This window comes from Triticum aestivum, chromosome 4A (assembly GCF_018294505.1).
Source record: "Triticum aestivum cultivar Chinese Spring chromosome 4A, IWGSC CS RefSeq v2.1, whole genome shotgun sequence".
In the NCBI taxonomy this organism is placed as follows: domain Eukaryota; kingdom Viridiplantae; phylum Streptophyta; class Magnoliopsida; order Poales; family Poaceae; genus Triticum; species Triticum aestivum.
Window position 1 is genome coordinate 720487349 of NC_057803.1, and position 72089 is coordinate 720559437.

At 45.6% G+C, this 72089-nt stretch overlaps 2 long non-coding RNA genes and 2 pseudogenes across 2 annotated transcripts; all 4 read left to right on the forward strand.

The window, feature by feature from the left end:
- Positions 1 to 2562: 2562 nt before the first annotated feature.
- LOC123088346 (uncharacterized) lies at positions 2563 to 5767 on the forward strand. The gene is made up of 4 exons (XR_006441852.1): positions 2563 to 3033; positions 4473 to 4529; positions 5000 to 5287; positions 5380 to 5767. It is a non-coding gene; the product is annotated as an uncharacterized lncRNA (long non-coding RNA).
- Positions 5768 to 16333: 10566 nt separating this feature from the next.
- Positions 16334 to 22140, forward strand: LOC123088347 (disease resistance protein RPM1-like; annotated as a pseudogene).
- Positions 22141 to 28259: 6119 nt separating this feature from the next.
- On the forward strand, positions 28260 to 40708 carry LOC123084401 (disease resistance protein PIK6-NP-like; annotated as a pseudogene).
- LOC123088348 (uncharacterized) lies at positions 32727 to 34421 on the forward strand. Its single transcript, XR_006441853.1, has 3 exons — positions 32727 to 33442; positions 33666 to 33825; positions 33935 to 34421. It is a non-coding gene; the product is annotated as an uncharacterized lncRNA (long non-coding RNA).
- Positions 40709 to 72089: the final 31381 nt, after the last annotated feature.

Below are 72089 nucleotides of genomic sequence, written 5' to 3' on the forward strand. Positions count from 1 at the left end.
CAGATACTTGTCCAACATTTTTTCAAATGATTGATTAACATCTTTATATACTTGATAAAAAATCGTTATTTTTTAATACTTGATCAAACAAATTGTTTACACATTTAACATTTTCCAAATGCATGATTAACCTTTTTCAAAAACTTGTTCAACATTTTTTTCAAATGCTTGATTAACATTTTCCATATACATGGTCAAAAAAATTCATCATCTTTTAATACATGCTCAACATTTTCTATATACACATTTAATATGTTTCGAATGCTTTATCAACATTTTTCAGATACTTGTTCAACATCTTTTCGATTGCTTTATTAAGATTTTTCATATACATGGTCAAAAACTTTCATCATCTTTTAATACATGCTCAACATTTTCTGTATACACATTTAATATTTTTCATATGCTTGATCAACATTTTTCAGATACTTATTCAACATTTTTTCAAATAATTGATTAACATCTTTATATACATGATAAAAAATCATTATCTTCTAATACATGATCAAAAAAATTCTATACACATTTAACATTTTCAAAATGCATGATTAACCTTTTTCGAAAACTTGTTCAACACTTTTATTCAAATGCTTGATTAACATTTTTCATATACATGGTCAAAAAATTTCATCATCTTTTAATACATGCTCAATATTTTCTATATACACATTTAATATTTTTCAAATGCTTGATCAACATTTTTCAGATACTTGTTCAACATATTTTTGAATGCTTTATTGCCATTTTTGATATACATGGTCAAAAAATTTCATCATCTTAATACATGCTCAACATTTTCTCTATACACATTTAATATTTTTCATATGCTTGATCATCATTTTTCAGATACTTGTTCAATATTTTTTCAAATGATTGATTAATATCTTTATATACATGATAAAAATCATTATCTTTTAATACATGTTCAAAAAAATTTCTAACCACATTTAATATTGTCCAAATGCTTGCTTAACCTTTTTCGAAAACTTGTTCAACATTTTTTTTCAAATGCTTGATTAACATTTTTCATATTCGTGGTCAAAAATTTTCTTCATCTTTTAGTAAATGCTCAACATTTTCTCTAAACACATCTAAACACATTTAATACATGCTCGCCGATTGCCGGTCGTGGCACCACGGTGATGCTTTTTTTTTTTGCGAGGGAGCACCACGGTGATGCTAGCCGGCTAGATTCCTTGCTGTCGCGGTCGTGCATGAAGCTAACATGTAGTTCACCCTGAATCAGTTGATTTAAACATGCACGTGCAGTCACCCTGGTCAAACGTGCGTCTGATCTTTGTGCCTTTGTGGCTGGAGCATGCAATTCTCGTGGCGGTAGCAGTTGGAGCCGATAGAAATCGAGAGGACGGCGGCTGCTTGACCTGGAGAGAGAAAGAAAAGAGAGGTCGTCTAGAGATTTATTTGTTTTGACGTGTTGTGGAGGGATTCATACTTGATAACGTCCTGAACTCTGGGGAGGATCCGGGTGATACCGTGAAGGGAGCAAACTTATTATCTTTTTTGCTAGAAGGATAACGGTGAAAGCAGCCATTTTTTAAGCAATCTTTTTTTCTTCTTTTTGATCTCGAAAGTCATCTCTGTTTTTTTTAGGATCGAAAGTCATCTCCGTTATTAAATACTTAGAAGACAAAAAAGAGGTTTGGGCCCTAGATAGACTGGCTGATCTCCACCGTAAATAACTCTTGAGGGACTCTCTTTGTTTCCCTTTTGATCTCCAAAGTCATCTCGGTGGTTACATAGGATAAAAAAAGATTTGGACCTTAGATATACGGGTTAATCTCCACCGTAATAATTTGGTCCCACCAAAGATGTGTGGCTCTTAATTTCTAATTAACGTTCTAATTTCTAGAGAGTCCATAATTAGTATAGATAGGTACAGAGGTATAGATAGATAGATAGATAGATAGATAGATAGATAGATAGACTAGCTACGTCTGTGCATCTCTTTAATTCTAGTTTAAATATCATTATTATGCTTGATTAATAATTATCTGTCTTCATTCTATTCTTTCATAAAGTATCTGCTGCAGGCACCGGGGACTGATTTATGTGCATACTACGTTTGCGAGAACACTCGCATGATGGCGTTCGAAAGAAGCAAAACTGATAGATACCAATGGGTACGTTTGCTAGAACACTAGTCATAATTTTTACATCATTATCTAATATATATACACACGCACAACTAATACATGCATATTGATGAGAGGGGCGATTTGGAGCTCGGGCTCAGCTGCTCCCGGTATCTCGCTCGTCTATTCCAGTCTTGGGATGCGAAGAAAGCCAGCTGGCGTGGTGGTTGCGATCGCCGATAAAAGGAAGATACGGTGGAATACGGTAGCGAACAGTGGGCATGCGCGGGTAGAGGCCTGACGGCCGGTGCGCCGTCTCGGTCTGGGCCGTGGCCCGTAACGGTGACTTCTCGACTGGGCCGTGGACCAGAACATCACAATTCCTCCTACCCGAGCCACGGATCAGATGGTTACTCAAAAAAAAAAAAGCCACGGATCAGATAATGAGTACAGGACGTTACGGCAAAGCTGAGCCGTTTCTTGTCGTGGACACATTTATCCCCTTTTCCCCCAAGAACACCTCTATCCCCAAGCGAGCAGCTCGTGGTGGCGGCGCTAGTTTCGGCCACCTGCGGCCAAGGAAAAATGGAGGATGCTGATCTGGAGTTTCTGCTTGATGTCGTGGACAGGTTAATTTCTAAAGATCTGAGTATTTCGCGGTATTTATTTTACAGTCTACCATAACTGAATGAGGTTGCTAACAATGGGGCCTGGCCGTCGGCCATTACCTTCCTTCTCTCCCGCTGTGGGAGGAGTTTGGGGACAACATTAAACACCCAGATCCGGTTCCTCTGGCCGGGTTTAGTTGAGGTCAACGGGTTGGCGACGAAGGACCTGAAAAGGCACGAGGTGGAGGCCGCCGTCGTCCAAATTCTTCTCCGACTAGGTCGGCGCAGTCAACTGACAGAGTCAACCCACAGGCCCCAGATTGGACAAAAAGGTGTGAACCTAAAGCCCATCCCGCCGATTAACTGTATGTTGATCCTTTTGGCTATCCAAAATCAATTTAGGTAGCAAAAATCGTTTAGAAACTGAGAATATGATCTACATAGATTAGTCATTGGCAGCCGATCCTTATTGGCAGAATGCCAGAAAGTACAATGCTATTAGTGTTGAGGTTCTAGTGTACTGAATGTGTGTGTTTGCAAAAATTCAGGTTGCCATACCAACTGCGGCTTTCTTTACTCTGCATGTCAGGAGTGCGTCAATGATATTCCTTTCATCTGGTACACAGTCACCAAAAGAAAATTAAGTTAGCCATAATGAGTATAGTGAATTGATACGAGAACAGTTTCGCTATTATACTGATATACAGAATACAAAAAACTGTGGACAAAAAATTCAAAGTCCTCTGTTTAAAGCACAAACCTTGAAGCTAGAATAGGTTTTGGATTGCCGCACTCTTTCAAAGAAGAAAGGAGGTAGGACTGAGACATGTATAAAGCCGCATCGAGGCCAGGAACATAGAGAAGGATAACTTTTGGGATAAGAGGCTTGTTCTAAACACCAAAGAAAACATAGTTTTAGAGCTAAGCACAGGCAGGGTTTCTAAAAGCAGCAAATAATACTCACGGAAGTCCACACCTGCATGGTGTTTATGCTATGAAAGGACCTGCAAATTCAATCAGGTTTAGCCTGGTGTTTATGCTATGAAAGAATCTGAAATGGCTTCCCTAAAAATAACATCAGGTTTAGCCTGGATAGGATGTAAAAAAAAGAGAGAGAAAAAACTATTGCTTTCTGTATGTTTCAACTACGGTTGTACAGGTGGTGAAAATATGATGTTTATTTTTCTTTTGCTGATTTGGGAATTTTGATAATAAGGATCTGGTGTTGGGCTGGTGTTGCAGTTCATTCAGTTTCAAGGGAAAAGAGATATGTGTGGTTTCTTTTCTTTTCTACAATAGAATCTGTGCTTGTTGTGCAAAAATAGAAAAAAAACGTCCTGGATTCTATGAAAGATTGTTGATGTCCATATATGAAATTAGAAGAAGTATGGACACTTGGTGAGCAAGGCAATCTTAGGATTCTATGGTGTAATTTGTCATACGGCAATAACAAATTCGTGTGGAATTACAGAGACGGGTCGGTGCAGATGTGGCAAGCTGATGTTGGTTTTTCCTCTTAGGTTCTTGCAAGTATTACATTTTCTGCAAGCATTAATTGTGGACATGTTTCTTATAAAATCCAGCGCTTTAATAATTATTGTCGAAGTGTTGTTCCGTGTTGTGTTCCTCGACTTCGTGTGGTACGAGCCGCTGATTCCTTTGGATTTAGTTTTGCTCTACCTGCAGAAATTTGGGTATGTTTAGTACTTTAGTTATGCTTCTCGAGCGGCATTGGAATGGTTCTCAGATTACTTTTTTCTGTGATCTTCAGCGATGATGGAAACTGGAGTGCAGCTTAATTTGTCTATATATTTTTGCAGTGGAGAAGGTATGTCAAACATATATTTGATCATTCCAACATTTGGCACTTAAACCATGTGCTTTTACATGCAGATCTTGATGGTGTTGTATCATGCATTTATGTGCTTTACTTTTCTTTTCTGCAAAGAAGAAAACATATTTTAGTCCATCTGAGCTCCTGTGGTAGTTCCCAAGATCTCCAAGATTAAGAAACCAAAAGATGGATATGATACAAAGGTGTTCACAGTAGAACCCCCTGAATTTGTTGGATAAGTACTATCTATTAGAAATAAGTTAGATAATTCTCCACCTCATAACTTCATGAACTCAGAAGCTGGGAAACTGATCATAAAGCGAGGCTTTCACATTTTAATTCGTTCATTTTCCCATGGGTTATAAGTTAATGGTTCATTGAGTTCATGCATGAGCTGCTAAGTTGCATCAGCTATGAGTTTACAATATGCAAATGACACTAACAATGATATGACGCAAATTCAGGTGATGACCAAACAAGAGGCTGTTGATGAGATCACTACTTTTGGAGGTGGCAATCAGCAAAGTTTATCCGGGCGTGCACAGGTGGTGCAAATGAAATGTGCTGAAGAAAGCGAAGGAGACATTGGGCCCTCAGTACACGAAGAAGAGTGAGTTCCAAGCTGAGTTCCATGAGGTTTTGAACCACATGCTAACTGAAGATGAGTTTGAGACGGCGTGGGCTGCGCTGTTAGATAAGTACAATCTGAGAAAGCACCCCTACATGACCCAGATATACGAAATCAGAAAAAGGTGGGCAAAACCATATTTCAAGGGTTTTTTCTATGCCAAGATGACAGCACACAACGCAGTGATAACGTTTCCCCATTTTTGGCTTGTGACAGGGACAGACCGAGCATCTGCAGAAGAAGATTGCTTACTCCCTCCGTTCCAAAATAGATGAACAAAGTTTGTACTAACTTTGGCTTGTGACAGGGACAGACCGAGTCATCTATTTTGGAATGGAGGGAGTACGAGATAGTGACAATGAAAAGGAACAAAGGAGCTATCCCAGAGTTTCTGTACGATGTGATCGTTGACTGAAGTGGAAGATAGTGGTAGTTGTATCTTTTGGCTGTACGTATGCTAGGCAGTTAGATTAACCCGACTAAGTAGTTGGGCCATTTTGCGGCAAAATCCCCTGCCATCTTGTATTTTTGGGAAAACTATAGTCATGCAATATTTTCCCAGGCGGGAACCTATTAGACTAAGTGAAAACTGGTTATGTTGTGAGACGAAATGACCATGTGTCTGCATTTGCTGGGGTTGCATCTATTTCTGGCGACTTGCTTTACCTACACGACGTGGGCGACCGTGTTCATATAGCAAAACAAACCTTTTGGAGAGCCGCAAAAAATTCAAGTAGGATGGGTGATGTCGGCAAATTTTTGTGTGCCTAGCAAGCAGTTTAGCTCTTCCAACAGGTGGAACAAAAAAAATTGACGGTCATGTATGAACTGACAAAGGTTTATGTAATTGATTCCAAAGGTATTGTCTGTTTATTCAACTGACCAAGTTTGCACATGTGAGGGTTAGGAGGACGTTAGTTGATAACTGAATTTCAAGATGTACTACGAATACGGGAGGTTGGATGGCCTGGGAGAGGTGCTGTTCTACCATGAAGAAAGTCCATAACAATCAGTCCTGTATTACTCAGATGCGAGTGTTGACTGAAGGATGAAGCTACATGTTAGATTTGTAGCCTACGAGTACTGTCTATATGGTACTAACAAAATTCAGCGTGCACGGCTTAGGCCAGCTAAGAAAAAAACAGGGAGGGATGAAGAAGACGCGTCGGACATGGCGGCCAGACTCTCACTGGATTTTGTAGGCTAGTGCAATGGTCGCTGCTAGGTATGCAATGGGGATTTTTCTGTTGAATGCGTCTGGATGTGGAGGGCGAGACGATGGATGGGTGCATTTAAAGCCAGGCCGTCTACTCGCCGTTTGGAGACCAGTGGAGTTGATGGCTCAGCCTGGGTCAGATAACATGCCGATCCATCGGTATGCTGCCTGTTCCGCCTTGCTAGCGTAACGCGACGTTGCAATGATTACTCTACAACTGTTGAGTGGGAAAATAGGAATACAGCAGTGAAATACAATTGATGGCACAGATCCACATGTGAGCTGATGGTGTAGATTTCAGGCTCATCTGAGCCCGGGCTCAGAAACTGATTTCTCTATTTTCCATCCATAATTTGTCCTCGATACATATGCCAATTGTATGCATATATAATTACCATACAAAAATTGTAATTACTGTGTTCGACATCACGTATTTTCCCCTAAAAAAACTATGATTAGTGTGTCTGTCAATATGCTCTACAATTTTTCTGAACAAACATACAATTTGATTGTTTAGAAATCAGTGGAAGGGCAGCCGCAAAAAAAAAAACAGGGGCAGCTGCTGCATGCAGACCTCCTACCGGGACCCGCTGGTGTCTCCGGCGGCGAGGAGGGCCCGCGTCCTCCGGCTATCAATGCACGCCCAGTCCACCGGTAGGCACCCGTGGCTCCGACCAGAATCACCGCGTCTTGGCGTCTGTTCGTCGGCGAAAGCGGCGGCGCTCGTCGACCGGGCCTTGTACATGTTTCATATGGGCTAGCCAACCGAAGAGCGCACGAGGATAACTGGGTCAATACTGACTGTACACCCAAATTGCCGAGCCTTCCGGTGTAGAAAAAAACATTACTGTTTGGTTCTTGATTTGCACAAATTTAAAGTTGATGCAGCCTAATTAACATTCCCCTCTGCTGTAGCTTTGGTGATTCAAATTTGCAGATTAAATACGGTTGATTTATTAGAAAGATGTTCTTGGAAAAGAGAACACGGCTGAGTACCGCCGTGCAGCACACGCTTGGTAATTCAGACTTTCAAAGGTCTGAATTACAGCACCGTGTGCACACGCCGTGCAGCACACGCCGTGTAGTTCTGGCCTATTGTCCGAGTGGGAGGACACCAAAGGTCTCCTGCATCGCACTTACCGGTGCGGACACTAGCAAACCGATGCAGGAATCACCACCATGATGCCAGCCCACAAATGAACCATGGACTGCTCCACACGGCCGGTTGTCTGATCACCGGCCGTCATCACCGTTGCTGCCGGATCGTAAGGTCGTCGGTATTCTGGTAGGACATCGGCATAGATACCTATGCCGACGTTATTCTGGTAGGCCATCGCATAGATACCCCGCTGCAAAAAAAGAAGACGGCAGGCCAGCTGAGGACGTCACGGACATGTGTCACCAGCCTGATGCAGCCACGTGGAAGTTACATGACGACGGCTACCTCGGAAATTGCGGTCGGGATATTAGGTTATTCCAGTAATACCATGCGGACTACACAGGCGCAGTTTCGTCTTGTTTTTTTTTTCGGGGGGGGGGGGGGGGGGGGGGGGGGGACGTCATGATGATGTTAGCTATAGCTTGCTGGCAATGTCAACAACTGAGCTGCCAAATGGTAAAATTCATGTGTATTGCGAATTAGTTAACTCCCACGGGGCATCTATTGCTGGTTGAGAAGTCGTCTCGCGAACCACTTGATATTTGTTAAAGATAAGATGCTTATATAAGTTTCTTTGCAAAAAGAAAAATAGAGATACTTATAAGTTTTTCTAGATTTTTTTTGAAAAGGGGTTACCCCAGCCTCTACATCAGAAAGAGGCATACGGCTCATATTATTAAAACCGAAACCAGATCAAAGTCTCCACTGTCTCGAAGTACGAAATAAAACAGAATGCTCATACGAGCCTAATCAAAAAGCCACAACCGGCGGGCAAATAAAATAGGAGCACTACATGCCTATCCTATTACATGACTGCCATCCAAACCGGTTGAAAATAACCCGAGCTACCATCTCCCATCGGGTAGACGCAGTAGCCAAACGCCCCCTGGCCTCCGTCGGAGTGAGTAGCGACCACATACGGATCAATGTTGTGGCTCTGAAGATAACCTGCAAAAAGTGAAAGTTCGTTGCTCTGTTAAAAACCAAATCATTTCTGCAGTTCCAGACTGCCCATAATAAGGCACAAACTCCAACACGAATGTGCCTCGCTATATCTGAGTCAACCCCATCAAGCCACGTTACAAATAACATGTTGATGGAGGTAGGTGGAGTAATATTAAAAGCAATATGAATCGAACGCTAAAGAATCTTAGCCAGCGGACAATCTAGAAAGAGGTGCCTGATAGTTTTGTTATGATTACAGAAACTACACCTGGCAGAACCCATCCAATTGCGTTTTGCCAGATTATCCTTTGTCAAAATGACTTGTTTATGCACGAACCACATAAACTCTTTGATTCGCAAAGGTACCTTAACTTTCCAGACGTGCTTCGAGTAAGGAATGACACTAGAGTTTATGACATTCAGATTCATGGATTTGACCGAAAACACGCCGTCCTTAGTCAGTTTCCAATACAATCGATCTGGCTGCTGAGACAACTGGACATCCATCAGCCTTCGTACAAGATGAAGCCAGACCTCCCAACGATCGCCAACTAGCGTCCTCCGAAAACTAATATTGAGAGGCGTGGACTGTAAGACGTTTGCAACGTAAGCTTCTCGACGTTGAACAATGTTGTACAGAGTAGGATATTGAAGTGCAAGGGGCGTCTCCCCAAGCCACGTATCCTCCCAGAACCTCGTATTAGCTCCATCACCGACTAAGATCCTTGCCCTGTTAAAAAAGAGGGGCTTGACTCTCATCAACACTTTCCAAAAACGGTGAGTCGGTCGGTCTCACAGTCACCTGAGCCAATGTTTTAGACTGGAGATACTTATTTCGCAAAATCTGAGCCCAAGTAGCCTCTGTCTCGGACAAAAGTTTAAATAGCCATTTGCTGAGGAGACATCTATTCTTGACCTCTAGATTTTCAATGCCTAGACCCCCTTGGTCCTTCGGCCTACAGATGATGTCCCATTTTGCAAGCCTATACTTTCGTTTAAGCTCATCATTCTGCCAAAAGAATTGAGATCGATAAAAGTCTAACATCTTCCTGACCCCCACCGGGACCTCAAAAAAGGATAAAAGAAACATAGGCATACTGGTGAGGACCGAATTAATCAGAATTAATCACCCTCCATATGACATGAGCTTCCCTTTCCAACAGCTCAGTTTCTTTTCAAAATGATCCTCGATGCACTTCCACTCCTTGTTCGTCAGCTTACGATGATGAATGGGTATACCTAAGTACGTGAACGGTAACGAACCCAACTCACATCCGAACAATTGCTTATACGCCTCCTGGTCATCATTAGCTCTTCCAAAGCAAAACAATTCGCTCTTATGGAAGTTAATCTTGAGCCCAGACAATTGTTCAAATAAGCACAACACAAGCTTCATGTTTCTCGCTTTCGCCAAGTCATGCTCCATAAAGATGATAGTATCATCAGCATACTGTAATATGGATATACCACCATCTACTAGGTGCGGAACCAAGCCACTTACCTGCCCCGCATCCTTAGCCCGACCATATCAACCACTATGTGGAATAGAATTGGTGACATGGGATCTCCTTGCCTTAATCCTTTGTGTGTCTGGAAATAGTGACCTATATCATCATTCACTTTAATCCCTACACTCCCTTTTTGCGTAAAGGACTCAATCTGGTCTCATCAGGTCGTGTCAAATCCTTTCATACGCAAAGCTTGTTGAAGGAAAGGCCATTTAACTTTATCGTATGCTTTTTCGAAATCCACTTTACAAACCACACCATCTAGTTTCTTTGAGTGGATCTCATGGAGCGTTTCATGCAAGACGACCACCCCTTCAAGGATATTTCTATCTGGCATGAAAGCAGTATGGGGATGGTTGCACAACTGAATGCGCAATCAGTGTCGGTTCGTCCAACCTTGATGAAGATTTTGAAACTGACATTAAGCAGACAAATAGGCCTGAACTGCTCAATACGAATAGCCTCTGTCTTCTTAGGAAGAAGAGTTATCGTTCCAAAATTGAGCTTGAACAAATGAAGCTAACCAATGAAAAACTCTTGAAACATCGGCATCAGGTCACCCTTAATGAAATGCCAGCACTTTTTGTAAAACTCCGCTGGAAACCCATCCGGTCCTGGCGCTTTATTGTTTTTCATTTGTGCAATGGCCTCAAACACCTCCTTCTCCGTAAAGGGAGCAGTCAAAATCTCATTCTCGTCCGTCTCAAGTTGAGGAACATCCTCAACCCTTGACTCATCCAAGGACACAAAACTCTCTTCGGGAAGTCCAAACAACTGCTTATAATAGTTGGTAATGTAAACTTTCAGGTTTTCCTGACCAACTATCGTCCCTTCATCTTGTTCTAATTGGAAAATTCTCTTCTTCCGATGCTTTCCATTAGCAATCATATGAAAGAATTGTGTGTTGTCCTCGCCTTGGACGATTTTACGAACCTTAGCCCTCAATGCCCACTTCAATTCCTCCTCGCGGAGAAGCTCTTTCAGCCGCAACTCGGCCTCCACTTTAGTCTCTAGCTCACTGGTATCTAATATAGAGGTTTCAGCTTTTAACTCAAGGGAGTGAATAAGGATAAGGAGTCTTTCCTTCTACGCCTTATATATCCCATGCGTATGCTTGGCCCATCCACGAAGGAACCTTCGAAGATGACGAATCTTGCACTGCCACCGCTCAATGGGTGACCTTCCACGAGTCTTTAGCCCACTCTCTAGCTAACAACTCGAGGAACCCTTCTCTTTCAAACCAAGCAAGTTCGAAAGAGAAAATATTCTTATTACCCACATGAGTTTGATCCCCCGAGTCGACTAGTAGCGGTGTGTGATCCGAGATACCTCGTGTCAACGCCTGCACCGTTACCAGGGGAAACTTCTGTTCCCAATCGACACTAGCCAAAACACGATCAAGCTTCTCAAAAGTCGGAACTGGTAACGAGTTTGCCCAAGTGAATTTCCTACCCGAGAGCTCTATTTCTCTGAGATCCAAGATTTCAATGATAGTATTGAACATAAACAACCATCTGCCGTCAAAGTTGTCATTATTCTTTTCCTCCTTTCTTCGAATAATGTTAAAATCACCACCCACTAAGACGGGTAGCTGCTCGTTACCGCAAACACGGACCAAATCAGCCAAGAAATCTAGCTTGAGTTTTGGTTGTGCCGCTCCATAGACTGCCACCAAAGCCCAATCGAATCCATCGGCTTTAGTTCTGACCCGAAACTTTACCACAAACTCACCCAACACTACACTCCCAACCTCCAAAGATTCGCACTTAACCCCAAGTAGAACCCCACCGGATCTTCCTCGAGGTGGGAGGCAATGCCAGTCAAAATCTACCCCCCCCCCAGATAAGGTGCTAAGAGAATCGTGGAGTGAAATTGCCTCGTCCAGTCTCGGACAAAGCAATAAAGTCTAAATGATGTTCAAGAGAAGCATCCACTAGAAACCTTCTTTTAGCCAAGTCTTTAAGACCTCTGCTATTCCAAAAATGCCTCTCATATTTCGTCATGAAATTTTCTAGAGGTACGGATCCTATCACTTCTACGCATAGCTGACACTGGATAAACCTTCCGTTTCCAGGTCCGTTTGGGCTTAACGCAAACATCAAAAGGTTCACCACGCTCGGGCTCTGCCTCTATCACCAAAGACTCATCCTCATGGTTAGAGGTTTCAGGACAGGCATACCCCTCCTCCTCCTCCGTCTCCGATAAAGAAGGGCCTAGATCGGCACACAAACCATCAAGAGCCCTAACCCCAAGCGCATCAATCTCCGACTCATTCATAGGCTTAACGGCAGCTATGTTACGGATCATTTCTAACGCTCTTTCAGCTTCCAAATCGAGCATATCATTAACAGACTTAGAAATCTCTAAATCATTATTACTAAGTGATACTCCTAGTTGGTTGGCATTGTGCATAATCTCATCATTGGTAAAATGCATAATAGAATTTGATTTATTAACAGACATACCAGTGGAAGTCTCGACGTCGCGCAACTTGGCCGCCCTCAAAGCACACCTTAGCTGCATGTCATCAATGTCCGGCTGCTCCTTCAGTCTCCCGCTGACCCGTCTCCCCGCAGAGACAGGATCCGGGATTCCGCCGAATGCGATGACCTCCTCTCGTGAAGCTGTGCTAGGGGAAGAGCCTCCTGCCCGTCTCCCAACAGCGGTGGCCAGCGCCGGGGCCACCGGAACATCACCCAGAGACGACGAAAGCTCCCTCGGCCTATCCACGGAAATCCCGCCGAGACCCGAGACCGGCGAAGTAGGCATAGTGCGGTCCGTGGAGTGCGGCGACGAAGCGGCCAGACCACCCGGCCTGCCCTCCAAAGCATCAGTAGGGGAGATGACGGCCTCCTGCACGCCCGCTACCCCGCAAGTCGGCGATCTCAGGGGCAAGAGTGCCGAGCCGAACCTCGGCGCCGACGGCAACAAAGGCTCAGAGGGCCGAGCCGCCTGTCCGTCACCTCCGCCCGCGACCACCGGCGTAGCCACCTCGACCGGCGCCGAAGGAAAGAAGAGAGCCGAGGCCGGGGCCTCCTGCCCCGCGGCACCTCCCTCCTCAACAAGCTTCGACACACACAAACTCAGCATCGGGCTCGCTGAAACGACCCGGTCACATGACAGCCTCGGCGGAGCCGAGAACGCCCCCAAAGAACCAAGTTGAAGAGTGGTAGTCGAAACTGTGGCAGTAGACCCAACAGGGGCAGAGTCACCAGTGTCTGACGGCCCCGAAGGCCCCTTGGCCTTGTCATCATCACTCTTAGCATTATCATTCTGGTTCCCTGAAGCCCCTCCTCCCTCAGAAGTGTCCATGGGATTATCATCCTCAAACTCACTGAACAGATTAGGATCCTCATACTCAACATCCAACTGATATAAAACGCCTGCATAAGTCCAAGGCACCACGTCTGGCAAAAACTCAATGTTAGCGACACTGACCAGAAGCCGTGCCACCCCGTGAGCCCGAGTGAACTGCATATCCACCTGCTCAGTCCTGCCAATCAAAGAACCCAGGCTCCACGTCACCAAGAAGGTGTCCAGAGGAGCAGACGGGGCTCCAGAGAAGCGAACACAAATCTGAGTTAACGGCGTGCCCTGTGGCTCTTTCTTTTTCCACTCATCAAACTCCAGCACATAACTAGTACCTGTGTCCCTGCTCATATCGAACTTGAGGATCCTCAGCTGATCCTCCTTAGACGGGAAATCCACTTTATAAGAATTATCTGTGAGCTTAAGTAAGGACCACTGAAAATTGCCCGGAACGAGCTCTCTCAACTGCTGAATGATCTATGCTTCGGTCAACGTACCATGAACCACCTTCACCACACCGGGGAAGGAAGTTTCCACTATGGGAGCCAAGGGTTCCACAGATGGAGACTCAAAAAACATCAACTCCGAACAATACACCCCATATATCTAAACGGATGGTTTAGGCCCCAACATCAGAGGACACTCGGCAGCTGTGTGTCTAGGTTTCCGACACAAATCGCATAACTCCGCAGTACACTGAACCGAAAAGTGTCCCGGTTCCCCACAACGGAAACAGTTGAGCTTCTTCTTTTTAGCCGCCCACTTGGACATCTTGTCACTCTCGGCCTTGTCCGTACCTTGCTCAGAACTAGAATCACCACTCTGCATGGGCTCCGGCAAAGAAACTGCAGCCAAAGCCTGCACCGTCTCCACCGCCACCTGCGGTAGATCCGATGCACCATCAGCCACCTCCGTCACGGTAGCGGTCTTTGTATGCCGAGGCGGGTGGTGCCACCGGTTCCCGCCCGACCTCCGCGAAAACGTCCTCGGAAAGCTCGGTTGTTAGGGCCAGCCGCGCCCTCGACAAAATTTCCTAGCGGTCCTTGGAAACCCCGGTTATCATTGCCGTTGTCCACCCAAGCATAGCCACGGCCCCCTCCGGTCTAGATGAAAGGATGCTTAGATTTTTTCGACAAAAGGTGGATTTTATTAGCTCAAAATGAAGCATCAAGAAGATACAAACAGAAAGAGCACACACCCGGCCTTTGCATAGCTAAGATGCACACATCCAAAATCAACACACGCTCACAAAAACACGCCGGCAAATAGTCATATAGGACGAAAGCTATGCTCTGGCGAGAAAAAAAAACTCGATCAAAGGATGCTTAGATGTGCTAGAAAGGATGCAAAGATGTGCCAACGTCTATGTCATGGGGCAGTTAAACGTACAACTCACGGAACAGTTCGATCGTGGGCACAGTGTTGTATCGTTACCAAGAACATGGTGGATTGTAGCTTGCGATTTACCGTATGGCCGAGAGCTATGAATTTGCTTTTCTTTAGCAAGTACTCCCTCAGTCCTAAAATAAATGTCTAGATTATGGATGAAGTTGTAGTAAAGTTAACACATTTATTTTTGGACTGAGCGAGTATAATCTTAAGAAAAAATGGGGAAAAATATAATCTTAATTTACTTATACGTGTATCTTTTGCGACCTCCAAGGAATTGACCACATGGATTAAGGAGAAGCACGCGAGCTGCAAGTTGACTAAGTAGGCGAATGCAGCCAATCTTTCATCAATCTCAATGTTGCCGGGAATGCTAGCAACAATTTCTCGCCGATGACCAGATCCGCTATTGCAGCCGAGTCATTTCAATTTCATAGAGAGTGGTGATCGAAGCGCAACCTCGGTGTCATGTCGACAAAGTAATTAGCAACATGGATTGTTATTTACTCCCTTCGTCCCATAATTTAAGACGTTTTTGACACGATACTAGTGTAGTGTCGAAAAACATCTTACATTGTGAAACGGAGGGAGTAGCATCTTTCACCAAAAGAACTAAAGAGAGATGGTGCAATTCAGGAAGTTACATATCGCCTCTCCTGAAACGTACATAAAGAAAGAACATTGTGTATCTGGTCATCCTCTGAAGTCTTGCCCTTTTATTCATCGGTCGAGACGGAGCCAAATATCAGGGAAAACTAATTCAAAACGTAGGGGAGGAAAAGATCGAAAACCATCAAGTGCCAGCCGTTTCGTACTACTATTTGCTAGATGCCGACGCTTCTCTCTTTTCTTGTAATGCAACCGATCGACCAGTTAAATAAACCAGACCACGCCAGCCAGCATCGTCTCTGTTTAAATTCAAGTCAATTGTAGACAGTATCAACCGAAAGATGCTATAGCTACCAGCTAGAGCAGGTTGCTTGCAATTAATGGCGATCGGAAGATGAGCTTCCATGAAATGAGCGAGTAGTACTAATTTGATGCCCACGAGACGAGATGTCATCTAGCAACCACTTCATATTTGTTAAATCAGTATACCGAGATGATGGTTAGCTGAATCCAACGTCTAATCTCATGGGGTCGTCTTACAGTTCACATGTGAGCGAGCACCGTCATCATACCGACGTACGTATGGCCTGTTGTCATTTCGGGCATCGATCTACATGGTTAGAGTGGACTAATCGGTTCAACATGTGATCAGAACCGCGTTAATCGCATGACTGAAAGGTGTAAACTCAACTAGCCATGTATTACATCGAGCTTTGCGGCTAGAGTGGACCAAAAGTACATTAAGAAATTGCACCGACAGTTAAGCGCCTTGATTAGTTCGCCATCGTGCTGGAGGACAAGATCCGGTGTCGCCGCTTAACTACATGCATATTACCGTTTGATCTAACTATTGTAATTGTATGTAGACAAGATCTCTTACCTTGATACTCACATGCCGTGCACATGGACTAGCTGTCACCAACTCACAAGCTGATAAACACCATTAGATGTTTTTGTTTTTCTGAATAATCACCACGAGAAAGGAAGCAGCAGCTCGGGGGTTTCGCTATAAAAAGGCTGCATAATTGCCTGAGTTTTGGCAGCACAAAGAGCACGGCAACCTTGCTTTTCTTGGTGCACCGAGTCCTCGTCCACAACATACACACAACTAGCGACTGTGAGATTCACCAATTGTTGTGAGAGGATCATATTAGAGCCGGGCGGAGATAATGGCGGAGACGGTGCTGAGCATGGCGAGGTCCATGCTGGGCGGTGCCATTAGCAAGGCCGCCTCTGCCGCCGCCGCCGAGATCAGCCTCCTCATGGGTGTGCGCAAGGATATCTGGTATGTTCTTCCCTGCACTTCCTTTCTTCAATTCGTGCACTTCCCACAGCCTCTTACTTCCTTTTTCTTTCTATATACATCTTGTTGGATGAAGTTGGACATATTAATTCGTCTGACAGACGAAATTGTTTTATCAACTCATATAAATTGAATGGCATTAGTAGGCTTGAAATCTCTTCATGGAGATGATCCATGTAGGTCATATGCTGCGGGAATGATAAACACATGTTGTGATTAAGTTTCTTTCTGAACCGTGTATGCCAGGTTCATCAAAGACGAGCTTGCGACCATGCAGGCTTTCCTGGTGGCCGCAGAAGCAATGAAAGAGAAAGACATGCTACTGAAGGTGTGGGCAGAGCAAGTAAGGGACCTGTCATACAATATTGAAGATTGCCTTGGTGAATTCATGGTGCATGTGGCAAGTCAAAGCTTGTCAAGGAAGCTGATAAAGCTCAAAGATCGCCATCGAATCGCAATACAAATTCGTGATCTCAAATCAAGGGTTGAAGAAGTGAGCAATAGGAACACACGATACAACCTGATTGAGACGAACCAATTCACCAGAGACACGGATGAGAGGGATTCTTGCATGGAAGATATTCGCAACCAATCAGCCAACAACATTAATGAAGCTGAATTAGTGGGGTTTTCCAAGCCAAAGCAAGAGTTGATTAATCTCATAGATGTCCATGCCACAAATAGCCCTGCTCAGGTAGTGTGTGTTATCGGCATGGGTGGTTTGGGTAAGACTACTCTTACAAGGAAGGTTTATGAAAGTATAAAAAGCTTTTCTTGTTGTGCTTGGATTACTGTCTCTCAATCATTTGTCAGGACGGAGTTTCTTAAAGTTATGATCAAAGAACTTTTTGGCAGTGAAGCATTGAAGAAGCAGCTCGAAGAGAATGTTGGGAGTGAAGTGAATCTCGCCAACTGTCTTAGAGAAAAGCTACTTGAGAAGAGGTATTTTGTTGTTCTTGATGATTTGTGGAACATAGATGATTGGAGTTGGATGAAAAGTGTTGTTTTTCCTAGTATTAACAACAAAGGTAGCCGAATAGTGGTAACAACACGAGATCTTGGCTTAGCTGAGAACTGCACTTTGGGATCTTCTAGGCCACTTATCTACCGCCATGAACCCCTAGAAACAAATGATGCCATAAATCTGCTATTAAGGAAGAGTAGGAAAAGTGAGGAAGAAATGAAAAAAGATTGGAACATGAGGAAAATAGTCACTAAGATAGTCAAAAAGTCTGGACAGTTACCACTAGCTATACTCACAATAGGAGGCATGCTTGCCACTAGAGTGGTTGATGAGTGGGTAAGTATTTATGACCAGCTCCCCTCAGAGCTAGAGAGAAATCGGAGCCTTGAAGCAATGAGGAGGATGGTTATCTTGAGTTACAACCACCTGCCTTCTCATCTTAAGTCATGTTTTCTATATTTAAGCTTATTTCCTGAGGATTTTGAAATCAAAAGGAGGCGTCTGGTGGAAAGATGGATAGCCGAGGGGTTTATTATTGCCAGGCATGGGGTGAGTGTTGAGGATGTTGGGAATAGTTACTTTAATGACCTAATCAACCGAAGCTTGATTCAGCCATCAAGAGTGAACATGGAAGGAATTGTCAAGAGTTGTCGAGTTCATGATATTGTTCGGGATGTTATGATCTCAATTTGTAGAGATGAAAATTTTGCGTGGTCTACATCGGATAATGTAACCCACATAGTAGGGGATAACTTCCATCATATAGCACTGCAAGGCAGTTGGTGTCCAAATGAAGGCTTGGATTGGAACCATGTCCGTTCATTGACGGTGTTTGGCAAGAAACCCATGAAGCCAGCACCTTCACTATGTTAGCCCGACTTTAGGATGCTTAGAGTCTTAGATCTACATGATGCCCAGTTTGTAATAGAACAAAAAGATATCTGCACCATAGGGTCGTTACGTCATTTGAAATATGTCCACGTTGGTGGAAGTGAAAATTATATTTACAAGCTCCCAAGAACCATAGGGAAACTACAAGGCTTGCAGACTTTGGACATGAGGAATAGTCATGTCACATCACTACCAACTGAGATCACTAAACTACAAAGCCTCTGTAGTCTCCGTTGCAGTAAAGATAGTACAGATGGTAATCTATACTTGGTTTACCCTATGATCTGGTTAATGTCCACATTCCGTATGCCTATTATGTTCACTCCTTTAGTTAGTCCAAATGAGCGTCCAGGCATTATGATGGGCATTCACATGGCCTGGACTGGTCGTTTGACAAACTCTGAAGGTGTGAGCGTGCCCAAAGGGATCAGCAACCTAAAGAAGTTAGAGATACTAGAGATTGTGGATATTGAACGGACTAGTAGGAAAGCAGTTAAAGAGCTCGGGGAGCTTATAATGCTCAGAAAGTTAAGTGTCAGAGTAGGGGCAAGCAAGCAAAAGAGCAACATACTCTGTACATCCCTTGAGAAGCTCACTTCCCTCCGCTCTCTTTGTCTCCGTGCGGATGTTAGTACATCTGGGAGAAGCTGTGCATCACTCAGGTGGCTGTTGCATTCTATTTCCTCACCTCCCCCTCTCCTGCGGAAGCTGGATTTGGAAGGAGATCTCAGGAAGTTACCTGGCTGGTTTGGGGGTCTGGTACATTTGGTGAAGATTCAGTTGAGTTGGATCAATCTGAAGGATGGTGACAAAAGCATGAAATTACTAGGCGCACTGCCCAAGCTCATGCTCCTTTCTCTTGGTCGGAATTCTTTTGTTGGGGAGAAACTGGTTTTCAGGGCAGAAGCATTCCCAAGTCTCAGGAGAATTGACATTTGGTGCCTGATGCAACTGAAAGAGTTGACATTTGAGGTGGGCACCTCTCCCCTGTTGGAAAATATAGAAATCATAGTCTGCATGTTGGAATCAGGGATTAGTGGTATCAAACACCTTCCAAGACTGAAGGAGATCCATCTGCTAGCTACTAGAGTTGCCAGGCTTTGTGTGCTGGAAGCTGATGTCAATGCACACCCCAGCCATCCAATGCTGCGACTTTCTGGGAACCGAAGCTTACTTGACCTGGATCAGCACATCGTCGAAGTATCAGGTGTACAAGCAGAAGCAACGGGAGAGCCATCCGTTCCGGGGCCTGCAGAGGGAGAGGGCTCACAAGAGGCGGCCATGCCGACCACGAGCGACAGGTCAGCTGCTAATTCCTCTTTTGTTCAAGCTAGCAGTAGGTTGGTAAAAACTAGTAGCTGAGATGTATTGTACGTTATACACATGTTTTGATTCATCTCTCTTTCTCTTTTCTTGTCTCTTACAGCGAAGATGACCTGCGCTGATAATCTCAGCTTCATTCCCTTCTCTGCTCACATCGGTTGCGTATATGCTGGCATCGCACTCGGAGTCTCTCGCTCAGGTCGCCGCCTTGTAACGCCTTGCTTTCATGTAAGTACCTGTAGATCGAATCTCTTCCTGTTTACCTGCTTGACATGTACAGAGTGTCTTATAGTATCAAGTTCCCAAGGCTGCAGGCTTCAAGTGGTCGTGTTGTTTTTTGTCCATGGTCTTCTGCTTCGATTCTCCTTTCAGATTTTATTTGCTCTGATAATGTACAAAAGAAAAGAAATAACACTTTCCTTTAGACTCAGTATGCATTATAATTTGTTACTTGTCGTCTTCAAACAGATGTAGCTCTCTTAGACTCTCACCATTACCAGTTGGACTCCACTTGTTTCCTTTAAATAATGTGAAGCACCCTTGTTGCCACAATTTACAGGAAGTTAAAATTTTGCAAACCTGGGACAAGGTGGAGCATGGCATGATCAAACACATGATGCAATGGACGCGATTTATGGCGGGCATTACCTGATTTTCTGCTGAAGGCTGTATAATAGCAAGGAGCCAACTGGAGGAAGGCAAAACCCATTGAAGTACTCCCTCCGTTCCAAATTACTCGTCGTGATTTTAGTTCAAATTTGAACTAAAACCACGACGAGTACGGAGGGTGTAATAGAGTTGGGCACCGGCAACGTTCGACAGGTCAGTTGTTCAGACAGTATGCAGGTACCAGCTGAGATGTATGTACGCTATATTATGTACAAGTTTTGATTTGTCCAATTATTTTTTGTCTTGCAGCAAAGATCGGCTGCACATATGTTCAACAATTTTTTTCATGCTGTCATCCCTACTTCGCTTCTTCAACTGGATTGCCACTACCTTCTGAAAGCATGCAATGTTTGTTTGTAAGAGCTCATGTTTGCGGCTCGCTAGTGCCTTTGGATTTTAACTGGTACCATGTTGTGTTACATACCTGATTACCTGCTTGACATGAAAAGAGTATCTTACAGTATTAAATTTCCATGGCTGCACGTGACTTCTCTTTTTATCCACGCTCTTCTGCATATATTTTCCTCTCATCTTTCATTTCCTCTAATATTGTACAGAAGAAAGAAAAACACTCAGTTTTTTAACACAAACCTGAATTCCTTAGTTGTTACTTGCCCTCTTCACAGTCCACATATAAGTAGTTCTTTTTCATACCAGTTTGATCTCTTAGAGTTTCACCTTTACCAATTGAGCTCCTCTTATTTTTTTTTTATAATTTAATAAAGCACCACTTCGTTGTCACACTTCACAGGAAGTTAGAATTTGACAAACCCGGGACAAGCACATTACCTGATTTTCTGCTGAAGGTTAATAGCAAGGAGCCAACTGGAGGAAGGCCAAATCCATGATGCAATTAATGCGGCTTATTTAAGTTGGGCCCAGGTTAAGCTCATATTCCTTCTCTATCCCAGTGTATATTCTTGGGAAGAATTAGTGCTTACAATATGGTAGCATTTCCAAATGTTAGGAACCATGATATTATAAGGAGGACCTGGAGCAACTCTATCTGATGAGAATTGAGAAGGGTGCATGCATCTGCAGATGAAGTAAATGAAACATTACAGACATCCAGTGCTTGAAAAGGACAGTGAATGTTCTGAAGTGTGGACTGTTATCACATCGATAAGTGGTCAGTTCATCTACAACTCCTTTTTGTTGATGTCGTGTTAGATTTTCCATATGAATATGTACTAATTTCCATTCCTGGCACCGTTTTCAGCTTGTGAACATGCATCTGCTGACGGAATGTATTCCTAAGTAATGCCATGTTATTTAATGTCAGCCGGGGAGAAGACTTGGAAAATGAGTCCAGCTCGCCAAGTTCTCTGCTGGCTGGTGGCCTGTGATATGGTGCAAGGTGAAACTGAGAGGGATCTCGACATTTCTCCACTGTGAATGGAAGAAGAATGCATTGATCTTGGGGCTTTGGTGTAATGGAGGGGAGTAGCAAGCTGCACTTCTACTCACAAGGAGTTTACAAGTTGCAACTATTGGCCAAGATGAGAGAACGATTCTTGAGGAACGCCTGAAATTTTCAATCAGACCTACTCTGTTTTCTAGTACTCTGTTTTTCCAAAGGTGTTTAGTTCCTCTCTGTCTGTTGCTGCCCCTATGTTTATGCTTGTTTGTAATCAAAGAATGAGGATTGCATGTGTTTTTATCCAAGTTCCGTCAATTTAAAGAATCTGTTCAAATTCTTTCCACTCCGGAACGGCAATGAATGGTCTGACTCCATGTGGTCGGTAGTGTGGAGCGGACCAGTCTTGTACGTAGTACAAAATCAGCCTGATGAGAATACAGACTTACTCTGTTTCTAGCACTCAGTTTTCTTGAAGATGATTAATTGCTCTCAAATTCTTGCTGCCACTACGCCTGTGCTTGTTTGTAAACGAAGAATGCTGATTGCATTTGCTGTCATCTCATTTCCGCAAAATTTGAGTTGGTGAAATAATGCGCCTCATCAGTTTCGCTTTGCCAATTACAGTTTGCAGCAAAAGGCCACGCGACGGCACACGAAACCCATAGGCTTATTTTGGGAGCAGTATTTTCCATCTGTAATTTGTGACCATGCTTCCCCATTTCATCTGTCGATAGTTCCACAAACCTGCAGGCTAAATTGAGCAATCAGCAGACTGACTATGACAAAGACCAGGAGACTGACCGCGGCTCGCCTCAGTAAACTCATCACCGGACGCCACGCGTGCGCGCTTGACTTGGTCCGTTGCATGCTGCTCCACCAAACGCAGCAACCGCGCCGCCATGGATGGTCTTCCATGGGCCATTCTGTGTTCTAGACTTTTTTTTTTCATTTTATTCAGTGCCTTTTAAACAAATTATGTTTGTTTTATTTTTTTTCAATGCTATAAATTCAAAAACATCTAAATTTTGTTTTTGCATGGACGATTTTTGAGTGCATGATGTCCCTGCCAATTTTCAGCACACTCGGACCTCTGTGCAGCTCTTAGGGAAAAAGAAATGGGGTCTGTGTTCCTGCACTTTTCAGACCCTTTTTTGGGAGCTAGTCAGATGTGCGCAGAAAATTGGCATCCACCTCACACACTAGAACACCTTCCATGCAAAACAAATTATGAGTTTTTTGAATTTTTCTAGTATTTTTTAATTTTACTGTCCAACAAAATTAGATGGGTTCGAGTGCAGAAATGGGTATTCGTGTTTCCCATGCCCTCCATCCTACCACGAATGCAAACTACAAATGTTCCCTGACTAGCATGGAACAAGCTCGAGCTTCTTCGTAGGACATGACATGCTATTTTTTGGATTTAATTTGCCAAACAAGCTGAAGATCTGCCATTCATTGTAAAAAGGAGAAGTTTTACAACCTAACAAGGATCAGAAGTAGAAAAGTCTTTCCAAAAGAAAGATAGCACTACGCTAATCTCCTGCAAGAATCAGGGGATTCACCTCAGTTGCAATCTTGAAGGCCGATGCGATTGGGCTGGAGGCAGGATCTTGGAGATATCCAAGAATTTCACTCCTTCCCTAAAATGCAGATGGTGTGTAAGGTTATAATGGGAGCATGGCTCTGGTATTTTGCACAAGTTCCAAGTGCACCATCTCCCACAAGAATTGATATTGAGTATTGAGTGTACATGCCAAGGTTAGATGGAGACAATGGAGCAGAGCACACATGTGTTGCGATACCTCTCTAGAGAAAGGGAAATAAATGTTTGGTATGACGTAGAATCCAAGATTTGGTCATAAAATTAATTGATGGATAGCTAATATGCTCAACAACATTTCTCTCTCTAAGCATGAGCTAGACTTATAAAACGCAGAGGCGCTACTTCTTGTAGCCCCTACCTATGTTGTAAGAATAGTACTAGCAGCCAAACAAACATGAACAGAGTCGTGACGCTAGAGAGGAGACGTAGCAATGACAATTGTGATGGGTTGGATCAGTCTAATTTGTTGAGAAATATGGATGGAAGGCATACGGAAACACATCTTCTCAAAAAATCATATACCCACCCCCCCCCCTCCCGACCCCCGCGCCGCCCCTCCAGGGCGTCTCAGGGGCGAAACCCTAGATCGCGGTAGAGTCCTCCCCCTCCCGTCTCCCACCCCCTCGCCGCCGCCTGAGGCCGCTGCCGGGCAAGCCCGGGGCGCCGCCGAGGAAGGTGGCGGCGGGGCATCTGCTGCTCTGCTTTTCGCAGGAAGCCACGGGATCTGGGGCGGCGGCCTCGGTCGGAGTGGCGCCACCGGCTCTGCGGCGAGCGGTGGCGCGGGCGTGGTGGCGGTGTCCCTGGCCGTGAGGACGGCGGGGATCCGTTGGGCGTGGACCTTGCGCGGTCCTGGCGGCCGGCGGCACCAGATCTGGCGTTCCCTGCTTTCCCCGACGCGGTGCGATCCCTTCCGTCCGGGCCTGGGTCAGCGTTCTTCTTCGATCTTCGGTCTCCGTGCTGCGGGTGGGGTGGTGGTGTGGAGCCAAACCAGGAGAAATCCATGGCCGGCCATGGCTGGCCACGACGGCGGTGGCGCCCGAGGGCACCGTTCTTCCTCCTTGGAGGCGTCTGTCAGGTCTGACTCCCTCCACCCGCCCTCCTCTAGCCTCCCGGGCGAAAGCCCTAACCTCGGTGGGCGGCGGCGGCGCTCTCGGCGTCGTTCTCCTTCTTGAAGGCGCCGCCTTTGGGAGCTGTTTGGTTGGTGTGCGCTGTTGGGGTGCATTCGGCGACGTCAATGGTGTGTCTTCTTCGTCCAAGCTTGGTGCTATCCCTCCTCTGCAGCCGGGGCATGGGCAATTCTGCTTGTGGGAAGCTTTGGCGGCTCGTCGGGAATGCGGGGATCCTCTCTATGTGGCCATCCTCCGGCGACAACCATTCTAGTTCTAGGTGGAGCATTCTATCTTCCGACGGTGCGGCGCCTTTCGAGCCAGGTGAGGAGGTTGTGGCCTTCTTCGGAGATGGAATTGGATGGTTGTGCCGTGCCGGGGTCCATAGCTGTTTGGTGACCACACTCCCTGTGATGCCGGTCATCCCCTTCTCCTCGGTGCCAGCTTGGTCTAGCTCCCTGGTGCTTCGGTCTCGGAGGAGGGCCTCGATGTCTGCAGCTGTGTGCTTATTTGTTTTATCTTCTAGCTTGTAGTGTTGAGGCTAGTTAGCTGCTTTCCAGCGTCTATGTATCTTACCGTGTTGTTTTTCTTTCTTTGGTTCCTGTAATCTGTAATCCTGGCCGGTTGATGGCTTTGTTAATTCAAAGCCGGGCTAGGCTCGAGCCCCATCTCGGGCTCGGTTGATGCCTTTTCTCTAAAAAAAATTGATTGTAGCAATTTAATTTGCTGCATGCATACTCTTAGCTATAATAGCTAGCGCCTAGTCCGGTGTACTGACCAGATCGATTTTACTGGCTGCATGCCCCCAGTTGCAATTAATGCGGCAAACTGGAGCAGAATCAAGGCGAAATACTTTCGATGTAATAGCTGCTGCCATGTAAATTCAAATGGTTTAACGTGGCTCATGGGCCCTTTACGCCCAGATGGAGGAAGTAAGAAGTAAAATGAGGTTTATGCCATGGATTTCCGAGGAGGGCATGTAGCGGTAATGCTAATGTGATGGTAGAAGATATCAATATTTATGGTACAAATCAGGGACCAACTACTACAAGGTGGCTACATTAGAAAGGGAAGAAGAGAAATACCACTTGATAAAAAACGACTCAATATTTTCCTCTCCAATTCAAAGTGCAATAATAGTTGATGGCTAAATTCAAGTCTTGTTCATAAAAATACTTTGAATTGTAATCCATTGATACGTCTCAAAGGTACTCCCTTTGTCCAAAAATATAAGAACGTTTTAACACTACACTAGTGTCAAAAAAGTTCTTATATTATGGGACGGAGGGAGTAACTATAATTTTTGTTGTCATGTTCATGCCATATTTGTTGCACTTATGCACACTTCTATACAACGTTTTTCACTCTTTTTGGACCAAGATATTGTTGCCAGAGTGTTCAATGTTTTTTTTTCTTTATTGGAAAAGGTATTTTACGAAGAGATTAAAATCATAAAATATCCCAACTGCGATTTTCATAATAAGGACTAGCAAAGAGGGGCCATCGGGGCTAACAAGTCGCCAACCCCCCGCGCCCAGGTCTGGGGAATGATACTAGTGCATCTTGGGCCTACTAGTACCCTTCGAACGCATCTTTGACCCTCCGTCTATATACCCCCAAAAACATCAAATCCGCTGTTGAAGATTTTTATGACGCTAACTCTGCCGGAACAATGCAATCCAATCTATAATCCCTTTCCCATACTCTATGAGAGGAAAAAAAAACCAAAGCCATCCTCATCAGCATTGCTGTGTCACGGACGACATTGATGGGATTCCTCTCTCTTCCAAAGCAAACATGAATAGCTAGAGGCAACGAACAATCGTAGGGTTGTAGGCCACATTTTTCATGTAATCAAAGATGACATGTCAATTGGGATCTTGAAGGACAGCTCACTCCTTCCACAAATTTCAGATGGTATATGACGCTATAACAATGAACATTACTTTTGTTTCCAGTGTATGCCCGTCTCCCACAAGCTTGGCAACTCGGTGTTGAGTGTAGAGGCCAGGGTGAGACAGAGAAGTGGTGGCAGAGCACACATGTAGCCAGCCCTCTTTCGAGAAAGCGCAATTAAGGCTCAAGTACGACTCAAATTCAGAAAATGAGTGAAATAGATAATGTGCTCACCAACCTTCACCAGTCTATAAAAGACACACTACTCTTTGTGGTCTTTCTGTGGCCTTCACGTTATCAGGATAGTCCTAGCAGCCGAACGAACACATATGGAGTCGAGGATCCAAATCGGGAGAGCAGTGAAATAAAAAACAATAGGTTGGATGAATGCAATCAATGGAGAAATATGAATGGGAGGCATTTGGAAATACATCATCTTGAAAAATTATATGGGACGTATGGATAAGTGTAGTTCAAGTGTTCTGGAGGAGGAAAGGTAGCGGCAACACTGAGATAAGCACAGCTGCAATGGAGAGGCTGGTACATGGTAGTGGCCACTATCTACTGCAAGGAAGCTACGTAGTTAGACAAATTGGAAAGGCGACGAATTTCACATTCTAAAAATTGGATCAATTTTTTGCCACTAAGACTCCTCAACCCCGAGATTGCCACCCATTTTTTCATCTCGCTGGAATCAATGTGTCAGATTGACAGAGGAAGCCAGGTCGCCCTAGGAGAGCACCAGAGCTATATCTCGCCAACGAGGCGGATATAGCTTTCGCCTTTAGCAATGCCGCATGCTCGCTCGGTTGTGGCTGTACGCATCTCTCCTCGGTCGTTGTATGTACGGTCGCTCGTTTGCCGTAGCTCAATTTTCTTCATCTTGCTCTCTACTAGCCTTGACCGGTCCCTCTTTTTATGATTTTATTAGTTTTTTTTGCTTTCCGTTTATTCATTTTTTATTTTCATTTTGTTGATTTTCTATCGCTATTTTTATTTTTTTTCTCCATTTGTTTTCTACTATTGTGTCCATGTTCTATCCCCGCCCCGATAGTGCGTCTAGCATCGTCATAGGGCGTGTGGAGATTTTTCTCTGTCGGATCTTATGGGATTCGGTCGGTGCTGGTTTTCGCTGGATCTATTTGGATACGGTTTTCATTCGTCTTCGTTTAGGTGTTTAGAGGTTTGATCCTTCTGACCTACAACTTTCGTCATCGGCGATGGTTGCTATTCTGGCGCACTGGTCCTATGGGGCCTTAGCACGACGACTTCCCGACTGTCTACTACAACTAGGTTTGCCCGGCTCCGGTGAAGGAGGGGTGATGACGGCGGCGCGCCTTCGGCTCACTCTAGTGCTTGTAGTTGTTGCTAGGTTGTCCACGGACATGGTTGTATTTTTTATTACCTCTGTTATTCTTTGAATTGACATGATTAAAGATAAATAGATTGAAAGTTTCTCGCAAAAATAGAAAAAATAACCGAAAAACAGAAGTAATCATTGTTTTATTCTAATAAGATAAGGTCATGTTAATTGGCTCCACGTAGGATAACAAGCTCATATTTGCTGTTTAATATGTCATCATCGGCTGGTACGCGTACGTATTTGCTTGACAGCTTTGGTGTATTTATATGTGTCCTTATTTTCGCGTGGGGCATATACAGTATGTAGACACGCAGGGCAACATGAGCCATGATAATTCAACGAAATAATTTCGGACGGAAAAAGAAAACATAGGTCGCTGGTATGTTGCGGTCCAAGGGCCCTTCCTGCATTAAGTGGGATTAGGATATGTGTATTATTGAACAGGCTCATTCATTATTACTAGAGTGCTACGTTAAGAGGACCCGGTCCACAGGCAGGGCTTCTGGGCTTTTGGTGGATCAGCTACATAAACGCCTCAACCTACCTGTGTGAGCTGCAAATCAATACTTGTTGTTGTAACTACTTGAGCAAAGAGAGCGTTTGTAAATCGAGAAAGAGAAGAGAAGAAGAACCGGCCAGAGATGTCGGGGACGGTGGTGAGCATGGCAAGGTCCATGCTGATGGGCGCCATCAGCGTGGCCGCCTCTGCCGCTGCTGCCGAGATGAGCCTCCTCATTGGCGTCCGCAAAGACATCTGGTATGTATAATCTATGTGAAGAGAATCTGATGGCATCGTTATATCCATTTTCCAAAGTACTCGCGTGTACTTATTCTTGTTTGACATGAATTACATACCGATAGTTTAATTTTGGTCAAATACTTGTCATAAAACAGACACACCTATCTTAGGATGGAATTTGTTTTCCATGACATGCATGTTCTCATTCCCTGTTCATCCAGTCTTGTTTGTTAGACTGAGATATGATCAATCAAATGCAACTCACCAATGAGAAATATATGAATCTGGGTTCATTATGCCGTGAGAGTGATTGCTTTGTATTTCTCGCTTTATGATGGGCTCGTCGGGGTGATAGCTCGGTAATAGCTTCTCCTTAATTAATGAAAGGTGCTCGTTTCCTCTGTTCCAAAAACAAAATCTTATGAATCTTTGTTTCTAATGTGCTCTCATTCTTCCCTCCCGATGGAAATATTTGTCAATCCTTTTGTATATAGACTTCACAAACTTCCCTATGCACTCCTGCATTCCACGATCCTGACACCAAGAATTAGCTCTAATAAAATGTGCTTTGAAGGTTCATCAAAGATGAGCTAGAGACCATGCATGCATTCCTTCTGTCTGTTGAAGCGACGAAGAACAAAAGTATGGTATTGCAGGTGTGGGCCAAGCAAGTAAGGGACCTTGCCTACGGTATTGAGGATTGCCTTGCTGAATTCATGGTGCATGTGGGAAGCCAGAGCCGGTCTCAACGACTGCTTAAGCTAAAAGACCGCCATCGCATTGCCAGCCAAATCCATGCTCTCAAAGCAAGGGTTGAAGAAGTGAGCAACAGGAACACACGCTATAACTTGATCACCACAGATGCCTCTAGCAGTATTGACGAGGTGAATTCCTACATGGAAGACATTCGCAGCCACTCAGCTAGCAACATTGATGAAGCAGAGCTTGTGGGCTTTGCTAAGCCTAAACAGGAGTTGATTAATATGGTGGATGTTCGCTCCAGAGATGGTCTTCGGAAGGTGATATGTATCGTTGGCATGGGTGGTTTAGGCAAGACTACTCTTGCTAGGAAGGCATATGAAAGTAAAAAAGACACCATTAATAATTTTTCTTGTTGTGCTTGGCTCACAGTCTCACAGTCGTTTTACAAAATAGAGATGCTCAAGGACATGATTAGGCAGCTATTGGGTGGTGATTCATTGAAGATTTGCTTGAAGGAACTTGAAGGGAAGGCGGTGCAAGTAGACAATCTCGGTAGCTACCTGAGAGAAAAGCTAGTGGATAAGAGGTACTTCATTGTTCTTGATGACTTGTGGACCATAGATGCTTGGAGGTGGATCGAAGATATTGCTATTCCTAGTAAAAACAATAAAGGTAGTCGTATAATAGTAACAACACGAGATCATGGCTTGGCTAAGGAGTGCACCACTGAATCGCTTCTCTATCACCTCAAGTACTTGCAACCAGATGATGCTACAAATTTGCTACTAATAAAGAGTCGGAAAACACATCAAGACATGGAAAATGATAAGGATATGAAGAACATGGCCAACAAAATTGTGAATAAGTGTGGTGGTCTACCGCTCGCTTTACTCACTATAGGAGGCATGCTTGCCACCAAAAAGGTAACAGAGTGGGAGAGTATCTATAAACAAATCCCCTTAGAGCTCGAGGTCAACCCTAGCCTTGAAGCAATGAGGAGGGTAGTTACTCTAAGCTACAACCACTTGCCATCTCATCTCAAGTCATGCTTATTGTATCTAAGCATCTTTCCTGAGGATTTTGTAATCAAAAGGAGACCTTTGGTGGAGAGATGGATAGCCGAGGGGTTTGTTAGAGCCAGGGTTGGGGTGAGCATTGAGGATGTGGGAAACAACTACTTTAATGAGCTAGTCAACCGTAGCATGATTCAATCTTTTAGGGTGAACATTGAAGGAAACGTTAAGAGTTGTCGAATCCATGATATTGTGCGTGATGTCATGATCTCAGTTTCTAGAGAGGAAAATTTTGTGCATGTGGCGGGAAATAATGTAACTGGTGCTGTGGAGGAGACCTTCCGACATGTAGCATACCATGGTAGCATGTGCCAGAAGACAGATATGGATTGGAGCCACGTCCGGTCAGTAACTATGTTTGGTGAGAGATCATTGGGTCCATCACCTTCAGTTTGTTCACCTGACATGAGAATGCTCCGGGCCTTGGATTTAGAGAATGCACAGTTTCAAGTCACACAAAAGGATATCAGCAACATAGGATTGTTTCGCCACTTGAAGTATCTGAATTTTTCTTATCCTCGAAGATATTCACATATTTATAGACTTCCTAGATCCATAGGGAGATTACAAGGTTTGCGCACTTTGAACATTAGAGACAGTTGTATTACAGAACTGCCAATTGAGATTTGTAAACTCAAGAATCTACACAGTCTCCGTTGTACCAGAAATAATTCCTATGAATACTTTGACCTGAATGACCCCACGGTATGCTTGTTGAGCACATTTTGTTGGCCCATACTGTTTACACCTTTGGCAGATCCTAATGAGCGCGACAGGTTAGTTGCTGAGCTACACATGGCCTGGTCTAGCCATTGGTCCGAGTCAGAAGGTGTGAGGGTGCCAAAAGGAATCGGCAAGCTGAAAGAGCTGCAGATACTAGAGGCTGTGGACATCAGCAAAACTAGTCGCAAAGCAATTAAAGAGCTAGGTGAGCTTGTGCAGCTGAGAAAACTAACTGTGGTAACAAAAGGAGCGACCAAGCAAAAATGCAAGGTACTCTGTGATGCCATTCAGAAGCTCACTTCCCTCGGCTCTCTTGAAGTGGACGGTTCACTCGAGTGGCTGCATGTTGTTTCCTCTCCTCCTCCCCCGTTGAGGAGTCTGAAGTTGTATGGATGCCTTGAAGAGATTCCTGGCTGGGTTGGCAGTCTGATGCATTTGGTCAAGCTTTGCTTAAAGGGCAGCGTAATAAAGGAACAAGGCAAAACCACGGAAATACTAGGGCCACTACCCAACCTCATGCACCTTCGTCTTGAAATCGGCTCTTATATTGGGGAGAAGTTAGTGTTCAAAACAGAAGCATTCCGAAATCTCAAGAAGCTTCATATTCGGGGTCTGCAGCAGCTGAGAGAGGTGAGATTTGAGGATGGCACCTCACCCCAGCTGGCAATGATAGATATCAGTTGGTGCAATCTGGCATCAGGAATTATTGGAGTCCACCAGCTTCCAAAGCTCAAGGAGATCTCACTTGGTCCCTTTGGTCGAGTGGCGAAGCTTGCTATGCTGCAAAGTGAAGTGGACGCACACCCCAACATTCCCGTGCTGCGACTGCAGACGGACAGAAGATACCACGACCTGGTAGGCACCGCCGTTGAACTGGGAGAAGCAACGGGTGAATCGTCATCTCCCCATCCCGAGCCTGCAGATGCAGGAGAGAGCTCACTGTCCTAGGCGGTGGCCATGGCGTCGACAAACGTCAGGTCAGCTAATTGCTTCTATTTCCTTTAACCAGTAGTACGTAGCAGCTACGGAGTGAGATCTGCTAATTAATTTGTACTACTACCGTACGCTCACAGAGTTCCTCTTTTTTTTGTGTGTGTGTGTGTGTGTAACAGCCAAGATGATCTGCTTTACACTTACAACTCGGGCTAATCGGAGCAAGCCTCCTGCAGGTACAGCTCAAATCTTCCTCTGTTTCTCCCAAATTTAGTTGATCAGATTTCTTACTATATTGTTCCTTTCAGTATGTGCCCACGTGCACTAATTCTAAAGCTGTGCACGCTCACATTGTATTCAGCTTGTGAAGACATATATTTCGCACCTACCCCTGTTTGTAGCAAAGACTTCCTTAATTTTCTACCTGCTGACAGAGTTTCACATCTCAAGTTGTCCAAATAAGCTAGTGCTCTGTGTAGCGCATTCGGATTCAGCAGGGCTCCCAGGAGCACCACCAACCTGCAGTAATTATTCATCCCACTGTCGACCAGGAGGTGGACGCGCACCCCAACAGTCCAGTGTTGCGGCTAGCTAACGTCCGGAGCCGCCATGACTAGGGCTGGGACCTGGGAGACATCGTAGAAGAATCCAATACTGTACGAGTGGAACAATCAACAGGGCCTGCAGAAGCAGGGGAGAGCTCCTCACAGGTGGTCATCCTCAGGCCGATGAAGAGCATAAACAGGTCAGTGAACATCTGTTTCCTCCAGTACTAGTCGCTATCAGATGAGGTGCTAGTTGCTACTGTATGCGTTTACAGTTAATCTCTCTGTCTCGTTGTTTAACAGCCAAGATGATGTGTTGTACACTTACAATTCATGCTGATGCTAGCTGGTCGTTTCCAACTGGCTCCGATTTTCACCTCTACCTGGTGCTGGCCTCGGAGCCTCCGCCATGCTGCCAGTATAGCTAGCTCAGTTCTCCCTCTGCATTTTTTAATTCCATCTGATTTTCAGCAATTTTTGTTACTCTATCTTCTTTGAAGTGTTTTTGTTTGCCACAATGTCTGTCGTAGCAGAATTCGTATATTTGGTAGCTTGGTAGAGTTAGCATTCCATTTTACTGTTAAATTCATCCAGTTGCACGACAGATAGAATATCTTAAAACTCATTTTGCATGGTAAACATTAGACATTTTCAGCTTGAGCTTTGCATAATTAATATTCTGAAACAAGAAAATGTATTCCAAGAATCTTGGGACGGGGTCCAGGATTTTTTCTGTTCAAGCTGGAGCAACAATGAGACTGTAGAATGGCACCTATGAAGTTGAAGTGAGTGAACAGCCCAACCATTTCCTGTTGTGGATGGAGCAAGACTCGAGTACTGACCATGATGTTGGGATCTGAAGTGGAGCTGGAAGCAGAGGGATCCCCTTTGAGTTCCCAATGCCTCAACAATCACAAGTGTCATGTCTGAAGGGATCATACTGATAAAATGGTAAGTTCAGCAACATCCAGCGTCTCATTTCTTTTGTGGTCATCATGTTAGATTTTGAGAATTTTTACATGCTCTGTACTAACAATTCCTCGCAATGTTTTCAGCTTATGGACATATATATTTACACCTCTGTTTATATCAATGCCTTCCTTAAGCTTCCCCTACATGACAGAGTTGGACATCTAACATGCGCAAAATAATCTAATGTTCTGAATGTTATCAGATTGAACTGTGCAGAAGTAGAGGAATATTCAATAAAGTACAGAAGACGCACCTCTAAGCTGCAATGACACCAGACTAGAGAAGATGCACCACTAATTAGATTCGTCCAGTGCAAGAGAAACCAGATGGTTTCTCCGTGTTATAGATGTACGGACTTTTTGGTATGCTTTTTCTTTTCTGACGTCAATGCTATACTGTTTAATCAGTTGATGAAGCCATACAAAGAATTCACTGACGATGACACCAACACATGTGTTGTCTTTCGTGCAGGATTCGTCACTGACCTTTCAATGTTCCAACGATCTTGGAACAAGCTACAACATCATTTCCACGGCTGCGACGCCACCAATCCAGGGTTTACATGTGACACTTGCTGGTTGGCCCTGGTTCCCATTCCTAGATGATGTTAGTTCTTCCCCATGGAACTGATCGAGTTCATGCCAAATTCTATTTTCTTGGAGCCTAAAATCTTCCAGTTTGTAGAACATGAGGTGGCTGCATTTTGCACCATTCACTGGGCCATCGCATGATCTGCTTGTGCTATGTACAATTATCAATATATTGCTGCCAGTATATTCTGTAATTCCTTGTAACTGAAGAACAGGAAGACATGCTACTGTGCAAGCCAATGGAACTTGTGCTGTTGTTCAGTAGCCGGATATGACTGTTCTGTTTTCCACATGTAACATTATATCAACATACCATCGGCTTTGTGGTTTTCGCTGGTTTCACTTTGCAATTAAATTGCAGTTTCCTCGTTTCTCTGTCAACGATTTGATAGAGTGGGACTAGATTCGACAACAAGTTGGTTGAGATTCAGTATGGGATGTTGCCAAGTCTGTTACTCAGGCTATGCCATTGATTTTTGCGGGAGGACATCTTCACGGACTGTTACGATGGTGTTGTAACTTACTGTATGACTGCAAGTGACTTGGGGGCTTCAGGTGAGGGTCAATTCTCTGCAAAGGCGTGCAGTTGTCAGTACAGACTTCCTTTGTTTGCTGTACCCCCTACTCTGTTTTTTGTTTTTTGTTTTTTGGAGAAGACTATTCTTGTTTTGCTGCTCCCAAAATATCTGTATTTATTTTTGCCATCTAATTTCCAAAATACCATTATTATTGTTTGGTCCCCAAAAGTCAAGATAAGTTGCTTGGCTCCCCTTGGTCTGGTCCACAGGGGAAGATGATCGGATATTTCACAAGGAAAATAAGGGCCACGATAATTCCTTGAAACATTTTAAAACATAAATACTTTCACTAGGAACCAATTGCACATGGCTAGTGTGTTGCTGTCCAAGCTCCAATTTTTCTTCGTCTTTTCGTGCGAGAATTCCAAGCGCATTAACTGCATTGGATTAGGACGTGTGTATTATTGAAGCAACTTGGTTCACAGCAAGGACTCGGTCAATCAACCAGCTGCTATAACTAGACCCCAACTCCTACCAGAGCTGGTGTGATAGTTGCAAATAATTGTTGTTCCACCTAATAGCTATATATACACGGCAGACGGCAACCTGCAAGCTACACCAGCCGGTCGATTTACATGAGCGTCCAACTTTCTCTGACCTATTCTACCATTAAACGACATGAAAGCAAAGTCCTTAAAAGTATTTTGACATGGTGAAGGAGCTCAGTTTCTAGCGCCCGGAATAGGAAGGGGCAGCCGATCGATATTCCATATACTGGTATTTTTGTCATTTCTTAACTCTCTGTTGTGCATGTTTAATTTGATTTCTAGTCTAGTATAATTAATCTGTATTTCCTTTACCAGCACTGAAAAGATCCAACACAGTGAGCCAGCGTTGAATACTGTATAACGAGAGCTTCAAGAGCTTGTCGTGGAAAGGGGAGAAAATAAGATGGCGCTAAGCGTCGCGCGATCCCTGGTGGGGAGTGCCGTAAACAAGGCGGCCTCCGAGGCCATGGATGAGATGGCATTGCTCATGGGAGTGAGGAATGAAATATGGTAAGGATCAATTACTCGTTTCTCTTTGCAATTTTTTATTATCCATTAAATTCATCTTTTGCTGAGGCCTTAATTTTATGCTGCCCACTTCTTCTTTTGAAAAGCATTTAACAAATATGCCAGAAATATGGTAAGACATACATAAGCATGGGACAAATTAAACCGTGACCATCAATTTCGTTTCTGATCTAATTAACTACAGGTACATCAAAGACGAGCTAAGAATAATGCAAGCTTTCTTGAGAACTGCTGAAAGGATGAAGGATAGATATGAGCTTGTCAAAGTTTGGGCGGAGCAAGTAGAGGACCTATCCTATGACATTAAACATTGCTTGGATGAGTTCCAGTTTAATTTGGGACACCCAGGTTGCTTGCAACGGCTGACGAAGCTTAGAGACCGCCATCAAATTGCTGTCCAGATTCACAGCCTGAAAGTAAGAGTTGGAGAAGTAAGTAACAGGATCCAACGCTACAGTCATTTAATGAAGCCCGTTACCCCTAGCAGCATGGATGACAGGAGATTTTACAAGGATAAGGCCAGTTCTGACATGGAAGGCATCCATAGTTATTCCCATAGTCTTGATGAAGCGGAACTTGTGGGCTTTTCAAAGCCTAAACAGGAGTTGATTATGCTGATGGATGTCAACGCCAAACATGGTCCAGCCAATGTGATATGTGCTGTTGGCATGTGTGGAGTAGGCAAGACTACTCTTGCAACCAAGGTCTATCAAAGTGATATTGCGAAGAAATTTTCTTCATGTGCTTGGATCACAGTCTCGCAGTCATTTTGCAGATTGAGCTTCTTAAAGATATGATCAAAAAACTTTTCAGTGATGAAGCATTGATGAAGCAACTTGAAGGGAAGGTGATGCGAGAAGAGGACCTCGCCCATTACCTGAGGATAGAGCTACTTGAGAAGAGGTACTTTGTTGTTCTTGATGACTTATGGAACATAGATGATTGGATTTGGATCAAATCTATTGTTTTTCCTCTTAGTAACAACAAAGGTAGCCGGATAATAGTAACGACACAAGATGTTGACTTAGCCGAGAAGTGTAATTTGGAATCTTCCAGATCACTTATCTACCACCATCAATCCCTAGGAACAATTGATGCCATGAGGTTACTGCTAAGGAAGATGAGGAGAAGTGAGGAAGACATGAAAAATGATAAGGACATGAGGGAAATAGTTATTAAGATAGTTAAAAAATCTGGACGGTTACCCCTAGTTGTACTCACACTAGGAGGCATGCTTTCCACCATAGTGGCTAGTGAGTGGCAAAGTATTTATAACCAGCTCCCCTTGGAGCTAGAGAGCAACCAAAGCCTTGAAGCAATAAAGAAGATGATTATCCTGAGCTACAACCACTTGCCTTCTCATCTTAAGCCATGTTTCCTATACCTAAGCATCTTCCCCAGGAATGTTGAGATCCAAATAAGGCATTTGATAAATAGATGGATAACAGAGGGATTTGTTACATCTAGGGTTGGAATGGACATTGAGGCTGTCGCGATGAGCTATTTTTATGATTTAGTTAATAGAGGTACAATTCAACCGTCAAGAGTAAATGTAGAAGGAAGGGTTAAGAGTTGTCGAGTCCATGGTGTCATCTCTGATATCTTGGAATCCATTTCAAGAGATGAAAATTTTGTATACCTTACAAGTGATATTGTAAGAAGAGCACCAGAGGAAAACTTTCACCATGTAGTACACCATGGTCTGAATTGCCCGAATATTAGCATGGATTGGAGTCATGTTCGATCCTTTACTTTGTTTGGCATGCTTCCCATGGAGCCAGTATGTTCAGCCTACCTGAGGATGCTAAGTGTCTTGGATCTTCAAGATGCACGATGCAGTATCACGCAGAAAGATATCAACAACATAGGGTTGTTGCGCCGCTTGAAATATCTGAATGTTCGAGGACATTCAGATATCTGTGCACTTCCAGGATCCATAGGGAAACTACATGGCTTACAATATTTGGATGCAAGAAACAGTTCCATCACATCATTACCCACTGAGATTAGTAAACTGCATAGTCTCATTAGTCTCCGTTGTAGCAGCGGAAAAATTGATCTAGATGGTCCACAGGAAGGCTTGGCGCACATATTGTGCCTGCCCATGGTATTCACACTTTCTGGTAAATCTGGTATCCGAGCTGAGTCAAGAGGTCTGAGGGTGCCAAGAGGGATCGGTGAGTTGCAAGAGTTACGGACCTTAGATGTTGTTGACATCAGAAGAACTAGTAGAAGAGCAATTAAAGAGCTGGGGGAGCTTATGCAGCTAAGGAAACTAAGTGTGGTAATAGCACGGGCATCCAAGCAAAAATGTAAGATACTTTGTGCAGCCATTGAGAAGCTATCTTCCCTCTCTTCTCTTGGTGTAGATGCTGGCGGAAGCTCTCTTGAGTGGATGCATTATGGTTCATCTCCTCCGCCCCTCCTGAGCTCCCTTAAGTTGGTTGGATGTCTTGGAGAGGTGCCAGACTGGTTTGGAAGTTTGATGCATTTGGTGAAGATTTACCTAGTGGGAAGCCAACTGAAGGGAGATAAAACCATGGAATTGCTAGGGACACTGCCCAGCCTCATGCACATTGGTCTTCATCGGAATGCTTATGCTGGAGAGAAGCTAGTCTTCGCATGTGGAGCATTCATATGTCTCAGGAAACTGGATTTTTATGGAAGTAGTGGACTGAGAGAGGTGAGATTTGAGGAGGGCACCTCGCCCCACTTGGAAAAGATGGAATTCGGCCTTTGCAGGTTGGAATCAGGGATTATTGGTATCAAGTACCTTCCAAGACTCAAGGAGATTTCACTTGGTTACGCCGTTAAAGTGGTGAGGCTTTATGCGCTGCAAAATGAGGTAGATGCGCACCCCAACCATCCCATGCTGCGACTATCTGAAGGCAGGAGGGACCATGACCTGGAGGACATCATCACAGAATTATCATCGTCGGAGGAATCATCTCCACTTCGAGAGCTTTTAGAAGTGGGAGAAAGCTCCTCGCAGGTGGTGGTCATGACGGCACGGAGCGACAGGTAAGCTAATTTCTCTTTTGTGCGGTGGCAGTAGCTAATTATCAACTGAACCGATGATGTCCTATACACACTTTTCACAACTGAACATACTAATGCTATCCCTTTGTTGTTGTTTTAGCAGCCTCGACCGTGTCAAAGGAGACCTCGATGACGATGATTTCTGCTCCTGCAATTCCGACGACGATGATGACGATGCCTGATGGTCGACAGATACTTCTGCTCCTATTGCTCCTGGTGCTGATTTTCCAAGTTTCGCTGGTATGTGCACATAGAATTTCCATTCGTTTATTTCCTTTCCTCTGATTTCAGGCAGTGCTAGTCCATACTATTTGACTTGATTCGGTTTGGTTTCTAACAGGAGGTGTTGCTCGTTTCCATTTTGCTGCTTCCTCTTGGAATATTGCCACCATCTTCTACACCCTGTTGGTACAACTCAAACCACGTGTGACTTGTTTGGTCCCTTCTGATTTCTTGCAATGCTTTTCAGACATTCCTTCATGCACACCAACTGTGCTATTGAATTTACAATTGAACCTAACCATCTTTTATTCGGTTCTTCCAAAGTCTGGTAGTACAATTTAATGTCCTCACTCATCAGTTCCAGCTTTAGAGATACTAAATATAATTCTACTCCCTCCGTTCCTAAATATAATTCTTTTTAGAGAAACTAATATAATTAGTGAATGTACACTTTAAACTATGTCCATATACATCCGTATGTAGTTCATATTGAAATCTCTAGAAAGACTTATATTTAGGATTGGAGGGTTTATTTCGTAGAAGAAAAACACATACTGCTTATTTGTTGAAGATAAATACCTCCTTTAGTGTTCACTGTTCAGAAAGGTACCATTTTAAAATGTCAGAAATCTTGATATCTAGGAGGAACTGGAGCAACTCTGGCTGCTCCTCGACCTGAAGTGAACCATCCTGTGCTGCCAAGGACACTTAACGATCTCGAGTGAAGTTGGAAGCATGGGATTCCTTTGCCACGAGAGAGATAGTCTGGGGTGTCGGACCATGAAGTCGTCATCCTGATAACTGGTAAGTTCGACAAGCACCAACTCTTTTCTTATACTCTCTCCGTTCCTAAATACTCCCTCCGTTCCTAAATATAAGTCTTTTTAGAGATTTCAATAAGAGACTACATACGGAGCAAAATGAGTGAATCTACACTTTAAACTATGTCTATATACATCCGTATGTAGTTCATAGTGAAATATCTAGAAAGACTTACATTTAGGAACGGAGGGAGTACAAGGCATCTTAAAGATTTCGATATGGACTACATATTGAGCAAGAGTGAATCTACACTCTAAAATATGTCTATATGCATCCGTATATAGTCCGTATTAGAATATCTAAAAGGGCTTATATTTAGAAAAACAGGGAGTAGTTGTCAGGTCACCCGCTGATGAAATAAAACAAACTAATGAATGCTCTGTATATAGGTATTTCAGATGGGTGGGGAGAAGACGCGGAAAGTACAATGCACGCGGGATGCTGGTACTAATTAAGATGCAGATGTTGTCATGTTTGCAATTGTTCATCACCGTCAGCTTTCCAAGTCCGACGGTGGTGGCCTTTGTATGCCGCAAAGTGAAGCTGATATACAAACTGATGTTCCTGCGCTGCCGAAGTCAGAGTACTGCAGTGATCTTGGGAGTCCCAGTGTAACAGAGGAGACGAAACGTATGATACGACGCCATTTTGAGATCTCACAAAGGGTTCACAAGTGGCAACTGGTGGCCGAGATGACAATCGGTTCTTGGGGAGCACAATGGAATGGATCAACCTGATGTGGAGACGTGCAGTCAGTTGTGAATATAGACACACTTTGTTAAGTAGCACTTCCTCTGTTTTTTTGGAGACGATTAGGTACTCCCCATTTGTCGCGGCCACTATATCTTCTCTTGTTTGTAGAGAAACAATGAAGATTACATTTGTTGTCATTCATGTTCCGTAAATTTGAGTCGTTGAATTAATTGCTCTCTCTTGTGTTTTTATCCATGTTCCAGAAATTAAAGGTGATGAAATTACACACCTGCTTTATATGCCATTAACTATGCGATTTCCATTGGTTTCACCTTGCAATGGTATCCACAAAATTCTGTAGTTTTATTTTGGGAGGAGCTGTGTTTTCCATTCGTAATTCGTGACCATGTTTCCTCATTTCAATTGTCGGCACTTTCATCAACCGGGAGGCTGCAGCTAAATTGAGCAATCAGATGATGTGTGGTCCAATGACCAATCTTTGATTGATATGTGTATGGGAACGCGGACAGCTTCCAGTACGGTGAAGCCGCCTCCTCCCGTCAAAAAAGACTAAAGTTTCTCTGTCTTCCGTTGGCACGGTCACCGGTCCGCCTCGTCTCTGGTGATCTTAGGGTCACGGCGGCCTCGTGGATCCCTGTCATTGCGGCTTGGAGGACTCTGTTTTTAGACGTTTCTAAGACTTTTATTACGGTTTGTGTCCTATTCAGCAAGACGAGACGCGATGGCTCGCTAAAGTTGGAATAAGATTCTCCCCGCCTAGCCCCCATCTTGAGTCTGGATGGCGCATCTAGCATCATTGACGAGCGTGTGGAGATGTGTCCCCGGGGATCTGTCCTTGGTGGATTTGCTTGGATCTGGTCATAGTTATGCCTGTGTTCGTGTGTCTTGAGGTTGATGTTCTGGTGCACTAGTCCTACATGGCCTTTACTCGACGACTTTCCGATTGTCTACTACAACAAGTTCTGTCTGGCTCTGGCAAGTGTGGGGCAATGATTGTGGCGCGCCTTCGCCTCGCCTTCATGCTTATAGCGTTGTTGAATATATGTGTACATGTATATTGTGTCTTGGGCCCATCTCCTAGTTTATCTGTATAGTTGAGGTTGTGGCCCCCCTCTGTACTCATATATACGTGCCTGGTGCACCGATCAATGCATTGTGTTTGCACAGGCTCTACTTCTTGTTCTACATGGTATCTATCGCAGGTCAGTCGACCTAACCCTAGCCGCTGCCGTCTTCCAACTCGCCGCCGCCACCGACCGATGTCGCCACCGCCGCCGATCGCCACTGCCCTGCCACCTCATGCCGCCGCCAACTGAAGCCGCCGCTGCCGCCTGTTGCCACTGCTCTCCCGCTTCCACACCTGCACCGCCTCCCAACCCGTGCCGCCTTCCCACCCGCGCCGCCTTCCCACCCGCGCCTCCTCCCAACCCGCGCCGCCTTCCCACCCGTGCCACCTTCCCACCCGCGCTGCCTCCTCACCCGCACCACCTCACCCGAGCCGCCTCAAACCCTAACCCTAACCCACGCCGTCTCCGCCTCCCACGCCGCGCCATGAGCTCCTCTTCCTTCACCGTTTCAAACCCCTTCGCCGGTCCCGACGTCACCCTTCGTCCATGATCTCAAGATCCATGAGCGTGTTCCAGTGAAGGTTGATCAATCCACCTCGTCCTACTCCGCTTGGAAGTGGTACTTCTCCTTGGTGTTTCGGGAGTACCTACTCCACGACCACGTCAACGGCACCGTGGACTCGAGCCTCATGATTCACGATGAGGAGTGGATGATCCTCGACTCCACCATCATCTGCTGGTTCTACCTCACTATCTCCAGCGACCTCTTCCACACGGTGGTGGATGATGATGACGACCCCTACGCCGTCTCGACCAAGCTCAACGACCTCTTCACCGACAACAAACTACAGCGCAAGGTCTTTCTCCACGGCGACTTTTATGGGTGCCAGCAGCTTGACTCGTCCATCGATGATTTTTGCATGCGCCTCAAAAAGCTTTCCGGCAAGCTCCGCGATCCCGGCGAGACGGTTGGCGACGAGCTCCTCATCAGCACCCTCACCGCCGGCCTCAATGAAGACTTTGGGAACGCCGCCTCCAACCTCACCCTCATCCCGGATCCTACCTTCGCTCAGCTGGTGGCGTACCTCAAGCTGGAGGAGCGACGGATGAAGATAGCCTAGACTCGGGCGACCCACACCGCTCTCGTCGCCGACACCAGCGGGGGCCAGGCGCTGGCACCGCCGCATCCAGCGTCGGCCCTCCCGCCCACGCCCGCCTTCCCGCAGGCGCCGGCTGCCCCCTTGCCGCCACCCCAGCCAGCCTCTAACGGGGGCCGCCGCGGCGGCCGCCGTGGAGGAAGCAAGCAGCAGCAGGGCGTCGGTGCTCAGGGAGGAGCGACCCGCCCCCAGCAGCAGCAGTACTGCTACCTCTTGAGCTTGCGTTGGTTTTCCCTTGAATAGGAAAGGGTGATGCAGCAAAGTAGCGTAAGTATTTCCCTCGGTTTTTTAGAACCAATGTATCAATACAGTAGGAGACGACGCACAAGGCACCGAATACCTACACAAACAATCAAGAACTTGCAACCAACGCGATAAAGGGGTTGTCAATCCCTTCACGATCACTCACAAAAGTGAGACCTGATAGAGATAATAAAGTAAATATTTTTGGTGTTTTTGATATATAGATTGGAAAGTAAAGATTGCAAAATAATAGATCGAAAACTAGCAAGATGTAAACGAGATTCAATAATATGGAATAGACTTAATATGATGGAAAAGAGACCTCGGGGCCATAGGTTTCACTAGTGGCTTCTCTCGAGATAACATGTATTACGGTGGGTGAACAAATTACTGCCGAGCAATTGATAGAAAAGCGCTTAATCATGATGACATCTAAGGCAATGATCATGAACATAGGCAAGACGTCAGTGTCAAGTAGACCGACTCCTGCCTGCATCAACTACTATTACTCCACACATCCACCGCCATCCAGCTTGCATCTAGAGTATTAAGTTCATAAGAACGGAGTAACACATTAAGCAAGATGACATGATGTAGAGGGATAAACTCAAGCAATATGATATAAACCCCATCTTTTTATCCTTGATGGCAACAATACAATACGTGCCTTGCTGCACCTAATGTCACTGGGAAAGGACACCGCAAAATTGAACCCAAAGCTAAGCACTTCTCTCATGGCAAGAAAGATCAATCTAGTAGGCCAAACTAAACCGATAATTCGAAGAGACTTGCAAAGATATCAAATCATGCATATAAGAATTCAGAGAAGAACCAAATAATATTTATAGATAATCTTGATCATAAATCCACAATTCATCGGATCTTGGCAAACACATCGCAAAAGAATATTATATCAAATAGATCACCAAGAACATCGAGGAGAACTCTGTATTGAGAACCAAAGAGAGAGAAGAAGCCATCTAGCTAATAACTATGGACCCGAAGGTCTGTGGTAAACTACTCACGCTTCATCGGAGAGGTAATAGTGCTGATGTAGAAGCCCTCCATGATCGAATCCACCTCCCGCAGATCGTCGGAAAAAGCCCCAAAATGGGATCTCACGGGTACGAAGGGTTACAACGGTGGAAACGTGGTTTCGTGGCTCCCCCTGATGTTTTTAGGGTATAAGAGTATATATAGGCGAAAGAACTAGGTCGGTAGAGCTACGAGGGGCCCATGAGGGTGGGGGCGCGCCTACCCCCATGGGCGCGCCCTCCTGCCTCGTGGACGCCTCGTTGCGTCTCTGACTTCATCTCCAAGTCTTCTAGTTTGCTTTCGGTCCAAGAAAGATCATCGCAAAGGTTTCATTCCGTTTGGACTCCGTTTGGTATTCCTTTTCTGCAAAACTCTAAAATAGGCAAAAAAACAGAAACTGGCATTGGACCTTCGGTTAATAGATTAGTCCCAAAAATGATATAAAAGAGCATATTAAAGCCCATTAACCATCCAAAACAGATAATATAATAGCATGGAACAATCAAAATTTATAGATACGTTGGAGACATATCAAGTACTAGCCGGCTCTGTGGTACGCCGGCCAGAACCCCTGGACTGGCATCGTCCATGCCTACTCCATGCATGTTCCACGCGCCCCTACCCCAGATAACCTCAGCGCGGGGACTCCGTCCCATCAGGCGTTCTACGCCGCGCCGCAGCCCTATGCGGCGCCCTACGGGCCCTTGCCCTTGACGACCCCGCCTCAGTAGCCGGTCCTCCCACTGGCGCCATGGGACCCGGCTCTCTTGGCGGCCCTGCACTCCGCGTCCACCTACACTGGTGGCGGCGACTGGTATATGGACACTAGAGCTACCGCGCACATGGCGGCGCATCCTGGTAATCTCCACACCTCTTATCCCATCCACACTTCCACTCGCATCACCGTCGGTGACGGTTCCTCCCTTCCCATTACTCACATAGGACATGCATCTTTTCCATCTAATTGTATACTCCATTGTCATTATCTAACATGTTCGTTTCTCATGATTTTATAAGAAATCTTGTCTCCATTCGTTCTTTTACACGTGAAAATCCTGTTACCGTTGAGTTTGACGAGTGTGGTTTCTTTTTTAAGGACACTCATACTCGGATGGTGCTCCACCGATGTGACAGCCCCGGTGAGCTCTACCCGGTCCACTCCACCACCTCCACCACCTCTGCCGCCCCCATCGCTCTTGCCATCGGAGTGGACGTTTGGCACGCTCGCTTGGGTCATCCCAACCCCGCCACTCTTCGTCATATACTTTGGAGTTTTTCTTTCACGTGTAATAAGATCGAGGACCACTCGTGTCATGCATGTCGCCTCGACAAACATGCTTGTCTTTCGTTTAGGGCTTCTTCTCATGTTGCATCGTACCCATTTGAGTTAATTCATAGTGATGTTTGAACCTCTCCTATTATAAGTAATACGGGCTATCTTTATTATCTTGTTATCCTTGATGATTTTTCTCACTATGTGTGGACCTTCCCGTTACGTCGTATGTCGGACGTCATCTCGACTCTCGCCGCTTTCTACTCCTATGTTTTCACGCAGTTTGGTTGTCCCATTCTCGCGTTTCACACCGACAATGGGAAGGAGTTTGACAACTAAGCTGTCGTACTCTCCTCATCACACATGGCACGACTTTTCGTCTCACATGCCCGTACACTTCGCGGCAGAACTGTCGCGCTGAGTGTGTCCTTCGCACTCTTAATGACTGCGTTCGGACCCTTCTTTTTCATGCCAATGTGCCTCCGCGATTTTGGCCTAACGCTCTCGCCATCGCATCACTTATCACTAACATCCAACCCTGTCGCACTCGCGGGAACTTTGCACCTCATCACCTCCTCTTCGGTACAACACCCTCTTATGATGAGCTTCGCATCTTCGGCTGTCTCTGCTACCCTAGCATTGCCGCCACTGCGCCTATAAGCTTGCACCCCGTTCCGTCGCCTGCATCTTTCTCGGCTACTCACCTAATACCGAAGGCTACTGCTGCGACGACCCTGTCTCACATCGTGTATTCACCTCCCGACACATTTTCTTTGATGAGAAGGTGTTTCCATTTCAGCAGCAGGTACCTCTGGTCGCCCCGTCGCCGCCGGCCACTGGAGGCCCTACGGCGACCCCATCAGGGCAATGTCGCCTCCATGATGCACAAAATTCCCCTAAGCTTGACAATTATTTTCTTACCACAAATTGCTTTTGCCCGGTTTTAACAAACCCAAGTTGCGATGTCTTGGGTGTAAATTTCTATGAGGTTGACGGGGTTTCCCATCAAAATCATAAGTGGAGTTGGTTATGTACGTATGCTCTGAAACAAATCACCATCTTTATCTCGGTGAAATTAGTATATATATATAGAACATATGTCCTAGATAGAAAATGATATTTTCACTGCCAAAACACAGATATTGGGGAGATGCCTGAGTAGTTTGAGGATGTGGTAAATTTGGTGGAAATGCACTTATTGTCTAGTAATCTAAAGGATGAAGATATTAGTATGAAGTACTAGGCACACTGACCAAGCTCATGCTCCTTCGTCTTGGTCGGGATTCTTAAGTTGGGGAGAAACTGGTTTTCTGAGCAGAAACATTGCCAAGCCTCTAGAGACTTGATATCCAGAGCCTGGAGCAACAAACATCGCTCCGTTGGAAAAAATAGAAATCAGTGACTGCAGTTTGCCATCGGGGATTAGCGGTACTCCCTCCGTCCGGAAATACTTGTCATTGAAATTGATGTATCTAGATGTATTTTAGTTCTAAATACATCCATTTTCATCCATTTTGATGACAAGTAATTCCAGACAGAGGGAGTATCAAACATCTTCCAAGTCTCAAGGAGATTTCACTTGGTTGGGATGGTGAAGTTTGAGGCTTGGTGCGCTTCAAGGTGAGCTGGACGTGTTCGAATAATTATGCATATATGAGATGCCATTAGCAGAATCTAATCGCATCTAGATCACCTCACAACATGAACAAAGAAGGGTTTAGGGTTTCTTTACATGTCACGGGAGTGGCCATGATCGCCTGCTCGGTGTAGACATGATGCAGGGGTGATGTAGTCGAAGCAGAGGTTCTCCTCGACGTCCTGATTCCTTCAGGACGCCACCAAGACTGGCCGGGGACGGCGGCGGCGGCTGGCTTAGGTCTTCCTGTCGCTGCAGTGCTCCCCTGATCGGATGGGGTGAGAATATCGGGAGGAGAGTAAACCTTACGTGAATTGTGATCGCGCAGGTGGCCAGCTCTCTCCCATATTCTTTTAATATGGTGCTGGCGGCAGGGGACCCAAAACCTGAGTTTGTTTTTGGGCGCCCCCGATTAGGGCGCGTTAGTTGTGATCGAGGCTCACGTAGGTTGGTATGCGGACCTCTTCACTTATCGTTATCCCTTCATTTTTTTCTGTTAGACTAATAGATATAATCTGACCTGTTTAAGCCGTCAGATCAAAACCAACATTCTCCCCCTTGATCGTTAGGCTTAACTTCATTTGTCCATTCTACATAGGAATGATGTACTAAAGTGAGGTGTTACAACAGCTCGAAACGCTATTGAACCTCAACACTTATAGCACACCCGCCGATTTCGAAATGGAAAACATTTTGCTAATTGGGGAGTGGTTTATTTTAATTGTCGTCTTATTCCAGAATCATAAGGCTTTCAGTAGTCCCATGCTGGCAACATGCTCACGAAAGATACTGGGTGGTAAACCTTTTGTTAGCGGATCCGCAAGCATATGCTTCGTTCTTATATGTTTAACATCAATCGTTTGATCCTGGATTCTATCTTTCACAACGCGATACTTTATGTCAATGTGTTTGGCAGCACCACTTGACCTATTGTTACTCGTATAGAAAACTGCGGGTTTAATATCAAAGTACAATAAAATTAGTTTAGATATGCTATCAACCACTTTAAATCCGGGAATAAAATTCTTTAGCCATACATCCTGCCCGGTGGCCTCATAACATGCTACAAATTCTGCTTGCATCATAGATCCAGCAGTTAACGTTTGTTTGGAGCTTTTCCACGATATAGCTCCTCCCGTGAGTGTGAATAAATCTAACGTGGATCTCTTACTATCCACACACCCGGCAAAATCAAAGTCTGAATAACCAACAATTTCTAGGTTATCAGTTCTTTTATATGTAAGCATGAAATCTTTAGTTCCTTGCATATAACGCAAGACTTTCTTTGCGGCCTTCCAATGGTCCGGTCCTTGATTTGATTGGTATCTGCCAAGCATCCCGGTTACAAAACATAAATCTGGGCGTGTACACACTTGAGCATACATGATGCTTCTGACAGCTGAAGCATAAGGAACGGACTTCATCTGATCAGTTTCATATTGGTTCCTTGGACATTGAAATGTCCCAAACTTATTGCCCTTAACTATAGGAGCAAGTGAGGGTGATCACTTATACATATTGAATTTTTTCAGTATTCTCTCAAAGTATGCCTTTTGATATAGTCCTAACGTTCCTCTTGATCTATCTCGGTGAATCTCGATGCAGAGGAAATACAAGGCTTCACCAAGGTCTTTCATATCAAAGCTGGATGACAAAAAATTCTTGGTCTCATGCAGCGTATCCTTATCGCTACATGCCAACAATATGTCATCAACGTATAGGACTAAAAATGTGAACCTGCTGCCTTTAAACTTAACGTATATGCCGTTGTCCACAACATTTTCGGTGAAACCAAAAGTTTTGATAATTTTATCAAACTTGAGGTACCATTCTCTTGAAGCTTGCTTCAAGCCATAAATTGATTTCTTCAGACGACATGCTAAATGTTCCTTCCCTTCCACAACAAAGCCTTCTAGCTGAGCCATGTAAATGTTTTCTTTTAAGTCACCATTCAGAAATGCCATTTTAACATCCATTTGGTGTAGTTCTAGGTCGTAATAAGCTACTAATGCCATTATGATTCTAAAAGAATCCTTGGTTGACACAGGAGAGAAGGTTTGCTTATAATCAATGCCTTCTCTCTGTGTATACCCTTTTGCCACTAGCCTTGCCTTGGATCGTTCGACATTCCCTTTGGAATCATACTTGGTTTTGTAGACCCACTTGCAGCCTACTTTCCTAGCTCAATCGAGAACTTCTACTAAGTCCCAAACGTCGTTTGAGCCCATAGACTTCAACTTGTCTTCCATGGCAACCAACCGCTTGGACGAATTTTTGCTTTTAATGGCTTCCTTATAAGAGGTTGGATCCTCCACCTTTCCCAGATCATTCATATCCTCAATCATGTATGTGATATAATCATCTGATATGGCTTTCTTTCTCTCACGACGTGGCCTGCCCATAGGAGGAGGTGGTGGAGGAGCATTATTGTTCTGAGGGCCATCTTCATTACCCGACTGGTGATCCTCTTCACCTTCTGGATTTACATTAGTTTCAGGATCACTATCAGCCTCAGGCCCTGAAGTACTAGATTGGGGATTAGCATGAGATGTCACCATAGTTTGTAGTGGCAAAACAATCTCTTGGATAGTCGGGGAACACACACCCGTTTCTCCTCAAGATTGATCTCCCTTATTTCGGTGGCTTCGTTATCCTCAAAAAATACTGCTTGTCGAATCTCCACATACTTGGTAGTGTGACCCGGACAATAGAAACGATATACCTTCCCCTATGAGGGTATCCAATGAAGAAACAACTAACTGTCTTTGGATCTAATTTCTTAAGTTGTGGATTGAAAATTCTAGCCTCAGCGGGACAGCCCCATACGCGTAAGTAATTCAAGCTCGGTTTCTTTCCCGTCCACATCTCGTAAGGTGTGTTCGGTGTTGCTTTAGTAGGAGCGAGATTTAGCACATGTGCGGCCGTCTTTAACGCCTCCATCCATAGGCTGACTGGTAAACTTGCATGACTGAGCATGCTTCGCACCATGTCCATAAGTATGCGGTTTCGGCGTTCAGCCACGCCATTTTGTTGAGGTTCACCAGGCATTGAATATTGGGCAACAATTCCATTCTCAGAGAGAAACTTAGCAAAAGGTCCTGGAATTTCCCATAAGGAGGATGCCTACCATAATACTCTCCCCTGCGATCTGATCGTACAACTTTTATTTTAGCGTTTAGTTGGTTCTCAACTTCGGCTTTGAACACTTTGAATTTGTCCAAAGCTTCCAATCGATCACGTATAGGATAAATATATTCGTAACGAGAAAAGTCATCTGTGAAGGTAATGAAAGAATCAAAACCAGCCATAGACTTAACATTAAGGGGTCCACATATGTCAGTGTGTATGAGTTCAAGGACACCTGTGGCTCTTACCGCTCCTTTCTTAACCGTTTTTGCGTATTTACCTTTTATACAGTCAATGCATTTGTCTACATCAGAGAAGTCTAATGGAAGGAGTACGTTATTTTTAATAAGTCTTTCAATTCTCCCCCTCGAATTGTGGCCTAAACGACGGTGCCACAATTTCGAAGAGCTACTCGTACCCTTCCATTTCTTCTCAATATTACATACGTCACTCACATGCAGGATAGAATCATTCAATGATAACATATATAATTGGCCTCGCCTGACACCGTGGCGTCCGTTCTTATTACAGTAATTCAAAACGAATTGTTTGTTCCCAAACTTGCTCTCAAACATGTTATCATCTAGGCAAGAGACAGAAATCAAATTCCTACTTAAGGTAGGGACATAAAGAACATTATTTAAATGAAGACGGAAGCCAGTGTGGAGTTCTAATGTGATTGACCCTATGGCTTCAACATCAACTTTGACTCCATTTGCCACCTTAAGTCCTCTTGCCCCCTTTGCCATGGTTTGGATTATATTTGAGTCCTGCATAGAATTGGCAACGTGAGAAGTTGCACCTGAATCAATCCACCAAGAGGTACTAGAGTAATCAACATATAACATTTCATCAACGAAAGTAATTTAATTAGTACCTTTCTTCATCAACCATTTGAGAAATTCTGGACAATCTTTCTGATAATGACCCTCGTGCTTGCAGAAGTTGCACTTGGTGTCTTTAGGCTTATCGTCCATCTTCTCCTTTGCTTTATTTGAGTTTGATGAATGTTTCTTAAAGAACTTCTTTTGTGGCTGTTGCTTAGAAGAGCATGCTCCATCGTGTTTTCTCTTGAAGGAGCCAACCAAAAAGGCTTGGTCCTTTCCTTGCCTCTTAATCCTCTCTTCTTCCTCGACAATTCTTGGAGATATCTCCGCGATTGTCCATTTCTCTTTAAGAGAGTTATAATTAATCTTAAATTGATCAAACTCTTCAGGGAGGGAGCCCAAGATCATGAGAACAAGGAGATTGTCATTGAGCTCACATTGTAATGCCTTCAATTTGTTACAAGCATTCACCATCTTTAAAACGTGAGCCCTGACATCACCATCATTATTATACTTCTCAAGGAGCTTGTGAAAAAGTTCTTGCGCATAGACCTTGTCGGAGCCTTTGAATTGCTCCTCCAGGGCTGCCATGAATTCCTTAGGAGTATCTTTCTTGGGTAGTGCCCCAATTATGTTAGGTGATATGGATGATCTCATCACAAGCATAGCAATGTGATTTGAATTTTTCCATATTTCCATCTTGGAATCATAAGTTTTCTTTAGTTCAGCGTACCCCTTGACACCAACAGTGGGAGCCACGGGTTTATCCTCCCGTAAAGCATAATCAAACTGATGGACGGCTAGGCATAATTCCATCGAGTTCTTCCAACGAGGGAAGTTACTACCTGTCAACGGTTCGACAGTAAACGCAGCGGAAGTTGTAATGGACATGAAAGAGTTTATGTGTAATTGACATGAATATGAAATTTTACGTTGGCAAAATAAAATAGACATGCCATAACCACAAATTCCAATTTTATGCCAAAACACCGTTGGGTATAAATGACATAGAATTAGAAAAAAAAACATATAAAATTAACACGACGTTGGTCAGAACTAATTTTAATGTCCCAGCACAACATAATATTTTTTTATTTCCATGATAAAACATATTAAGTATTCTAAACGCAAAATCTCGTTGGTTCAGTTTTGTTTAGAATATTTACATGTTTGTATTCATAATATTTTAGGCAATTCCTGTTTAATGACAACCAGTGCAGAACATAATATTTATTAACTTAAAATCATTGGGTCAAACAGTAAATAACTAAAACTTAAACTAGGCCCAAAACCCAAGGTTAGACTAAATGTAGCCTAGCCCAGCAGCTAAATACGTAAAACAAAAACAATTGCTGCTGGTAATACGCAAACGGGCCGAAACCCATGGCCCAGAAGAGGCCAGCCCAACTTGTTGCTCGGTGCGCTGAGAGCCGTCCGATCAAAACGAACGCTCCAGAGATAACCCGAGCAGCCTAACCCTAGCATTCAAGGGGAAAAAAGTTTGTCCCGCACTCATTCCCGATCCCACTGGCTCCATTTCGAGGTCGACGACGGCGACGAAGCGCCGGCCACCCCAGTCCATACCGACGCGGCGGCGGTGCTCGCTGGAGGAGCGGGCGCAGGACTAAGTCCGCGCGCTCTCCCGTCGAGCATGGCGGCCGGGTCGTGTCCAAGCGGGGTAGGGCGGAGCACCCCGGCGGGCCAGCGGCCTTCTGAACGGCGACGTCGAGGCACGGCGGCCCACGGCGTCCTACCGCACGGTCTCTCCGTTGGGAGGGAGCGGCGTGGCGTTCCGCGCGCCGACCCGAGGGACGGCGGCGTCGCGGCATCGACGTCCTCGCATTGTGTCGGCCATGTGGGCCCCGGAGGGGATAGACGTTGACGCAGCGCATTAGGTGAGGATTCTCCTCATTTCTTCTCCAATTCGTGTTCATCACTGCTTAATTTGTGAAAAAAGCAGGCCTAATTGAAGAATTAGGGCTCTACCGAAATTGGGGAATTTTTCTAGGGTTCTTCAACATGGGGGTTTGCTAGTGTACGTGTACTATGTAACCCTCTGCCTTCTAATTTGATAATCCAAACGGAAACAAATACTTAAAAGAAGATCAAGTTTAATTAACGGAAACTTAATCATGAGCATTAATTCTTCAGAGTCTTAATTAAAACTGATTAAACATAATGGCAGTGGAGATCCGTGGCAAATTAGAATACAACATGAGGGCATTAAGACAGTAGCATGCATATTTGGGCTAACCAGGGGCTAAAACTGTCAATTCTTGATCTTGAACCCTAAACTTGATATTGATCTTAACATGATAGTGATCTACTGATCAACAATAAAGGGATCTATTGCAATCAAGATTGGCGACTGATACCATTGTTGGAATAATTATGCATCTATGAGATGTCATTAGCAGAATCTAATCGCATCTAGATCACCTCACAACATGAACAAAGAAGGGTTTAGGGTTTCTTTACATGTCACGGGAGTGGACATGATCGCCTGCTCGGCGCAGGCATGATGCAGGGGTGATGTAGTCGAAGCAGAGGTTCTCCTCGACGTCCTCTGATTCCTTCAAGGCGCCATCGAGACTGGCCGTTGACGGCGGCGGCTGGCTTAGGTCTTCCCGTCGCTGCAGTACTCCCCCTGATCGGATGGGGTGAGAATATCGGGAGGAGAGTAAATCTTAGGTGCATTGTGATCGCGCAGGTGGCCAGCTCTCTCCCGTATCCTTTTAATATGGTGCTGGCGCCAGTGGACCCAAAACCTGAGTTGGTTTTTGGGCACCCCCGATCAGGCCGCGTTAGTTGTGATCGAGGCTCACGTACGTTGGTACGTGGACCTCTTCACTTATCATTATCCCTTCATTTTTTTCTGTTAGACTAATAGATCTAATCTGGCATGTTTAAGCCGTCAGATAAAAACCAACAGGACGCACACCCCAACCACCACGACCTGGATAACGTCGCTGAAAGCTCCACTACTACAGTACAAGCGGATGGTGGTCGTGACAACGGGAAGCAACAGGTTAGCTAATATCTCTTTTGTTCAGTTAATTTTGGGCCAATAGCTCATGTGCGACACATTTGAGGTGAATTGGCTAGAGTGTGACGTTGTTCGAGCGAATGGCTGTGGTGCAACAATTTTGAGCAGGTAAATAGCCCACGCACGACATGGCTGTTAAACTGAACTGATGCCCTCGTAAGCTGTTGGGGGCTGGACCCACCACTTATCCACGTAAGCGCTGGACCCACCACTTATCCACCTAAGCACGGGACCCACCACTTGTCTACTTGTGGGACCCACCTCCTAGCAGCTAGAAGAGACGAGCGCCCGTGCCCGTCCGCCTGCTGCCGCCCATTCATCCGCTTTCCCCAATCTTTCTCTTCTCCGGCGACCTAGCGCAAATGTCTACCTCCTCCTCCACGCACTCAAAATGGCGACAATATGGACCAATGCTGCTCACAAGGTGCCCTGACTGCCCACGCCCAGACCCTCTTAAACGGTTGGTCACTAAAAGGGATGACAATGGCAATCTTGGGCGGGAATTTGTGAAATGCTTGAGCAAACCAATGGCAGGAAGGGACGGCAAGGTTAGATCTTAGTTCTTAGCCCGTTCTTTCGCTGTCTTTCGCTCTGATTTCTCCATATTTTGTTTTTCTCCTCGAATTTGGGATTTAGGGTTCATGTTGTTCTTTTCAGATCTTGAAGAAATGTTACCATTTCGAGTGGATTGATGAATATGTTGATAGGATTCAGTTTGAGGGCTACGTCGATTCGAGTGTGGCCGCAACCTGTGAGCTCAATTTGGGAGGGGTGCCGCCGATTGCTGTGGAGAATACGGGGAGCTCAGGCGGAGGGGCGGGCAGAGTCGTGCCGATGGCGATGTATGCGCGCAATGCTGAACTGCATGTGGAGTCCGAACTGATCGAGGAACTGAAGAAGATCAAGAAACATCTAATGCAGATGATCGTTTGCAGAAGCAAGCAAATATCATGGCAGGGGGGTTCTATTGTTGTATCATTGCTCTGTTTTTGTTTTATTTGTTGTTCATCCGTCATTAGAATGGGCATTTAGGCCTGTCAGGGTAGAGGATGTGATCTGTGCGCAAGTAATGTATCTGAATTGAAGCATCAATTTGGAACCCAAATTATTTAGTTTTCATGCTCTGTTTCCCCTGTTTTTGTTCTTCAGTTAACAGAGTACACACCCAAATTCAGTTTCTAGTAAAAAAACAAAATTGGGCTGTCGAATAGATGTTGGTCCGTAAGGAGACCAGCCCACCCGCGTAGGGGCTCCAGCCCACCTCTAACTTCGGCAAATAAAATGTTACTTGTTTTTACTTTGTCCTTTTTCTTGCACTAAATTTTGTGATGGATCATTTTTTGATGCACTAAAACTAAATGTTACTTGTTTTTATGCATGTCTACGGTTCCATGAACTAATTGGGTTGCATGCTTGCATGAAGTAAATTAGTTTGCATTTCCTAGTTGCATGTCCATAGTGGGTTTGCATGGGGCTCCTAGTTGCATGTCTATGGTTTGGGTCATGACCCATTATTTGGCCAATATTTTGAAGATGGTCTGTGTGGTGATTGGGGTGTAGCAACCCGGGCCCGTAGCAACCCATAGCAATACACAAATAATGGAACAACCCATAGCAATCTACAAATAATAGCACGAACCACACAATATATATAGTAGCATAATGATTATATAGAAGCATAACAATTGCAACCCATAGTTCCACGATAGCCTTACAACTTAAAATACTAATACAACTTAATAATAGTAGAATAACGATTACAACTTAAAAACTAATACGATACGATACGATAGATCGGGGGGCACCAAATGCGGGTTCTTCTTCGGGTTCTTCTCTCCTCCTCCTCCCGGTGAACGCCGGGCCACCTCGCTCGTCCGGGTGCCCTTCACTCGTCGTTGTTGATTGGGTACGGGAGCGTGTGCATAACGCCGTTGTTGGGGAAGATGGAGTTGAAGTTGGTGAAAATGTTATGGGTGGTGAAGGCTATTAACTCACAACCAACCCAATACACTCGCCCGAGGAGGTAGAAAGCATCGAATGGGTTAGTGAACGTAGCGAGGAGCCCAACCACAACGCCGTTGTGGGTGACCTCCTCAAGATGGTACATCCTTGGAGAGCCGCGGGGGAGGTGGTGGAAGCTGGCCGCAAGGAAGAAGTCCGTCAACTCCCTTGCGCCCATCCACCTTTAGATGGCCCAAACCCTAAGGGTACTCTCCACGTACACTCCGTTCGGGTAGAGCCTTTCCGGCATGGTTGGGGGGAGTTGGTAGGTGGGGGCGTTGTACTGCATGGTTGCTCGAGGGCTCGATCGGGTTTGATGGAGAAGAAGGAAGAAGGAGGGCAGAGGAGGAAGAGGATGGGGTATGGATGAGGAGGAAGAGGAAGACGATAGTGCCCGGCTTAAATAGCGCAAGAGCGACGTGGTTTTTGATTTCTTTGAGTGGTTTCACTGGGTAGAATTAATGGGCAGGCGGCGTTTGGTGGCGCCCCATGGAAATGTGTACACGAGCGTGGGAAACGGGATGCGACGGTTCTGTGCCACCGGTCGCCGGTCAAGGGGGGCGAGATCACGCACGCGTCTGTGTCGTCGTGGGTCAAGGGGACACGCCTGCCCCGGGTTCTCTGCGTGTGCCGCCCGTGCATTCATGTCGTAGCCCATCTTGCTAGGGCCTGGCTAGAGGGCAACGTTCGGTCGATGGGAGACGTGACAATAATGGACGCCTTCATTTTCCCATATTGTAACGGGCAGCACGCCGTTTGAACTGCATCGATACCCCATGCCAGTATTGCATCCTCAAAGAGGAGCACGCCATGCACGACACACCATGCAGCGTTGGCTTTTTGGTTGTCTTCATCGGGCTGCTGCATTGTGGCCGGGTGCATGCTTTGATGCGACACTTCATCGGTTCTAATGGTAGGCATGCGACAGCTTACTGCATCGTTGGAGTTGGCGGAGCAGGGCTGTGCCGAGGGTAGGCATGCATGCAACGCATGGGCGCAGTTTTGCGGGTGGGCATGCATGCTGCGGGTAGGCACGGGCACGCATGCAACTGAAGGAAATATGCCCTAGAGGCAATAATAAAGTTATTATTTATTTCCTTATTTCATGATAAATGTTTATTATTCATGCTAGAATTGTATTAACCGGAAACATAATGCATGTGTGAATATATAGACAAACAGAGTGTCACTAGTATGCCTCTACTAGACTAGCTCGTTGATTAAAGATGGTTATGTTTCCTAGCCATAGACTTGGTTTTTCATTTGATTAACGGGATCACATCATTAGGAGAATGATGTGATTGACATGACCCATTCCGTTAGCTTAGCACACGATCGTTTAGTATGTTGCTATTGCTTTCTTCATGACTTATACATGTTCCTATGACTATGAGATTATGCAACTCCCGTTTACCAGGGGAACGATTTGTGTGCTACCAAACGTCACAACGTAAATGGGTGATTATAAAGGTGCTCTACAGGTGTCTCCGAAGATACATGTTGGGTTGGCGTATTTCGAGATTACGATTTGTCACTCCGATTATCGGAGAGGTATCTCTGGGCCCTCTCGGTAATGCACATCACTATAAGCCTTGCAAGCAATGTGATTAATGAGTTAGTTGCGAGATGATGCATTACATAACGAGTAAAGAGACTTGCCGGTAACGAGATTGAACTAGGTATTGAGATACTGACGATCGAATCTCGGGCAAGTAACATACCGATGACAAACGGAACAACGTATGTTGTTATGCGGTTTGACCGATAAATATCTTCGTAGAATATGTAGGAGCCAATATGAGCATCCAGGTTCCGCTATTGGTTATTGACCGGAAACGTGTCTCGGTCATGTCTACATAGTTCTCGAACCCGTAGGGTCCGCACGCTTAAGGTTTCGATGACAGTTATATTATGAGTTTACGAGTTTTGATGTACCGAAGGAGTTCGGAGTCCCGGATGAGATCGGGGACATGACGAGGAGTCTCGAAATGGTCGAGACGTAAAGATCGATATATTGGACGACTATATTCCGACATCGGAAAGGTTCTGAGAGATTCGGGTATTTTTCAGAGTACCGGAGAGTTACAGGAATTCGTATTGGGTCTTAATGGGCCATACGGGAAAGGAGAGAAAGGCCCCAAAGGGTGGCCGCACCCCTCCCCATTGACTAGTCCGAATTGGACTAGGGAGGGGGGGGCCTTCCTTCCTTCTCCTTCTCCCTTCCCTTTCCTTCCCTCCTACTCCTTCTAATTGGAAGGGCTCCTAGTTCTACTAGGAAAGGGGGAATCCTACTCCCGGTGGGAGTAGGACTCCCCTAGGTCGCGCCATAGAGAGGGCCGGCCCTCCCCCTCCTCCACTCCTTTATATACAGGGAGGGGGGCACCCCTTGGAGACACAACAATTGATCTCTTAATCTCTTAGCCGTGTGCGGTGCCCCCCTCCACCATAATCCACCTCGATAATATCATAGCGGTGCTTAGGCGAAGCCCTGTGTCGGCAGAAGATCATCATCGTCACCACACCGTCGTGCTGACGGAACTGTCCCTCAAAGCTCGGCTGGATCGGAGTTTGAGGGACGTCATCGAGTTGAACGTGTGCTGAACTCGGAGGTGCCATGCGTTCGGTACTTGATCGGTCGGATCGTGGAGACGTACGACTACATCAACTGTGTTGTGCTAATGCTTCCGCTTTCGGTCTACGAGGGTACGTGGACAACACTCTCCCCTCTCGTTGCTATGCATCATCATGATCTTGCGTGTGCGTAGGAATTTTTTTGAAATTACTATGTTACCCAAGAGTGGCATCCGAGCCTGGTTTTATGCGTAGATGTCATATGCACGAGTAGAACACAAGTGAGTTGTGGGCAATATAAGTCATACTGCTTACCAGCATATCATACTTTGGTTCGGCGGTATTGTGAGATGAAGCGGCCTGGACCGACATTACGCGTACGCTTACACAAGACTGGTTTCACCGTTGCGAGCACTCGTTGCTTAAAGGTGACCGGATGGTGTCTATCTCTCTCTCTATAGTTGAACCGAGTGTGGCTACGCCCGGTCCTTACGAAGGTTAAAACAGCACCAACTTGACAAACTATCATTGTGGTTTTGATGCGTAGGTAAGAACGGTTCTTGCTTAGCCTGTAGCAGCCACGTAAAACTTGCAACAACAAAGTAGAGGACGTCTAACTTGTTTTTGCAGGGCATGTTGTGATGTGATATGGTCAAGACATGATGACATATAAGTTGTTGTATGAGATGATCATGTTTTGTTGAAGTTATCGGCAACTGGCAAAATCCTTAAGGTTGTCTCTCTATTGCATAAGATGCAAGCGCCAAATAATTGCTTTACTTTATCGCTATGCGATAGCAATAGTTGTAAGAGCAACTGTTGGCGAGACGACCATGTGACGACACATTGATATAGATCAAGAGGATGGAGATCATGGTGGCATGCTGGTGACGATGGAGATCATGATGATGCTTTGGAGATGGAGATCAGAGGCACAAGATGATGATGGCCATATCATGTTACATATTTTGATTGCATGTGATGTTTATCTTTTATACATCTTATCTTGCTTTAATTGACGGTAGCATTATAAGACGATCTCTCACTAAATTATCAAGGTATAAGTGTTCTCCCTAAGTATGCACCGTTGTGAAAGTTCTTCGTGCTGAGACACCACGTGATGATCGGGTGTGATAGGCTCTACGTTCAAATACAACGAGTGCAAAACAGTTGCACACGCGGAATACTCAGGTTAAACTTGACGAGCCTAGCATATAACAGATATGGCCTCGGAACACTGGGACCGAAAGGTTGAGCGTGAATCATATAGTAGATATGATCAACATAGTGATGTTCACCACTGAAACTACTCCATCTCACGAGATGATCGGACATGGTTTAGTTGATATGGATCACATGATCACTTAGAGGATTAGAGGGATGTCTATCTAAGTGGGAGTTCTTAATTAATATGATTAATTGAACTTTAATTTATCATGAACTTAGTCCTGGTAGTATTAGCATATCTATGTTGTAGATCAGTAGCTCGCGTCGTTGCTCCCTATCGGTGTCAAAACCGTCGGATCTCGGGTAGGGGATCCCGAACTGTGCGTCTAGGCGGATGGTAACAGGAGACAAGGGACACGATGTTTGACCCAGGTTCGGGCCCTCTTGATGGAGGTAAAACCCTACGTCCTGCTTGATTAATATTGATGATGTGTGTTACAAGAGTAGATCTACCACGAGATCAAGGAGGCTAAACCCGAGAAGCTAGCCTATGGTATGATTGTTGTTCGTCCTACGGACTAAAGCCATCCGGTTTATATAGACACCGGAGAGGGCCAGGGTTACACAGAGTCGGTTACAATGGTAGGAGATCTACATATCCGTATCGCCAAGCTTGCCTTCCACGCCAAGGAAAGTCCCATCCGGACACGGGACAAAGTCTTCAATCTTGTATCTTCATAGTCTTGGAGTCCGGCTGATGATGATAGTTCGGCTATCCGGACACCCCCTAGTCCAGGACTCCCTCAGTAGCCCCCGAACCAGGCTTCAATGACGACGAGTCCGGCGCATATGTTGTCTTCGGCGTTTGCAAGGCAGGTTCTCCTTCATGCTCCATGTGTTTGCCGGATAGTGTCCGGTTGCTTCATAAATATTGCTCTCCTTGGCTTCCACGTCCAATAATGGCCTTCTTCCACGTGTTGTACGAATGCGAAAAGCCAGGGTATTCTTACGTTTTACCCCCTAGTTGCGCGAATAAGCTGCCTATAAGAGAGGCGAGGATCCAGGTCCAAATCACACCATCCTCCTTTCGCAAGTACTCATTGAGGCGCATCTGACAAGAAATCCATTCCATCATGGATAGTCGACGCGGCTCCTCTTCTCGCGCTCCCAGTCCTCAGCCAGGAGATTGGAGGAGATGCTTAGTCCCGCATAGCGAGTTAGTGACGCTCCAAGCAGAGGGATACCTTCCCCCAGCCTTTATGGTTCCAGTTCGAGCCGGACTGGCCACCTACAAGGGTGGGAAGCAGGCGGAGAGCGTCCCCAATCCCTCCAAAGGAGAGCGGGTATGCTTCGTCCCCAACTTAATAAGGGGACTCGGATTTCCCATACATCCGTTTCTCCGGGGGCTCCTGGAGTTCTATGGACTCCAACTTGACCACCTCACGCCTGCCTCCATTTTGCACATCGCGGGCTTTGTAGCTCTTTGCGAGCTGTTCTTGGGCATCGAGCCCCATTTTGCGCTGTGGAAGAGGCTGTTTTGCCTCGTACCCCGTTCTCACGAGGGGTCGATATATCAAGTGGGCGGAGCCGAAATATGGCGCATCGCCGGGACCGGATACCTATCCGAAACCCCGAAGAAGGCGTCCAAAGACTGGCCTTCGGAGTGGTTCTATATTGAAGACGCCCCGCTACCGGATCCAGTTCGGATCGGCCTCCCGGAGTTTAGCAACGCTCCTCAGAAGAAACGCCTGAGTTGGCGCCCACGGAGCCCTCAACGGGAAGATGACGGGAGCGTCCACTATCTGATGGGCCGGATACGGTTACTAGCCCATTCCGGATTAACCATGATTGGAGTCATGGCCACATGCATTATGCGAGGGGTGTAGCCGCTCCAATATAGGGGCCACCCCATGTGGGATTTCAACGGGGAGAATGACGCCACCCGTCATGGCCGCACGGGGCCGGGATCGGCCGCCGATCTGGTGAAGATCCTGTCCAGCTTGTACAAGGGGGAGAAGGAGGACTTCCTCTGCACGAATCCATTGAATGGATTCTCCATGAATAACCCTCGGAGCTGGGTAAGCGGACGCTTATATATCTGATTCGTGCTTTCAAAGATAAGTGTCTTACTTTATGATTTCGACGCAGGAACTACGCCGGGATGTGGAGGGCATAGAATGCCCAACTCCACAACCTGAGGATCCGGGAAGATCCCTTGATCCGGCCTCCGAAGAGGATCCGGACATAAAGGTGGATTTGATTGACGGGGTGTTCCACCAGCTCAGCATAGACAATGCTTTAGTCGCCATTATGGCTGACTACCCCAGTTTATGTCCGGCTTCCCAGGTGAGTACGACCGAAGTCCTGACACCGTTACTTTTTTAATGCTTATTTCTGACCACCGTGTACCAATGGTGCTTCGCAGGAGGTGCCTTTACGGCGGGAAGCCGAGCCCGCGCGACTAACCAAACGAGGTCATTGCGGCCTAGCAGGCGGAAGAGGAGTGCGGCGCGAATCGAAACGTCGCCGCAAAGGTATGGTGCACCATTGTCTTTTAAGGGAAAGACTCCTGGGAGGTATATTAATGTTCATCATTCTTCCAGGAGAAAGAGCGCTCGCCGGACTAAGTACGGAGAGGGTGCCAACCAAGCCTCCGCCAGCCAGGCTCCAACGCCTGGTCCAGAGGGGGAGGCGAGCGCAAGGCGCGAGCCGGATGCTCCTCCAACGGAGGATGCCGACAGGTTGTCCGCCACCAGGTCTGAGGTGGAGAGCGCCATGAATCACAGGCGCCGTCGGACAGTTCTTCGTGACGCATGTTTCTCCCCAAAGGCGTTGAATGCCTTTAATGCGGGAGACGCGCACCTCCGTGCTGCTCAAGATAGTTTAACCAGAGCCACGGAGCAGTATGTAGAAGACATACGGGTGAGGAATTTTAATAGTTATATATGCCAGTAGCCCCCAAGACTTAAAATAGTTAAACTAACTGATTTAAGGATCATTTGTTATGCAGGATCTTACCAAGAAGAATACCCACCTGTCCCAGGAGCTTCAAGAATGCAAGGCCCAACTTGAGGCCGCACTAGCCGCTGCCGGGGAAGCCACGGAGACCCCCTCTGGTAATTCGTATTTTGAAAAGAAGTAGTTTATGAAGTGCTGCGTGTGTGTATAGTCTAACAATAATATTGCAGAGGGTGCCGGACTAGATCCGGACAAGCAACATCTGCTGCGCCAGTTGAAGGCCGGCGAGAAGGTGCTTATGAGGGTGCAACAGGAGAGGAACAAACTCCAAGATGGCAACACCCAGATGGGCGAAGAACAAAAAGATGTTCGGGTCCAGCTGTCTAACTCCGTAAAGGAGAATCGGCGGCTTCGTCGCGGCATTTATAGTAAGTGCTTGAGCAAACTCTTTTGAAAAGAAGAGTTCGGCAAGGAAGTCGATTGACGGAAATGTGTTTGTAGGCGTGCTCACGGGTCGTCTGGCGGAGGAGATGCCTGGTTCCACAGGAGACCTTCTTCCCGAGCTGCTGCAACTGCACGAACGTGTTCGGCAGGCGATGAGCGGTGTCGTTCAGGCCTTATGGCCTTCCGTGTCACTACCCGAGGTTCTTGGAGGGCTTGCTGAGAAGCTTCAGGGAGTACGACGGCGTCTCCGTCTGTGGAAGATATCGGCCTGCCGTCAAGGCGCCAGGAAGGCCTGGGCCATGGTGAAGACGCGGTACCCGAAGGCTGACCCAAATCACATGGCCGAGGTTGGACCTATGGGGCCCGATGGGAAGGAGATCCCTGTGAGCCTGATGTACGTCCAAGTAGAGTTGGCCGTGAAATATTCCCAACAAGACTCTAAATTAGACAGCCTATTAGATGGGATTGAAGAGGAGTACAATCAGTCAGTTTGACGATGTAATTTTAAAATGACATGTAAAATGCCTTCTAGCCTGATTGTAGATCGTTTGTCTTTGCGGACCTTTTCGCTTCAACCTCGGGACCCAACAGTCCGGAGTGTGTCTGAATACCCTTACGGTTATAAAAGAACCAGGGCATGCATGGAGACAAGGCGTAGGGGTCATAATTGCTTTATCAGACAAGTGCCCAACTAGCTATGTTATATTACATGGTTAGTAAGAAACATCTTCCAGGGAGAATAGTTCCGTTAAGGGTTCCTTTCCCTGGGAGGCATGCCCTAAAGTGCATGTCCGGACTGCGAAAATAGCAGAAAAAGCATCTGGGGGCCGATAAATAGGTAAGTAATAAATCATCTTTCAGGTCACCGACCGAATATTCCCTTAAGAACGCTAGCCTTCGGCTTCACCCAGTCTGAGGTACACATCCGGCTGACCCGACAGTAACAATCGCAGAGGTGCTCCCTTTACCTCCTAGCCGAACAATCGGGAACGTAGGGGTAAGCACAGGAGCCAGGCAACCCGGCTTGGCCAAAACTTAAGTCATATCGATGCATATAATGGTGATCAAAAGGTACATGCGGAAGTGTGACACATGTGTTGGGCATGAAGCCCATATGAATAAGCTTCTGTTAAAGAAGCCCCCAGGTATAACGAGTGCAAGTAGCACATCGAGTGAGTGCGAACAAAGCGCAGATCAGCCCTCAAGAGGCTTGTACTGAGAGGGGGAGGAAAAAGGAGGGAAAGCAAAGACAGTGAAAAAAAAATATGAAAGGTGGACGGAGGAAGGAGACGAACCCTGAGTCCGGCGCTAGGCGTAAAATCTTCGGAGACGGGCTGCGTTCCATGGGTTTGGCTCGAGTCAGTTGTCAGATGCGTTGCGTAGATGGTATGCACCGCCGGTAAGGACTTGGCCGATGATGAAGGGACCTTCCCATTTGGGCTTAAGTTTGTCCTTTTTCTTGTCCGACAGGCGTAGAACTAGCTCACCAACATTGTAAGTTTTGGCCCGTACTTCCCTGCTTTGATATCTTCGAGCCTGCTGTTGATAGAATGCGGAACGGGATTTTGCCACGTCGCCCTCCTCCTCTAAAGCGTCCAAACTGTCGTGCCGATCCAACTCGGCTTCTCTTTCCTTGTACATGCGCACGCGAGGTGAGTCATGAATTATATCGCAGGGCAAGACTGTCTCAGCGCCGTATACCATAAAAAATGGTGTGAATCCGGTAGTGCGGTTTGGCGTGGTCCGCAGCCCCCAGAGTACGGAGTCAAGCTCCTCTACCCAGTGCGTGTTAGATTCCATGAGGGATCGCACTAATCTGGGTTTAATGCCGCTCATTATTAGACCATTTGCTCGTTCCACTTGACCGTTAGTTTGAGGGTGGTAGACTGAGGCGTAGTCGAGCTTGATGCCCATGTTTTTGCACCAGAGCTTAACCTCGTCGGCCGTGAAATTCATGCCGTTATCAGTGATGATGCTGTGGGGGACGCCAAAACGGTGTACTACCCCGGATATGAAGTCTATCACAGGTCCGGATTCTGCCGTTTTAACCGGCTTGGCCTCTATCCATTTGGTGAATTTGTCCACCATGACCAATAAGTATTTGTGCTTGTGGGTTCCCCCTTTAAGGGGTCCAACCATGTCAAGCCCCCAGACCACGAACGGCCAAGTGATGGGTATAGTTTTGAGGGCGGTGGGTGGCATGTGGCTTTGACTAGCAAAGAGCTGGCAACCAACGCATCGTTGGACTAAGTCCTGAGCATCTGCCCGGGCTGTCGGCCAATAAAATCCTGTATGGAAGGCCTTGCCTACAAGGGCCCGGGCTGCAGCATGGTGCCCGCCGAGTTCGGCGTGAATTTCAGCCAGGAGATTTCGCCCTTCCTCTTCGGAGATACACCTTTGAAAGACTCCGGTTGTGCTTTTCTTATAAAGTTCTCCCTCATGGACCTTGTAGGCTTTAGATCGCCGAACTATGCAGCGGGCCTCATTTTGGTCTTCGGGAAGTTCCTGCTTGATTAAGTAGGCTAGGAATGGTTCCGTCCACAGGGCAATTACTGCCATTATTTCGTGGGTTGAAGGTGTTATTTCATTGGCTGAGCCACCGATTGTGTCAGAATGTTCTGTGTTGGGTGGTGCAATGGGTTGTTATTTCCGGACTCCTCTTCCCATAATACGGATGGCTTAAAGAGCCGTTCCAGGAAGATGTTTGGAGGGACGGCGTCGCGTTTTGCGCCGATGCGTGCCAACACGTCTGCTGCCTGGTTATTATCCCGGGCTACATGGTGGAATTCGAGTCCCTCGAACCGGGCTGACATTTTTAGCACATCGTTACGGTAGGCTGCCATTTTCGGATCCTTGGCGTCAAAGTCTCCATTTATTTGGGATATTGCGAGGTTTGAATCCCCGCGCACCTCTAGGCGTTGAATACCCATGGAGATTGCCATCCGGAGGCCATGTAGAAGGGCCTCGTATTCGGCTGCATTATTGGAGTCCATGTACATTATTTGAAGTACGTATTGGACTGTGTCTCCGGTTGGGGACGTCAAGACGACGCCAGCCCCCAAGCCAGCCAACATTTTGGATCCGTCGAAATGCATGATCCAATTGGAGTATGCGCCGTACTCTTTAGGGAGTTCGGCTTCGGTCCATTCGGCGATGAAGTCAGCCAAAACGTGCGACTTTATAGCTCGCCGTGGTTTGTAGGTTATGTCAAATGGTAAGAGCTCAATGGCCCATTTTGCAATCCTGCCCGTCGCGTCGCGATTATTTATCATATCGTTGAGAGGCACTTCGGAGGCCACCGTTATGGAACACTCTTGAAAGTAGTGTCGCAGCTTCCGGGATGCCATAAACACCGCATACGCTATCTTTTGATAATGTGGGTACCTGGACTTGCATGGAGTTAAGACAGTGGATACGTAGTACACTGGTTTTTGAAGAGGGAATTTGTTCCCTTCTGTTTCTCGTTCGACGACGAGTGCGGCGCTCACAACTTGATGTGTTGCCGCGATGTATAATAACATAGGTTCGCCCAGGTTGGGCGCGGCCAGGACCGGATTTGTTGCCAAAATGGTCTTAATTTCTTCGAGTCCGGCCGTGGCAGCATCCGTCCATTCAAAGTGTTCGGTGCGCCGAAGGAGGCGATAGAGGGGCAGTGCCTTTTCTCCCAATCGGGAGATGAAGCGGCTTAGAGCCGCCACGCATCCAGTTAGTTTTTGTATTTGCTTGAGGTTTTTTGGGATATCCAATTGCGACAAAGCCTGGATCTTGGCTGGGTTTGCTTCAATTCCTCTGCCGGATACAATGAAGCCCAAGAGCTTTCCGGCTGGTACGCCGAAAACACATTTTTCCGGGTTGAGCTTAATGTCGTATGCTCGGAGGTTGTCGAATGTAAGCCTCAAATCATCTACTAGAGTTTCGACGTGTTTGGTCTTAACGACCACATCGTCTATGTATGCCTCCACTGTTTTGCCTATCTGGGTAGCCAGACATGTCTGAATCATGCACTGATATGTTGCGCCGGCGTTTTTGAGTCCGAAGGGCATTGTGTTGAAGCAGAAAGGTCCGTATGGAGTAATGAATTCCGTTGCGGCCTGGTCTTTTTCCGCCATCTTGATTTGATGGTATACGGAGTATGCGTCGAGGAAGCACAATGAATCGTGCCCTGCAGTGGCGTCGATGATCTAGTCGATGCGAGGGAGAGGGAAAGGGTCCTTTGGACAGGCCTTGTTAAGGTCATTGAAATTGACACAAAGGCGCCAGGATTTGTCCTTTTTTGGTACCATTACCAGGTTGGCTAGCCAGTCCCGATGTTTTATATCTCTGATGAATCCGGCTTCTAAGAGTTTGGCTAGCTCCTCTCCCATTGCCTGTCTTTTGGGTTTGGAAAATCGCCGAAGAGCCTGTTCGACTGGCTTGAATCCTTTTAGGATATTTAGGCTGTGCTCTGCCAACCTGCATGGGATTCCTGGCATATCTGAAGGGTGTCAGGCGAAAATGTCCGAATTTTCCCGAAGGAATTCTCGTAGTGCGGCTTCTACATCAGGATTTAATTGTGCCCCAATGGAGGCCGTCTTTGTGGGGTCCGTTGGATGGACCTGGAATTTGACTATTTCGTCTGCTGGTTTAAAAGAGGTGAACTTAGACCTCTTATCGAGTATCACATCGTCCCTATCCACCGTGGAGCCCAGCGCAGTGAGTTCCTCTGCCGCTAGGGCTTCAGATAATACCTCTAGGGCCAGTGCGGCTGTCTTATTTTCAGCGTGGAGTGCTATATCTGGATCACTGACAAGAGTGATTATTCCATTGGGCCCGGGCATTTTGAGCTTCATGTACCCGTAATGAGGTATAGCTTGGAAGATTATTCCCCTGAAGGTTGTGTTGCTTCGCTCAATGCGGCTCCAGTCAATTTCCATTTTTTGAAGGGTTTCCTCGTCGATGAGGTTTAATCCGCTGTCGCCATCCATGAGTACCTTGGTAAGACGAAAGCCGTCCACTATCGGACTGAGGACCAATGCGGCTGGTGCTCGGGCAGTTCAGAATTTAGGTTCATCGCTGGCATTGAAGGTGATAGTCGTGTCGCTCCATGGATTTGTTGTTGCTACTTGGTACACTTCGGCGAGGCTGCGGATTGTTCGCTTCTGCATGTTATTTGATGCGAAAGTCTCGAAGACTGTTAATACCATACTGGTACTGCTGAGCTGGTTGCCCGGGGCTAGAAAGCCTTCGCCACTTTTGGCCACCTGCCGTAGTATCGAACATGCTCGAAGGCTATGTGTTGGAGTGGCGCCCTCTGTAATGTGGATTTTGCAGGGTCCATTGAGCCATCCCTCTAGTACGGTTCCGTGCCCTTTAGGGGTTTTTTGCTTTTTGGTTTTTAACCTAGGTGCTTGAGTATGACGCACCCTTTTATTTCGGACTGGGGTTGTATTCAGGGTTGGATTGTCCCAAAACCTGGTTTTGGTTTTCCAGGCACTCTCCATCGCACAGTATTTTTGTACAATGGTCGCTAGGTCAGCGAAGCGTGTAACTTTGCGACGACTTATGGCGTTCATGATTCCCTTGTCCGTGCAATTGTTGCAGAAAATTGAAATCGCGCTTTCTTCGCGGCAATCCTTTATCCTGTTCATAACCAGGAGGAATCTGGCCCAGTAATGATGTACTGTTTCATCGGGCTCTTGCCGTATTTGAGATAGATCGCTTATGTTTGGGTGGGCGGGTGGAATTAAATACGGAACCCCGCCCGATCTGAGGCTCAAAGGCCAAGAAGTTTCCGGATTTGAAAGCTTGGTTTGTTGGATGTTTTCCAACAAATCTGGTCCGATGCCTAACTTTAGGTTCAGTATTTGATTGACATCCGTCCCTCTGCGGGGATCCGGCATGGAGGGATCGGGAATCCGGACATAGATGGTTTTTAACATAGAAGAAGAGTCGCCGCATTGTTCCTCTACCACAACAACGTGGTGGGTAGCTTGGGGAGAGTTAATTTCTCTCAGATTGGTTTTAAGCCCAATCTGATCGTAGTCTGTAGTGACTCCCAGGGCGGCGATGCGATCGAAGAGCTCGTTTACGGAGGAGAGCTCCATCGGATCTAGCTGCTCGGCGAATTCCGAGCTGACGAAGATCGCTTTTGATGACCTGAGAGGTCATTGTCGGAGCGGTGGCCGAACAGGCGGTCATAAGAAAACCACCTAGCCGGATAGTTTGGCCGACAGCCAAAGCTCCCTTTACGACGATGCTGTCTTTAAAGACGGGAAAAGGCATCCTTCCTGATTGCGACGGCACAGAGGAACTCTCAATGAAAGCACCAATGTCGGTGTCAAAACCGGTGGATCTCGGGTAGGGGGTCCCGAACTGTGCGTCTAGGCGGATGGTAACAGAGACAAGGGACACGATGTTTTACCCAGGTTCGGGCCCTCTTGATGGAGGTAAAACCCTACGTCCTGCTTGATTAATATTGATGATGTGTGTTACAAGAGTAGATCTACCACGAGATCAAGGAGGCTAAACCCTAGAAGGTAGCCTATGGTATGATTGTTGTCCGTCCTACGGACTAAAGCCATCCGGTTTATATAGACACTGGAGAGGGCTAGGGTTACACAGAGTCGGTTACAATGGTAGGAGATCTACATATCCGTATCGCCAAGCTTGCCTTCCACGCCAAGGAAAGTCCCATCCGGACACGGGACAAAGTCTTCTATCTTATATCTTCATAGTCTTGGAGTCCGGCTGATGATGATAGTTCGGCTATCCGGACACCCCCTAGTCCAGGACTCCCTCACTCCCCATTTATATTTTGATATGTTCCTAGAAAAAAATAAGTTGAAAAATGTTAGTAGCAATGATGCGGACTTGGTCTGTGATCTAAGGATTATCCTCATTGCTGCATAGAAGAATTATGTCCTTGATGCACCGCTAGGTGACGGACCTATTGTAGGAGCAGATACAGACGTTATGAACGTTTGGCAAAGCTCGGTATGATGACTACTTGATAGTTTAGTGCACCATGCTTTACGGCTTAGAACCGAGACTTCAAAAATGTTTTGAACGCCACAGAGCATATAAGATGTTCCATGAGTTTAAATTGATATTTCATACTCATGCTTGTGTCGAGAGGTATGAGACCTCTGATAGTACTTTGCCTACAAGATGGAGGAGAATAGCTCAGCTAGTGAGCATGTGCTCAGATTGTCTGAGTACTACAATTGCTTGAATCAAGTGGGAGTTAATCTTCCAAATAAGATAGTAATTGACAAAGTTCTCTAGTCACCATCACTAAGTTACTAGAACTTCGTGATGAACTATAGTATGCAAGGGATGACGAAAACGATTCCCAAGCTCTTCGTGATGTTGAAATCGACGAAGGTAGAAATCAAGAAAGAGCATCAAGTGTTGATGATTGACAAGACCACTAGTTTCAAGAAAAGGGCAAAGGGAAAGAAAGGGAAACTTCAAGTAGAATGACAAGCAAGTTGTCACTGCCGTGAAGAAGCTCCAAGATAAACCAAAGCCTGAAACTGAGTGCTTACACTGCAAAGGAAATGGTCACCGGATGCGGAAATGCCCCGAATATTTGGTGGATAAGAAGGATGGCAAAGTGAACAAGGGTATATTTGATATACAGGTTATTGATGTGTGCCTTACTAGTGTTTATAGCAGCCCCTGAGTATTTGATACTTGTTCAGTTGCTAAGATTAGTAACTCGAAACAGAAGTTATATAAATAGAGACTAGTTGAAGGGGAAGTGACGATGAGTGTTGGAAGTGGTTCCGAGATTAATATGATCATCATCGCACACTCCCTATACTTTCGGGATTAGTGTTAAACCGAAATAAATGTTATTTGGCATTTGCATTGAGAATGAATATGATTTGATCATGTTTATTGCAATACGGTTATTCATTTAAATTTAGAGAATAATTGGTGTTCTATTTACATGAATAAAACCTTCAATGGTCATACACCCAATGAAAATAGTTTGTTGGATCTCGATCATAGTGATACCCAATGAAAATAGTTTGTTGGATCTCGATCGTAGTGATACACATATTCATAATATTGATGCCAAAAGATACATAGTTAATAATGATAGTGCAACTTATTTGTGGCACTGTCGTTTGGGTCATATCGGTGTAAAGCGCATGAAGAAACTCCATGAAAGATGGATTTTCGGAATCACTTCATTATGAATCATTTGATGCTTGGGAACCGTGCCTTTTGGGCAAGATGACTAAAACTCCATTCTCCGGAGCAATGGAACGAGCTACTGACTTATTGGAAATAATGCATACCGATGTATGCGATCCAATGAGTGTTGATGCTCGTGGCAAGTATCGTTATTTTCTGACCTTCACAAGATGATTTGAGCAGATATGGGTATATCTCCTTGATGAAACATAAGTCTGAAATAGTTGAAAGGTTCAAAGAATTTCAGAGTGAAGTGGAAAAATCATCGTAACAAGAAAATAAAGTTTCTATGATCTGATCGTAGAAATGAATATTTGAGCTACGAGTTTGGCCTTCATTTTAAATAAAGTGGAATGGTTTCACAGCTCACACCACATGGAACACCACAGCGTAATGGTGTATTCGAACGTCATAACCGTACTTTATTAGATATGGTGCGATCTATGATATCTCTTACCGATCTACCACTATCGTTCTGGGGTTATGCATTAGAGACAGCTGCATTCACGTTAAAAAGGGCACCATTTCAATCCGTTGAGATGACACCTTATGAACCGTGGTTTGGCAAGAAACCAAAGTTGTCGTTTCTTAAAGTTTGGGGTTGCGATGCTTATGTGAAAAAGTTTCAACATGATAAGCTTGAACTCAAATCGGAGAAATGCGTCTTCATAGGATACCCAAAAGTTACTGTTGGGTACACCTTCTATCACAGATCCGAAGACAAGATATTCGTTGCTAAGAATGGATCTTTTCTAGAGAAGGAGTTTCTCTCGAAAGAAGTGAGTGGGAGGAAAGTAGAGCTTCATAAGGTAATTATACATTCTCCCGAATTGGAAAGTAGTTCATCACAGAAATTAGTTCCAGTGATTTCTACACCAATTTGTGAGGAAGCTAATGATGACGATCATGA